The following is a 72,089-nucleotide window of genomic DNA, read 5'->3' as shown; positions in this document are numbered from 1 at the left end:
TTCAATTTTTTTTTTGTTAAACTCCATTCAATTTTTGTGGGCTGTACTCAAATGTATTTTTAATTAGACAATAGATTTTTCTTATTATAGCTAATTCTCCTGAGTTTGTCATAACTCATTCTCAGTTCCAAAATGTTTTTATATATCATTTTTGCCTGCTTTTTTGTAACAATCAGTTTCCTTTTAGATAACTCTTTAGATATTTTTTTCATACTGTGTGTCAATGTGTTCTTTGGGTATTTTTTTTTTGCAACTTTACTGATGTATACATATGTAAAAATGTTCTACCATTAATGGTCCTCTTAAAAAGAGGTTTTCCATCAAACATTTGAAACATTACAATATTTTTTTTCTGTGAAATATAAGGTGGTGCAGGGGTTTTATGACGTTTACTGTTGTAATGTATTTGCTGTTGCTCTTACACAGTCTTCCTAGTGAAGTGATTTATAAATTCATAACTATATAAATAAAAACGTGTATATGGACTTTTTTCATTTTCACAATTTGATGCATGTACTTTTATTTGTCCAGATGTTAACCTGTGAAGCCCTTCACAGCTTGGATAAAATGTCCTTTTCCATTTATTCCTGTTGAGCTCCAGGCAGAAAAACACAAATTAATTGGAATAGGCCTGCAGTTTATGCCTGCCTTTGAAAAGCATTTTAACAGAATGTAGAATATGGAAACAGCTGTGTTAACTTCCAATCTGTTTTCAAATTCAATTAGAAATGCTGGTTTTAACATTCAACCTTTAATTTCTCAATGGTTTAGGATTACCTTCCTATGTATGAATCTGACTATTCAAATTACTTATATGGGGAGGTCAATCCACCTCTTTGTCTTGGCTCTACTTGCATTTTGGGCAGCACCTAGTAACTTTTCCCCATCAAGTGGAGATCTTAATAGTTAATATATTTATGAAAACCAATTTGGTGTTATGGCTAATGGCACCAGGCTTGAAACCTAGGAATGAAGAGAATTAGTCCTGCCTTAGCACAAGCCAGTTAGGTGACTGGTTCAATAATTTTCTCTCAGTGCTAGGAAGAAAGTAGCGGTTCTGAAAATCTACATGAATTTGTCTGGGCAGTCCCACACAAGTCAAGGATAATTTAAAAATACATAGAGTAAAAAGAAAAAAGTTAACATTGTATAAATAAATAAACAAATAATTATGGTAATACTTGTTCAAAAAGATATTTGAAGGATAGTGAACTTATTAATAGCTACTATTAAGATAAAATGGGAAGGTTGTATTGGAGAGCAAAAAATATTTAAAAGTATAAGGACATTGAAATAGGTTATCAGAAAGTTCATAGTCAAATGTACGAGGTCATGAGTTATATAAAATGTTTTTCTCGGATTGGATGCAATTTAAAAGGAAAAAACACTGATATTTCTAAGAAAGAGTATAACAGTTAGATCAGCCTGAAACTTGTTTTAGCCTTCAAATGCCAATAAAAAATATTGCACTCTAATTAAGATTTGTACTTTATACAACTGGGAAAACTGGGTTTTCCAATTGCAATGTTTGGCTGTGAAAGTTGGACCATAAGAAAGGCTGAGTGCCAAAGAATTGAGGCCTTTGAACTATAGTGCTGGAAAAGACTCCTGCGAGCCTCTTGGACTGCAAGGCGATCAAACCGGTCAGTCCTACAGAAGATCAACCCTGATTGCTCTTTAGAAGGCCAGATCCTGAAGATGAAACTCAAATACTTTGGAGACCTAATGAAAAGGAAGGTCTCACTGGAAAAGAGCCTAATGCTGGGAACGATTGAGGGCAAAAGAAGAAGGTGATGACAGAGAATGAGGTGGCTGGATGGAGTCACTGAAGCAGTTGGCGTGAGCTTAAATGGACTCCAGAGGATGGTAGAGGACAGGAAGGTCTGGAGGAACATTTTCCTTGGGATCGTAATTAACAACCACTTTATACAGGCTGATGAAATTAAATTTCTATGCAAATTCTTTTAATTTATCTTTGGTGACCCACAATATGGTGGAACTTGAAATTTCAGAGGACTCATTAATTCCATATCTCTTCTCCAAAACAGATCTATTTACTCTTATATTTAGCAATTATTTGGTCTCAAGAAGAAAATGGTAAATATTTTTTGTCTGCTGAGTTTGAGTCACAGTGTACAGTATTCAACTAATTCAAAATACAAAGAGGTCACACAACAATAAAAGACTCATGGGACAAAATGTGCAATAGAAAGGAAATAAGGTTGCCAGCACTATTATTAAGGTTGCTTTCCTCTAGCTTTTTGTTAGACAGCCCCAGTTTGTGTGCTTAGCCAAAGTCCCATTCATGCCAATCAGTTTGCTTTAAGTGTGGACTGAATCTTCATTTCTAGGAAGATTGTGTTTGAAGTTGAAGTTGAAGCTGAAGCTTAATACTGCCTTCTTGACCTCTGGACCATCCTGAGAAATAGGTCATTGGCTGTTGCTTCTCAATGGTCTTGGTATTTTGCTGCTATTGTTGAGTGCAAGTTCAACTTGTCATAAGGCCTCTCTCTTTCCAGATCTTATTGTGACTGAGTGGGTCAATCTGGAGTGCATGGCCTAGACCTGGATGGAGGAGTTATTTCCTTTTGGGAGATGTGCCCATCTGAGTTTTGAACATAGCCAAGGCAGATGATGATGATGGTGGTGGTGGTAGAATGTTATTATCACCGAGGAAGCTATCTGTGATGCTGTCTTTCAGACCCCCTATTTCTGAAGATAGGTTCCAGGAAACAATTAGGACTGCCGCATCCTCCCTGCTTGAGCTGTTTGATTCTATTGCTAGATTGATAATGGAGTTTCTTATGAATGGCAATCATGAACTTAATTCATATCGTCAAGCGCGCAATGCACATAAATGGCTACACGTTGGATCTGGCCTTCACTTTAGGGAAGTTGCAACATGATTTGGTGTTTGAGGACCTTAACATCTGCCATGATCAGGTTGCACCTGATTGCTTTGAGTGGCATCTCAATTGATGCTTAAATTAGCACATGGAAAAGTAGGTGATTGTGGTTTTAGATCAAATTGCTTTTTGTTAGAGATGTCACTCCTGACTGGTCAGGGCTATATGGAAAATAGTGTGTGGTTAACAATGATGAAAACATTCTTGAAAAAGGGAGTGGTTTTACTTAGTTTGAAGGAGATAATAGAGTGCCCCCTCCACAAGAAGTCAGCAATGAATGCTGAATGCTCAGTTGAGCTTCAGATCTGGAATATTACTGAGGTCGTAAGGTCCATACATTTAGCTGAGCTCTGGTGGGACTGGTGCAACTATCCTATTCCTTTCAGATCTATCAGCAGGTTTTCCAAGCATCAATCATGATATCCTGCTGCAGTGACTTCAGGAATTGGGGGCACTGTGGTACGTGGCTCTCCTTTCTTCAGGGGTCAATTCCATTTGATGTTGCAGAGCAGAGGAGAGATCAAGCTAAAGGGTTTAGTTTAAGCCTTCAAATCAGAAGACATTGAATTTGGAATTTTTATGCAATTCCGGAATTTCCTTGATTCATCACTCTTATTTGAAGAGCAGGTTGTAACTAAGAAGAACTTAACCCCGAGTCATGTTGTGTACCAGTTATACCCATTCCAGATTGGGATCTGCAATATCACTTACTGCAATATCACCTACTGCAATATCACCAATTTGGGGTTTCTCTTGAAAATCTCTTAGAAGCTACAGTTGATCCTGAATACCACAATGAGAATGGCTACTATTATCTTGGTATACCAATGTAACACTTCTACTTTGTGAATTGCATCAGCTGCCAATTGGCTTCAAGGAATTCAAGGTGCTGATGGAAATTTATAAAGCTCTTATAAAGCTCTTAGAACCTGCATTTTTACAAGACCACCCTTCCCCAGCACATTTTGTGTCCCATTAATTAAATAATGTCACCCTAAGAGATCCAGAAGACATGTTTCAATATCATTTCCCCTGTCCAATGACCCTGTATTCCCCAAGGTCCACATCATCCAAGAAAGCCATAAAACATAGCCGTTTTAGGCCAGGATACTTTGTGAATTTTGTGGAGTATAGTATGATTGAAATTTCTGTCTTCTTTACATTCAGTTTCATCTCACTATGCTTGCTATGTTTTTCATCTTCTTTGCAAAAGAGTTACTTTGTAGTTGGATGGTCTATAATATGTGTGTATATGTATGTGCCCATGCATATGCATTAGTTTCAATTTTTACCCATGTCTTAAAGCAGTCAAGTCAATGTTATTCCTTTAAGGATAAAAAAAAGTGAGCACTATACTTTCAAAGAATTTGCTTTGTGTTACAAGACTTATGCTAGAAACATTTCAAGATTTGCATAGCTTTGGTTGGATTTGCCAATAAGAGAAAATTATCAGATAAAATCATTCTTAGTAAGTGTATTTGGACCAAGGAACATTTTTCTGTAACAACTGTTTTAAAATCTCTGAAGTACTTTTTCAAAGGGCAACTGGACTTCGTTTTTCCTTGAGGACGTATCACTTCTCATCCAAGAAGATTCCTTAGCTCTGATTGTGTTAAAACTATAAAAGCTATGAAAATAAGGTGTTCAAAGTTCAACTAAAAATATCTGAAGAGAAACTAGTAGAATAATCCTACTGAAAAGAGATATATTTATAGCAAACAAAACACTAATTCTTTGCTTTGTTGACTTATGGTTGATTCATGTGCTTCCTCTCTATTTACAGAGTTTTTCTGTATCTTTCTTACTGACACCTGTAGAAGGGAAATTGTTGACACTCAACTCTGAACTAATTCTTAGCTTTTAGGAATTGGTTTAAGAGGACATAAAAATTTATGCCACATCCTGATGCCATTGGGGCCCTCTTTCTAAGCTGGTTCCTATCTGAGCAGTGACAGCTGAACCTTTTGCAACTGCAAATCTTTTTCATGATGAAGGTATGAGCCCACAGTGTCTTATCATCTGCTACACACCCAATCTGCATAGGGTTGTTCCCTAAGCAATCTAAATGCTGACAGAACAGTTTTTTATCATTTTCTAATTTATGTTTTCTAACTCAAGTCATATTATGTCTTTGATTAAGAATATTGAGATGCAATATTAAAAACGGGAGGAAATTTCTGGAGATAAACAGGTAGAAAAGACTAAATCAGAAACATTTAAAGGAACATTGATAAACAACAAATGATGAAACATATAAAATTATATGAAATATCCCCCCCCCCAAAGGGAACTTCCTTGGGCAAAGCAATAGCACCTTTGTTCTAAAAAGGCTCCTGTTACTTATGTTCAATAATTCATGTCATTTGCTCCTTGTTTAAAGAGATGGAATAAAACTAATTTTAAAACACTATGTAGGGGGCAGTTTGCTATTCTAGATCTGAGTTGCAAAAATCCATATATTTTTTTTCTACCAGATAGCAGCAAAGTGTTCTTCATCTCTTTGCTATCATCTAAATGTTACTTGGATTTAAGCCACATTCAGAGGTTTAACCTCTGAGTTAAAAACACATATGGTGGTATAAGATTTACTATGTGGTAGCCTATAGAAAACAAGGGAGTGACTTTTTATCAATTGGAATGAGTGAAGAAAGTGGCAATAATTCTGAAGGATAATTGCTGTGACTAGAATATCATCAAAAATGCAAATCAGAAAACTAGATATAAAAACATAACAAAAATGTGGCCAGATAGACAAGAATAAAAAATAAGGAAATTGAGGAAACTCCAGAATTGGAAAGAGAGCTAGTTCCTTGAGGAAGTAGAAGAAATAAATAGAAACACCAGCATTATAACAAAGAAAAACACTGTGCAGCATTACAAACTCCCTTTATAAAAAAAATTATGAAAACATTTGCCCAGCTAACTGTTTGAATAGTACTTACTTTTTCCAAATGCAGAGAACAAGGCAGTCTCTTCTTTATTATTTCTTCAAACAAAATATTTTAAAACTATTAAGGAAAAACAAAATGGGTGTCTAAATGATTTTGTTGTATTATCCATCGAGGTCAAACGTTTAATTAAAGGACAACATAGGAATGGAGAATCTCTTATTCATTAGAAAATGTTATCCGATTGGCCTAAAATTGCAGAATAATATATCTAAAATCCATTGTAGGACAACAGTTTTCTTAGGCCTAATTGAACTGGCACAAACCAATAAATAGATATAGTGTATACCTTTTTTTGATGAAAATTATCAGTACTTTTGATCAGTGGCATCATCAAAGTAAACAAACCCATGTGCTGATTACGTCACCAGAGCATGTTCCTAAGCGGAAGTGACGTGCACAGCCCCCATCCTCCGGATATGACATGCATAGCCCCGGCTGGGATGTGCATAATTGACCCCATGTGGTGCAGGATTCACAAAGTCATAACGCTAACTGGATATGTTGTATTGGCTTAAGCCTATCATGATAAGTATGAGTACTCCTAACAGATAAAGTGCTGTGCAAAGTCCTAGCCCTATTTTTTCAGATAAGATGTGTTGAAACTAACCCCATTAAGAAAGCTGCCAAGCCTCTGGTACATGATTAACCCTAGACTAATTCTATGGTTATTCAAGGGGGAGAGGGGTTGTGAAATAAAAAAAATGTTTTTTATTTGTAATCATTCTCCTAGGGCAGTGATGGCAAACCTATGGCATGCGTGCCACCTGTGCCCTTTGTCAGGCCAAGCGAGGCACTGCCCTGTCAGCTGGCCAGCATGCATGTGCACGCTGGCCAGCTGAGGCCTTTTTTAAAGCCATTTTTCACCCTCCCCAGGGTCCAGAGGCTTTATAGGAGCCTGGGGAGGGCGAAAAGAGCCACCCAGCCCCCCCGGAGGCCCTCCGGAGGCTTCATGAGCTTCCGTGGCGCCTCCGGAGTGTAAAAAAACGGCCCTCTGGAGGCCTCCCAGACGCCTTTGAAGCGCTCAAAATGACCCTCCAAGGAAACTGGAAGTGACTTCCAGTTTGCTCGGAGGGTCGTTTTGAGCGCTCCGAAGGGGTCAGGGAAGCCTCCGGACGGTCCCTGAAGCCTTTGGAGTGCTCAAAACGACCTTCCAAACAAACTTCCGTTTGCTCGGAGGGTCGTTTTGACACTCTGAAGGTGTCAGGAAGCCTCCGGACGTTCCCTGAAGTCTTCGGAGCACTCAAAACGACTCTCCGAGCAAACGGGAAGTCACTTCCGGTTTGCTCAGAGGGTCATTTTGAGCGCTTCGAAGGCATCCGGGAGGCCTCCGGACGGTCCTTGAAGCCTTTGGAGCGCTCAAAACAACCCTCCGAGCAAACCAGAAGTCACTTCTGGTTTGCTCGGGGGGTCGTTTTGAGCACTCCGGAAGCGTCAGGGAAGCCTCCGGACGGTCCCTGAAGCCTTTGGAGCGCTCAAAACAACTCTCCGAGGAAACTGGAAGTCACTTCCAGTTTGCTCGGAGGGTCGTTTTGACTGCTCCGAAGGCTTCAGGGAAGCCTCCTGAAGGTCCCTGAAGTCTCCAGAGGGCTTCCAGGGGGGCAGGGGAGGCTGTTTTCGCCCTCCACAGGCTCCTATAAAGCCTCTGGATTCTGGGGAGGGCGAGAAAAGCATGTAAAAATGGGGGTCACACCTATAGTGTGCACATGCGCACTGGGGGTCGCGCATTGCATTATAGGTGTGGCATGCCCGCACATGACCCCCCTGCGCTCCCCCCACTTGTGGCACGCGAGCCAAAAAAGGTTTGCCATCGCTGCTCTAGTATCTCCATTAAAGTGATTTAATGATGAGGGATTTGGGAGTTGTAATTCAATAAAAAATAGAAGGCCATGGATTCTCTACCTCAGAGTTTTCCATAAGACATATTGGTGAATTACAGGACTATAGTTTCAGGCAGGGTTTTAAAAAGATTTTTCTGCTTGAATTGCATATTCAAGTGTGTGTCGCGCATTGCATTACAGATGTGGCACGCCCGCACACAACCCACCTGTTCCCCCCCCCACTTATGGCACGTGAGCCAAAAAAGGTTCGCCATCACTGTCCTAGGGGCTGCATTTAACCCCACTTTTTTTCCTAAAAGGTATTTCTCTCTAGGCAATGATGGTTTTAATTTTTGTGCAGACAGGGCCTGCATTTAACCCATCTTTTTTTTCTAAAAGGTATTTATTTCTAGGTGGCTTTAAAATAATTTCCTCGAAGGCTGGGAGAAAAAACATAGCCCTTTTAAACCCCGCAGCTGGTTTTTACCTTTGTAAAATCTAAAGACATATATTTTGCCAATTGCACACTCAAATACTCATGTAACCATTTTGAAGCTCACCTACAGGAAAAGACAAGGAATATTAACAGGAATTAAAATGTTCACAAGAGGCAAGCCACCAGGCTGCATGCAGGGGTTAAGTCTTGTTCAGGCATGCCTGGGAAATGCCCGGGCATGTCATACCCACCTGCCCACTCAACCCCTGTGATTCTGGGCATGCACAAGAGGCATGCCAGGGATATGCCTGGGCATGTCATACCTCCCATGATTCTGGTCATGCGCAAGGCTCAAGGACTTGTCATTACAAGAGCTGGGTAGTTTGCCTTAATTTCAGCAGTCTCTTGAAGATGTCAACCTCTGATTCCAAAGAGGTTTTTAAAACAACAGCAAAATCCAACATGGCATGCTCAGACACAAGACCCCAGCTGCCAGAATGCAACAAATGAGGGGCTAGTCAGGCTGAGGGAGGGACCAGTGCCAAGCCGGCAGGTGGAGTTAGCAAGGAAGTGAGCGGAGCCGTTAAGGGGGGGAGTAGCGATACTCCAGAAGAGGGTCTTTCCATTACAACGGTCGTGGGGAGGGGCGGGTGCAAGGGTAGACAGAGATCTCATCACCGGTTGGGAGACCGTGGTCGTTGGGTACGGCCGGTCATCTGTCCCAACCCCCGCAATCTAAGTGGTCAGGACCTACAGAGCCAGGGCCTGAGACTGATGTTATGCAATGCCAGGTCCGTTGCCAACAAAGCCCCCCTCATTAAAGACTTGGTGTCGGAGGGGGAGCCGGACCTGGCAGGGATTACGAAGACCTGGCTGGGCCACGAGGGAGGTCTCCCTCTCGTGGAAATGTGCCCACTAGGTTACCGTGCATTTCATCAGTCACGGGCACTAGGCAGGGGTGGTGGGGTAGTGGTCATTGTGAGGGAAGGTCTTGAGCCAAGAGAGACCACTGTGCCACAGATAACCAGTTGTGAGTCCCTGTGCGTGAAGTGGGGCCCAAGGAGGCAGTTGCGCTTGCTGATTGTATACCTGGCTCCTCGCTATGCATCAGCAGCCCTGCCCGAGCTCCTCGAGGTGATCACTGAGATGGCAGTTGAAACCCCCAGACTGTTGGTCATGGGGGACTTTAACTTGCCATCGGTAGGGGAGTCATCCGAGGTAGCTTGGGAGTTCATGGCCTCCATGACAGCCATGGACCTGACCCAAATAATTCAGGGTCCCACACATGAGGGAGGACACACACTGGATCTTATCTTTGTCTCTGGCCGGTGGAGGAGTGATCTGGGAGTAGGGGATTTAGCCATCACACCCCTGTCATGGTCAGATCACTCACTTCTCCGGCTCGACTTTCCAGCCGCTACTCCCCACCGCGGGGAGGCGGAACCGGAATGTCCAAGATGGTTCCGCCCCAGGTGCCTGATGGAACCTGACAGATTCCAGACAGAGTTCGGGCCATTTCCTGTAGCCCTGACCCGCACCCGGATGGAGGACCTAGTGGCTGCATGGAATAGTGCGGCCACTGGGGCCTTGGACCGGGTTGTGCCTTTGCGGCCTCTCTTGTGGCAGCGAACCACCCAGGCTCCTTGGTTCACTGAGGAGCTGTGGGTGATGAAGCGCCACAAGAGACGCCTAGAGAGCAGATGGAGATCGTCCCGCTCTGAATCTGACCGAACACAGGTGAGAGCCCATTTACGGACTTACCTAGTGGCATTAAGAGTGGCCAAGCGTCAGTATTGTGCCACTCTTATTGCGTCTGCAGATAACCGCCCTGCCGCCCTGTTTGGGGTAACCTGCTCCCTCCTTCAACAGAGGCCGTGGGAAGCCCCTTTGCAGGGTAGAGCAGAGGAATTTGGGGAGTATCTGCAGGACAAAATCGCTCAGATTCGAAGCAAGTTGGTCCCTACTAGTGGTCTGGAGGGGACGTCGGAGGCGGGTCTTGAGGTTCCATTCTGGGAGGAGTTTGACTCTGTTGCTTCCGATGATATGGACAGGTTGCGTAGGTGACTGCGAGCCACCACATGTTTACTGGACCCGTGTCCCTCCTGGCTTGTACTGGCATCCTGGGTGGTCACACGAGGCTGGCTCCAGGAGTTAGTCAACGCTTCTTTGAGTGAGGGGTTCCTGCCGGCCGTCCTGAAAGAGGCGGTGGTGAGGCCCCTCCTCAAGAAGCCTTCCCTGGACCCAGCTTTGTTAGCCAACTACCGTCCCGTCTCCAACCTTTGCTTTCTGGTGAAGGTTGTAGAGAGTGTGGTGGCACAACAGTTTCCACGCCACTTGGAGGAAACTGATTATCTGGACCCGCGCCAGTCCTGTTTCCGGCCCGGCCACAGCACGGAGACGGCATTGGTCGCGTTGGTGGATGATCTCTGGAGGGCCAGAGATGGGGGCTGCTCCTCCATCCTGGTCCTATTAGACCTCTCGGCGACTTTTGATACCATCGACCATGGTATCCTATTGCGTCGACTGGAGGGGTTGGGGGTGAGGGGCACCGTTTTGCGGTGGTTCTCCTCCTACCTCTCTGGCCGAGCGCAGTTTGTATTGGCAGGGGGGCAGAGGTCGACCTCGAGGCCGCTCACTTGTGGGGTGCCACAAGGGTCGGTCCTCTCGCCTCTCCTGTTCAATGCATATATGAAGCCGCTGGGCGAGATCATTCGTGGGTTTGGGGTAGATTACCATCTGTACACGGATGACACCCAGCTGTACATCTCTACCCCAAACCACCCCAACGATGCCATCGAAGTGATGTCCCGGTGTCTGGAAGCCGTACGGATCTGGATGGGAAGTAACAGACTCAAGCTCAACCCGTCCAAGACTGAGTGGCTGTGGCTACCGGCGCCCCAGTTCAACCAGCTAACTCCATCACTGGCCATTGGGGGTAAACATCTGGCCCCCATGGATCGGGTACGCAATTTGGGCTTCCTTCTGGATACCCGGCTGTCAATGGACGACCATGTGACAGCCGTGGCCAGGGGGGCATTTCACCAGGTTCGCCTGGTGCGCCAATTGCGTCCCCTACTGAACCGGAGTGCCCTTCGCACAGTCACTCATGTGCTTGTGACGTCCCGGCTAGACTACTGCAACGCTCTCTACATGGGGCTCCCCTTGAGATGTACCCGAAGGCTGCAGTTGGTTCAGAATGCGGCCGCGCGGGTAGTTTCGGAAGTCTTTAGATACTCCCATGTAACACCTCTCCTGCGCGAGCTACACTGGCTGCCTGTGACTTTTCGGGTGCGTTTCAAGGTGTTGATTATCATCTTCAAAGCGCTCCATGGCACAGGACCCAGCTATTTGCGGGATCGTATCCTGCCCCATACATCCCTTCGTCCGATTCGCTCACACAGAGAGGGACTCCTCCGGGTGCCGTCCACTAGGCTGTGTCAGCGGGTGACGCCCAGGGGAAGGGCCTTCTCTGTGATGGGCCCGACCCTCTGGAATGACCTTCCCCCTGACATTAGAACAACTACGGACCTCCGTTCCTTCCGCCGGAAACTTAAAACCCACCTGTTTCATCTAGCCGGCCTGGCCTAATTCCAGCTTTCCCACCTCAGTTTGTATTTTTAAATTTTATGGTTTGGTTTTAAGGTTTAAGTTTTTAATTCTTATAAATTTGTACAGGGGATATTTAATTCAATTTTAGTTATGTATATTATCGAGTGTATGGTTTTTAAATTTGTACCTGTACACCGCCCCGAGTCCCTTCGGGGAGAGGGGGCGGTCTAGAAGTTTAATAAATTAAATTAATTTAAATTAAATCCTGTTGCAAGGGTTATGATAAAGAATTTTTTTTATTCAGAACTGTTTTGCACAGCTGCAGCATGGTGTGTTGTAATTTTAACGATGATGTGCAGACAGTATGTGAAACAGCGAATGATGCTTCATTATCTCCCAGCAATGGCAAGTAAATGTTTTTTATTTATGATATTGTAAATGACACTGGAGTGGATAACTCACTAACAAGATGCAATTTATATTTTGCAGACTCCAAAATAATAACACCTAGACAGCAAACTCTTCAAGACACCCCGATTTTATATTCCAGTCGTAACTGCCATGGTCATAAAGCTTCTGCAGATTTTTCTGATCTAGACTATAACTGAGATTCTGAGCTATCTCAGAGACCATGCTATCTACCCAGTGAGCTAAAGAGCTGCAATTTGTGTGAAGACTGGTTTGCTTGTGGCTGTGGACATGATTTGTGGAATATAGACGAGTCAACGAATTGTAAAATAACGTATTATGCACCTCTATATTCTGCTTCTGATAGTGGTGATGAGGGGTATTTTTCTGATGGAGGGGTCATGCCCCTCTGAACTCTGTATCACCAATAAAAGGTTAGGTTTAGGTTTAGGTTTATTAAATTTATAGACCGCCCCCTCTCCCCGCAGGGACTCGGGGAGATTATGTTAATGTCAATATGTGATCCATTTGTCAGTGTTCTTTCAGTATAATGATGCATGAAAAGCTTCTAAGCCATATTTATTATACTCCAGGATATGTAGGGAGTTATACCCTTTTTCAGGAAGCTGGAAAATATGATAAAAACCTGACCATGAAGCAAGTCAAGATGTCAGGGCAAGACGCTTATACGCTTCATAAGCCTGCAAGAATTAATTTTCCTAGAAATAAAACAGTAATGTCTGGCTTAGATCACCAATGGCAGGCCAACCTCATAGATGTCTCCAAAATTTCTAAAGAGAACCATAGGAAAAAAATACATCTTAGCAGTTATCGATGTGTTATCTAAATATGCCTGGTATCTGATAAAGGGAGGGAGGGAAGTTACAGCCACCTTCCAGAATATCTTTGAAACAGGACGTGCACCCCCAAAAATACAGACAGATGCTGTTAAAGAGTTCTTGAATACCCCGCTGAAGAAACTTTTAGCACATTATGGCATTCATCATTTTGTCACCCATAGTGAAACTAAAGCAGCAGTTATAGAGAGGTTTAATAGAACCCTAAAAAACAAACTCTGGAGATATTTCACAGCTAGAAATACCCATCGGTATGTGGACATTTTGGCAGACATTCTTCAGGGGTACAATAGCACTTACCATCGTAGCATCGGGACTGCTCCTAACACTATAAATTTGTCTAACGAAAGGGATGTGTGGCTGAGACTTTATGGGGTAGGTTTAAAAAGTGAAAGAAAGGAAAAATGTCTTAAGGTGGGGGATCATGTTAGGGTATCTAGACTGAAGGGGAAGTTTGAAAAGGCTATCAGCAAACCTATACGGATGAGATATTCATCAACAAAGAACTGGGCACAAGGGGGGAAAGAGTGGTGTATAGATTAAATGATTAAACAGGTGACCATGTAAAGGGAGCTTTTTACTTTGAGGAGCTCCAAAAGGTTCCTGCTGATCAACAGCACATATACAGAATAGAGAAAATTGTCCAAAAAAGAGGGCAAGGGAGACACAGAGAGTTTCTAGTCAAATGGACTGGATGGCCAGAGAAGTTCAACAGTAAGGCTACTGAAGTACAACATCTTTGATATGGCAGAATTTTACATCACACTTCCCAGCAATGTATCAGCAGCAATTTTTCCCCAAAACAAAAATTCTAATTTTACTATTCAATTAGCGAGATTGTTGGATCTTCCAGGGTCATGGGAAGTAGGTCTAGCAGAGATACAGTATCCACATAGTTGGCACACATTAACTTCTCCTGGATATTTTGAAATTGCTAACGAGAGAAAGAAATGGCATTTTTCTTTGAGAAGCGGGTACTATAATAGCATCCAACAACTGTTAGAAAATATGAACAAGCTTATATCAAATGTCAAGGATGGACCTAAGACAACCCTACATTATGATTCAGTGGGTCAAAAAATTAATCTTAAAGGAGATGAATCTCATACCATTCTAGTTAGCAGAGAACTTGGACATCTGTTAGGTATGTTCCCTGGATTCAGCACCTTATATGTTTACACAGACATTGTAGAGCTCTAGAGAGTAGGTGACTTCTATGTGCCATTACTACGCTGCGTGCCTGTGCGGGGGCAAGACAATGATTTCATAACTATGACCTATGACCGTCCACATTATGTGCTGATCAGCAAACATCACATCAATATCGTTACTATAGAAATCAAAACGGACCAGGATAAAAATGTGCATTTTTATCACGGGAAGGTGATTGTCAAGCTTCATTTTAGGCCTTGGAAAAGTGAAGGATGGTTGTAAACAAGGAGCATGGGAGACCTCAAGACTACATGGCTTACTACAGGGCACAAGCCGGGGGAGGCCTTCCAGGCTTCCGAGGCACCCCCATTATGTACGGGACCAGTTTAGGTGGGTTGTTCTGTGGACTTTTTTTGAAAAGCAATGCCTTTTTTGAGGCAAGGATTAGAAATCATAAAGCCACATGTGAAATCTGCTGCCAAAAAGATTGCCAGAAATGTGGAACATCTTGTATCCCGTGTTGCTGAGAGCGGGCAGGATGGATCAGGGCTGGTCATAGCCAGGAAGAATTATGCATTGGGCCCGCCTATTCCACTTAAAAAGAGAAGACTTGTGAAAAAGGCCTGTCATACCAAGAGGAGACGTGTGCGGAAGAGGAAACCCTGTGACAAGGAAGACCTATTCTAATACATTCTGTCATTTATTCATTCCGCTTCAGAGGAATGTGCTAAATCTGAACTGGATCTTTTTCAAGTGGCCCCTACACAGACCAGTATTGAAAACAGTACCTATGTCGAGATCCCTCCTTTATCAGCGGTAACGCCCAACGGTCCCCTGGAATTTTTCATCATGGGGCATGGTGAGCATTACATGGATTTAAAGAACACCCTCCTGTATGTGAGTTGCAAGATTGTAAAAGCTGATTGGTTGATATTGATGATGGTGCAAGAGTGGCCCTGACCAAGTACCCCATAGCATCATTGTTTAACCAGATGGATGTTACCTTGGGAGCTTGGCTCATTACACAGAGCCATCTTTGCTATTCTTATTGGGCCGTAATTGAACTGATTTTCAACTTTGGTGGTGATGCGCTGGATACCTAATTTATTTCTGGGGGATTTTACAAAGATGACTCAGACCTCATGGAGAGTACTCTACTGACAGCAGCTGGGAACTCTGGTTTCAAAGCAAGAGCAAGACATACCGCCAGTAGTTATAAATGGGACCTGCTTGGGCCTCTGCATAATGATCTGTTTTTTTCAAGACAGACTGCTAATTAATGGCGAAGATGTGAAAGTCAAACTCACAAGAAGCAGAAATGAATATTGCATGATGAAGGATGGCAATGAGAATTACAATGTGCAACTCCTGTCGGGTTCTCTCTTTGTAAAACATGTAAAAGTAGCCCCGGGAGTGTGCCTTGGCCATGCAGAAGCTTTGCTCATCTCCAATGCCAAATACCCCATTGATTGAGTAGGGATGAAGGTTTACAGCATTCCTGCAGGTAATCTTGTGTGTAATCAGGAAAATCTATTTCTGGGCAAATTGCCTAAACAATTAGTGACTGGATTTGTGGACAATGCATCTTTTAGTGGGGATTATGAAAGAAACCCATTCAATTTTCAACACTGCAATGTCAATTTTTGCACCCTGCATTGTGATGGCGAACAGATTTACCTGACATCAGCCCAACTAGCAAAAGAAGGGGTGTCACTGCGTTAATTGGTTTGCTAGCTGCGCTGAAGATTTACTGTGCAGGTCACAGTTCTTCTAAATCATCTGTAAATGATTTAGTCCGCATGCACTTCACATTCCTTCTTAACTTTCTCTTCTGATCTTCTGTTCGCCTGCTGAAGGAGGCAGGCACATCGCTTTGCCAAGATGTAATTAATTAAGTTAGCAAGTTTGTATTTTTATTTTCTTTTATATTAAAAATGTTTTTATTTGATCTTGCTTAGGGTTTATTTTTGCTTATTCAAAAGTATACTTCCAGGGAGAAGCCACGATCCATCACTATTAATCACAAAGTTTTAAATTATATTCCTTAACACTTTTAGATTAATCGTAAATACTCACCCTCACACTCTTCCTGGTGAACATTGACTGGCACTCTACTTCCCATCTCCCGGATATGGCAAATTTTTAGATACTTATGGAAGACCTCCGGATAGCCCTGAGTTTCCTGGCTCAATAGTGATGTTTTTAGAGCAGCAAGCTGAGAAGTACACATTTCACCAATGGCAATTGCAACACCCCAGTGCTGTGACCTGTGGACAAGACTGTGCATTTTTCCTACTGAACTGTACTAAAGGAGTGACCTATGAAAATATTTTAAAGATGTACTCCAATGCCGATATTAAAAATGATCAAATGGTAAAGCTGTTTGTAAAAACTATAAAGGTGGGGAGGGGCTTGAAACCTATAACCATCACCAGTGCATGCAGGCATGCCTGCCTTACTGTAAAATAAAGAAAAAGACTTAAACATTTTTATGTGTATCAGTGTGTTTTTATTCATTTTACAAATTGAGCCAGACACCAAACCTGAGTCTACTTCTAGGATTTAATGTCCAAGGGCTACTGAGAATGCCTGTAAACATAGGCTTCTGAGCCCCAAAAGGTGCTGTCATAACAGAATCGGGGCTAGCAGCAGTTTCACCCTTAACAACCAGCGTATCTTTCAACTTTTCTATTTGCTCTTTAATAGCTGTAGACCCCAACACAGAAGTTGGAACATTCACCTCAGCCATAGCATTCCTAGAATCATCCCATCCTTTAGGTTTCCGCTTCTCAGTAGGGGCTCGGTGTTGCAAGACACCTTTCACCAGGTCTAAAATATTAGTACTAGGAATAGGGACACCTTTGTATAAAAAGGTACAGCAATCATCCCAGGTTGAGACATCCTGGTGTTGTTTCGTTTTATTCAGCAAAACTTCTGCATTTTTCCTATAATGGGCGCTCACACCGCTTAGGATCTCATTCATCGCTGTGTCCTGTGGAGATGGATATGACGGCTGTTCTGGTAATGTTGGAAGCGGCTGAGGTTCTCCTGGTGGATAAATGAGATTCAGTTTATCCTTTTCAGACTCATTTTGCCTGGTCAGTCTTAGATACCTCTGCAGTGCAGAATTGTAGAGCTTAATCTTGTCATCCTCACCCAAATCATGTCTCTGAAGTATGTTGTGCATCTCATCATCCAACCGGTTAGTGGCTGTAGCCCCCATAGTAGGGGTCATGCCATGTAGCTGCTCCATCTGATGACGCGACACCAAATACATTTTCTCGGCATGGTCCATGGTTTAGCCTGCTAACAGGCTAGTCAACAGAGGAATAGCTGCCCCTAGTAAGGGCCCTATAAAACCACCCGACTGAAGTATGCTTCTTCTTTTTGAGTGAAACCTTTTTATCACTCAACTTTTTAATGACACCTTTCTTTCTCTTTAGAGACCAGAATAGTGAAGGTTTCAGAGGAAGGTTTCCTTTCAGGGTGTTCAGTGCTATTTCTGCTATTGCCCCCACCAGATCATTATTAGCATTGCACAAGATGGCTTTTCTCTGTCTTGATCTGGCCTTTACTAAGATTTTTAAAAGCCCCCAATTTCTACATACTCTCTCTGACATCTTAAATGAACTAGTGCTAAGGTAACTGGGCTACAACTTTTTACACTTCTTTTTCATTGTGTAAACAGTAGGCCAATCAGGGGGGAAGAGTCCTGTTCTTAGCCTATAGGATTCTGGAGTGGTGGCTGACAAATCTACCAATAGATACCCATGTGGTTTGTGAGTGGCATCTTGGAATACTTCTAAAAAAATACTTTGTGTTAGTGGGGTACATCTACCTGGCCAGTGTGACAATTTGCATCTGATCACGGGGGCTTCTGAAAAATACCAAATATTTGGAGCTATTGAAAAAACAGTTTTGTAGTATGAGAATAATGCTCAGGTTTCTGTGATGAACGTACTATGTAAAAGCCTTCTCTATTTGGTCGCTGTCACTGGCAGCCATGAGATCATCTATCACAGCTAGAGTTATTTGATTTGGTGGAAACAAATCATCATCTTCAAAAGAAGACGGAAGACCTTCCATAAACTTAAGATAAGGGAATTTATTAAGCAGTTCTTTGTTCAGAGGTTGCCAACAGCTATAAAACCATACAATATTTTGAGGCCTTTGAGACAATGCCACATCGCCATGTTCTAACATTTTTTGATTAAAAAAGATTTGCCAGAATTGGACGGTCCACTTATAATACAGGAAAAAGGATGTACAAATTGTGCAGTATTTTCCATAATCCTTAATAACTATAAGGCAGTATACAGTAATCCTCACTCTTTAATAATTTTTTATTATACACTACTTTTAGAGTTTTTTGGGAGGACCCTCGTTTCTAGGATCCACTGTTTCTTAACCCTGACAATCTCCAACTGTTCTACCCTGGTCTCTTTTTTTCTCTCTGCATCAGACAGACAATAATCATCTACCAAATCTTTTAAGCTGTCAAAATTAACTTTACTGCTATTACCACAATTTAGCGTGATTCCTTTCACCTTTACCACCACTTCACTGTTGGACAAAGCATAAGCTTTGGGGCTGGCCGCAACAAACTCTGTTATTTTAGTGTTTGGTGGAATTTCGCTTGGCAGTTGTCCTAAATAATCACCCAAAGGGGGTGTCCATGCCCCCTCTCTACTTACAAAGATGTCTGAATCGGTGTCATGGTACAGGCACCTATCACCCAGCCCCTCCAGTAGCCTGTATAATTCCAGCCGTGCATAAGCCGTTGTAAAGCTGGCAATGAATACATTAGTGCATGTGGATTTGGTGGGGTGGTTCTTGGCTGTTTTCCATGTCACAACGGCTGTCTCTGTATCCACAAACTCACATGAGGAAACATCATAATAGGGTACAAAAAGATATTTGAAAAAATCCTCAGGGTTTGTCACCACGGATGTGGTCAGGTGATTGGTGCTCTGGCCAAACTTGCCCCACAGTTAATTTAAAAAGAGTTTGGCAATGAGCTGCCCCGGGAGGTTCGCATAATCCCCGACCTCCTGTCCTTCTGACACGCCCTAAAAAGTCGGCTTTTCCAGAAAGCCTGGCCTGAACAGAATAAAATAAATGATTAATTTGTTAATTTTAATCTAATTTTTAAATTTTTATTGTTAATATTAATATTAATTAATATTTGGATACTTTCTTTAATTTCCTTTTTAACTTTTGTAATATGTGGTTTTTTAATTTTGTATGCCACCCTGAGTCCTTTGGGAGAAGGGCGGCATATAAATCCAATAAACAAACAAACAAACAATTTGTTGAAGTCTTTTTCAGAGTAGCAGACAGGGCACCCATGAAAAAAACAACCATGAAATTGAAAAGCTATGGGGGTTCCATTTATGACAGCAAAACCATCCAAAAATATATTAAATGGAAAAAGGTTTCCTCTGCGGGTTCGGATTTCCCGGCTGGGAGAGCGTCACCGGCTGAGTGAATGAATTTAGGATCGAAGCACGCTGCGTTTGAAAGCAAGTTGTCTTTATTATTTCAGGAAAGCAAGACTGACAGTGATGTGGATCAGCGTTCCTGGGTGAGCTGACCCCGACATACAGTAAGTGTACATTTTTTATACCATTTTCCTCTTTGAAGTCCTTTTGGTTTTTTTGTACTATTATTTTATCCCTTTTTGTGTGTGCCTTTGCTAATGGTTCTAATCCTGTCTTGAGTTTTGTTATTCCTCTGCCCTAAAGTACTTCCCATGGGGCAGGGATGAGCCCTAGTGTCTTCTACTGTATTTCCTATTTTTACATCTTCGCCCTGAGCTAATCAGTCTTTGTTGTCACTCTGACCTTTTTCTTCTCTTAAAGGTAGCTTCTTCCTGCACTTCCTAGGTCTTTTGTATTATTTGTGCTCTGCAGCTATTTCTAAATGTCCTAATATCCTGGTAATTATTCTCAGGAGGTTTCTTTTAGAATGTATGCTGGCTTTGTTATTCTAGTGACTTCCAGTTTGGTTATGGGCTGTACTGGTCTTCCTAATACAACACTGTCTTGGTGAAGTTTCCTTCCCACAAATATTTGCCTACTTACTTTTCACTGCCCTTCAGAGCATGTTGAATATTGAGCTTCTCAGTGTGCTCTATATGCGACAACCATTGAATCACTGGAGCTGAGTACCTTTTTTGTGTCTTGTGATAATTGTCCAAAGGATCTAAAGCAATGATATTGCTTTTCAAGTACATGAATAAGTACTGCGCCATGCAGACAGATGCCAATGTGATATATTGGAAGGGGTCAAGGCATCGAATCTCCTCAACAATATCCCACCGAAACCCACTGTGGCATTCACGCTCAGACATTTTCGTCACCTGATCCCTAAATCAAATATAGACATCTCTTAATATATCTACATCCTGTCTGCAATAGTAAGCCAGAGCCTTCTTTAGTTTAAACACAGTAACTCTATTAGCAGTGTGCCATTTCAGGAATTCTTCTCTCTTCTCGGGCATCATGGTTTCTGGGCTGTAATACTTTTTTCAGGGAGTGGTCCTACATAGTCTTGATTGGCCATTGTATTGAACAAGTGGGGGAAATATCCTTTGTAGCCTTGAAACCACATAGCTTTGGGTAATTTGCTTAATTTAATTGGTAAAAATGAGAGGCTATCAATAAACCGAATCTTATAATCTGGAAGAATAATACACAGAAGTTCCCCCCCCCCCTGATTTATAAGTTGAACCCTAACCTTTTCACGGATCAGCTGCATCAGTACTAGGTGCCCATCATATCCTTTGGAGTTGTGAGCGATAAAAGTACATCCTTTAAACTTATGATTTATACATTTCTTTACAAACTGCTCCAGGCATCCAACACCATAACAATCCCACCTCATAACATCCTTATCATCCCCATCCTTCAACATATCCCTGGCACATGTATAATTAGGTATATGGGTGTCTGTCTCTTGGCAGCATTCAAGATCATAAATGATGTATCTTTCGCCAATTCGTGGTCAGTCCAACAATTTTAGAAAGCATAAATGCCCTTCCAAGCTTTCATTCTTCTCAGAGCACTGCCCACACTTGACTTCCTTGCACTTTTTGTGTGTGTGTGGGGGAAAGACGTAAACCCCACACATTTCACAATATTCTTTATTCTTACAGTCAACTTTTCCCTCCATAGCGAGTGGTGTGTGTCTTTCAACACATTCCTTAGACCGACAAGACACTTTGCACCTACAGCAGTGCATCTTCTCCACCTCAACCAGCTGATATTCTTGCTTTAGGCAGGCTCTGCAAATATATTGACAGCCATGACTAAATTTGTGGTGGTAGGGCATGTGGCAGAATTTACAGAAATAGTGTCCACCCAGGAAGCCCTTGATATTTTTGATGCCATACTAATGCTTGTTGTGTAATAATATAAATACTATTTTTTCTTGCTGCGGGCGACATGTGACAAAAAACCGCTACCTATCCTGCATATAAAACAAAATCTTTATAGTGACCTGTAAATATTTTTCAAAGATGTGTATTTGAGAAAAGTCAACCCTGTTTTCTGTGGAAATACCCAGTCTGCTGTGAAGTTTCCTTGCCCTGGTAATAATTTCTTGATTTCTAACATCCGCACCAATCAGACAGAGCAAACAGCTAGCAAAACAAAGAAATTCACCTTCCACATTGAAATCTACTAGGTGTTGTCTTTTTTTCTCCATTACTCTGGTGAGCAGCACAGTGTTTAACTTCCTAAGCCCTCCCCCCTCCTTGTTCTTCATGATGGTAACCACTAATTGCAAATTACCCCCCCCCCCACACACACACACAATATCTCAGCCTTACTTTAAAGCAGATTTTCAACACTGGTCAGAAAATCATCAGCATTTAAATCATCCACACACCTCCTAAGAGAAAAGAGAGGATGGTTTCACCCCTCTGCATCCAACCCGAGTTGAACAAAATCATTTGGGCCTATGTTCATAGCTACATTATTCAAAAAAATCTATAACACATTCTGAATAGCCTCTATAGCAGTGGTTCTCAACCTTCCCAATGCTGCGACCCTTTAATACAGTTCCTCATGTTGTAGTAACCCCCAACCATAGGGGAGCGGTGTCTCAGTTCCTAAAACCATCGGGAAATAGGTGTTTTCCAATGGTCTTAGGCGACCTCTGTGAAAGGGTCATTCGACCCCCCCAAGGGGTCGCGACCCACAGGTTGAAAACCGCTGCTCTATAGCAACTGCAAAAGACTGGATTTGGTCATGATTAACAAATCTATATCAATAATAGTATTCCACAGCTCTGAAATTTCTGATAGGTTTCTCCCATTCCTGCACCATATCCAGATAAACATCATTCATATTCTGAGAGTCTGCAGAGCTAGGGGATTGTAGTGGAGGCATAGAATGACATATATCTTCTTCTGGTTGAGAGGCAATCATAGAATCACAACTAACACTGTCTGCTGGAGATGCAGGAAGTCCATCACCATGCATTTTTGCTTTTTTGCAGGCCGGCTCTGATTAAATAAACAAGCAAACAAAACGTTATCACTAACATTCCTAATAAAGTAATACCAACGCGCGCGCGCGCACACACACACACACACACACACCTTTAGTTTCTAAAAATAATACTAATAGTTTTGTAGTTGGATAAAATGCTAGCTATTATACCTCCTAGCATCCTTCGTGTTGTGTGGCTTGTGGAAGGCTGAGGGGTCATGTCATGCTGGTGCTCAATAGTAGCTTCCATTCTTAAGAGGGTTCTTCTTAGCAGATCAAATGGCTCTGGAGGTATGGCTATGCCAGAAACCAGCAAACATGACTGGCCAAGTATGGGCCCTACTTTTGTACACGCTGGTGATGTCACAAATTAATCACATCAGAAAAGGGGAGTTCTTCACACCTTTTGCAAAACTGTCCACTCTGCCTACCTGGGAAGATGCATTTGAATAGTAGACAATGTCACAAATTAATCACATCAGAGTTGGTGAGTTCTTCACACCTTTTGCAAACACTGGCCACCCCCCTCCCCACCAGCATCAGGAAATCCCAAATTAATAATATCACATGAGCATTGATTAAACTGCATCTATATGTTTAACAACTGACAATGTTAAGCAGGAAGGTCAGCAAAAGAAAAAAAACATCATATATCTTACATGTGATTTGTAAAACATATTTTATTATAAATTTCATAGCTTTAACAGTTTCTTGTAATTTATTTCCGTTACATTCTGGCATATGAACCTCTTCAGAGACGATGGCAATTCAGCTTCAATCTTTGACATTAATGATAGTGGTTTACTGCTCTTCTCGACACACTGTATAAATGTCTTGAGCTCACCAAGGGAATCCCGGGTGAAATATAATTTATTCACTTTGTCAGAAATACTGATGATGATCCAGAGAATATGCGGCATTTTTATATTTACTTACCATTTGATATGTTGCAGAACCTGCAATAACAAGGCTTTATAACTTCAATGAAGCCATGTATCTTCTCATTCTATGCCCACGCTTGGGAGGTTTGGGGGTCAAATTTACATCAAACAAATCTCCATCTGAGGTTGCCATCTTCAAGAGACTGCTGGAATTAAGGGGCTACCGGAGCAAGGTTCCCAGCTCTTGTAAGGGCAAGCCCTTGTGCCTTGCGCATGTCCAGAATCACATGCCCAGGCATGTCCCTGGCATGCCTCTTGCGCATGCGCAGAATCACAGGGGCTGTGTGGGTGGTTGGATAAGGCATGCCTGGGCATGTCTCGGACACACCTCTTGCACATGCCCAGAATCACAGGGGGTGGGGGTGGGTATGACATGCCCGGGCATGTCCCAGGCATGCCTGAACAAGGCTTAACCCCTACATGTCACCTGGCGGCTTGCCTCTTGTGAACATTTTAATTCCTGTTAATATTCCTTGTCTTTTCCTGTAGGTGGGCTTCAATCGGTTACATGAGGATTTGAGGGTGCAATTGGCAAAATTTGTGTGTTTAGATTTTACAAAGGTAAAAATGCGGGGTTTAAAAGGGGCTGTGTTTTTTCCCCTGCCTTCGAGGAAAACGTTTTTAAAACCGCCTAGAAACAAATATCTTTTAGAAAAAAAGGCGGGTTAAATGCAGGCCCTGTCTCCACAAAAATTAAAACCATTATTGTCTAGAAATAAATACCTTTTAGGAAAAAAAGTGGGGTTAAATGCAGGCCTTAGGTGCTCCTTTTTGTCCCCAGCTTTTGAGGCATTGATTTTAAAACTCCACAAAAATTAAAACCATCATTAGACTAGAATGATTAGAAATAAAAAACATTTTTATTTCACAACCCCCCCCCCCTCGAAATGTCCATAGAATTAATCTAGGGTTAAGCTAATCATGTACCCAGAGGCTTGGCATCTTTCTTGATGGGGTTAGGTTCAACACGTCTTATCTGAAAAAATAGGGCTAGGATATTGCACAATGCCTTATCTGTTAGGGCTACTCATCATGATGGGCTTAGGCCAATACAACATATCCGGCTAGGGTTATGACCTTGTGAACCCTGTACCAGCCGGGGAGGAGGGTTATGCATGTCATATCCGGAGGGTGGGGGCTGTGCACGTCACTTCCGCTTAGGGGCATACTCTGGTGACGTAATCAGCATGTGGGGTTGTTTACTTTGATGACGTCACTGATCAAAAGTACTGATAATTTTGGTTTTAAAAAGGTATACACTCTTTCTACTCAAATATGTAAGATTTTCCTAGAAATCTTTATTGGGGAGATAGCATTTTTTTAAAAAGTTAAAAGCTATTCAAATTATGGTTAGAAATTCTGCATTCCATGCATTGTCACTGGGAGTTATTGCAAGCATCTAGATCAGGGATGTCCAGCCTTGGCAACTTGTGGGTGTCAACTCCCAGAATTCACAAAACAGTCATACCAGTTGGGGAAATGTGTTTGTTAAAGTCCACAAGACTAAAGTTGCCAAGGTTGGACCAGAGGTGGACTTTACTACCTGTTCGCTTCGCGCACGTGTGCAGAACAATTTATAGTGAACTGCACACACACGCACACTACTAAACAACATGCAGTAGCAGCGGCAACCAGGGAACTGGTTTGGGGGGGTGGCCAGCCTGGGTCGCTGCCAGTTCTGCGACCCAGGCCAAAATGCTACTACCGGTTCAGCCAAACCAGGAGCAATCCACCTCTGGGTTGGACATGTCTGATCTACCAAGGGTTCTGGGGAAAAATGGAAAAACTGCTTTCTCCTTTCCCCACTGAAGGACAGAGGAAATATTTCCTGACAATTCTCCAGATCCAACAAAGACTAAAAAGCAACAATACCTAGTGAATATTGCATTCATCCAAGAGAACGTTTATAAACAGAATTGCTGAATAAATATATTAATCAAACCAAGTTTTAAAAGAAAACAATATCGGATTTGGAGAAAGCAAATTCAGAAGGCTCTAATGTTATCTAAATCTTTCTCTTCCAGCATCATCAACAGTTTAATATCTTATTTTGCTTTCTCCAAATACGATATTGTTTTCTTTTAAAACTTGGTTTTGATTAACATACTTATTCAGCAATTCTGTTAGCCTTGTAATACCTTTCCACAAATCGTGGAAACAGAATTACTATCTAATGTGTTTAATAGAGTAAATCTTGCACATATTTAATAATACTTACTGAATTGCACTATTTAATGGATTAGTTCAATCTGACGCTTTTAAATCTTAAATCCAAACTATATTCATTGCCTTGATAGACAATCTACATTATCAGGACTGGAGAAGGCAGTTCTCTAAGTTTTGTAAAATATCTCCATAAATTAATCTACGCCAGAATTAGAACCATGACTCTCATAACCCCAGTCATAACCCCAATTATTCACAATTTTAAAGCTTACTTTTAGTGACCTACTTTGACAACTGCTTTGATCACTTCAGAGGGAAAATCAATGTATAAACGATACATTAAGTTAACAGGATTTATTTTAATTAACCAACAAGCTAATTGCTTGCTTCAGAAATGATATAAAATACACATTGCAGTTAATATTTTGAGATGCAACTCTCAATTTTAACTGGAGGTGAGAGTTAATGAGTTAATGAGGGGGGTTGTAGGTACATGTGGCTTCTTACAAAAATTTTCCTATCCCACTCATAAATAATTTACTTGCCATAGAGGCACAAATGGCAACTCTTCCCTCTTGGTTATTTCACTATAAGGATCACAAATAGCAGAGAGGAATGGTGTCCAGTCCAGTGGTGTGTGTGTGTACATACACACACACACATGCATACACGCGGACACACATATATACACATCACTGGTGGGTTCCGGTAGTGGTTTGGTGGCCTGGGTCTCTGGAACTGGCAGTGACCCAGGCCTGCCACACCTGCGAACTGTTTCTTCTGGCAGTGCCATAGGCACCACCATCTTGGTTTTTGCTTCTGCGCTTGCACAGAGCAATTTTTATACACATACAAATACACGTACACACACACACACACACACACACACATATTCTCACATTCAGTGGACTATAAGATTTTGAGTTGTACTGCTTATGCCAAGGTGTAGAAAGAATGTGCTTAGAAAAGGGGGATATCAGAACCTCTCGTTGCCCCAATGAAACAACGATACATATGTCACAAAGTCAGAATCTGAACAGATGCAAGGTGAAACAGAATGACTCAAAATCAGCAAGGAGTGAGAAAAAAAAACTATATTGATTTGCCCTTTACTTACTTACTAACTTACTTGCTATCTGCATGCTTGAGAGACGGTAGACTGGAAGAAGATGAGCATGATTTTAAAAATAGAAGAAGAAACATTATCAACCTGCATGATGCTGATAACACTACCCTGATAGCTGGACATGCAAGTAAATTGAAGCCCTAATTGAAGGAGTGCAATGAAAACTGAAAGCAACACTAAATTAGTTAAATTTAGGCCACATTAATGACAATAGGCACAGCAACCAACCTTGGAACTGACAATGAAGATATGGAAAGCTTTGGCCTAAAGACTGAATATCAGCAATAAAGCAACCAACAGTTGAGCAATATGTTACACTGGCACTTGAAAAGGCAGCAAGGAAGACCCTGGAAAAGATATCCAGGTGCCAGGATGTGTCTACATTTACATTGGTCAGAATCATGCAGGCAGTGTTTTTTTCTCTATAATGCTCTATGGATATGAAAAGAGAAAATGATTCCTAGAAATACCCTGGATAGACAAGAATATGAACAAATGGATAATTTAACAAATTAAACCATAGTTCTTACCTGAAGCATAACTGACCTACCACAAATTATCATATTTTAGAGACATAATTGTGAAGACCTAGGTTCTTGAGAAGTTCATAATTTGGGGAAAGTTGACGGAAAGAGAAAAAGCAGACAATACCAGCAAGCTGGATAGATTCAGTTACATTGACAATGGATTCACTTTTGAAAGATCTGAAGGACCAGACTAGGGACAGATGATCCTGGAGAAAATCCATCTATGTGAGTTGACACCAACTTGATAACAGATATAGATATAGATGTAGGTAACATTAAAAATTCCCTTCTCACCCATATGGTTGATATGTGTCTTCCTCAATCATGGGTCCTCTTCCAAAGGCCTGGGAATTTCAGGATTCTGCACAGGATTTCAGTTGCTCGTAGCAATACACTCTTGCACAGAGAGCTCTAATGTTGTTCCTGCAATCTGTTGGACCCCATTCACCCAGATCAGGAATTGCAGCGCTAAGTGCTCCTATCACCACTGAGACCACTTTGGCCTTTACTTTTCACATCCTCTCCAGTTTCACCTTCAGGCCCTGGTACTTCTCTAGTTCTCATATTCCTTCCTGCTATTGACATCATTTGGCACAGGTACATCTACATTGGTAAAAAAAAAAAAAACCACAAACACACACAAACACACACACGACACTAACTTGATGACACCGTGTGTGTGTGTGTGTGTGTGTGTGTGTGTGTATAGAGTTTTGCTACCCAACCTTCACACATACAACTCTGACCTTCAGGCCAAGGATCACTGGGAGAAAGCAATCATTTTCAGATAAGCGGTTTCTCCTGGTGGATTGGGTAGGAATTCCCAGCTATACACCTTCAAGTTGCCAGAAGCAACCCTTTCTCATACACAGAGCTAACTCAGGACTCTTTGCACCTGGGGCAAAGAACAGGCTGGAACTTTCATCCTTTGTGTCCCACTCAATAGGCTACTACCTGACTACTTATTTCAACATTGCCTATGTGACAGTATTTTTATTTTTTAATTTATTATTAAATTTATATTGCCGTCTATTCACCCATGGCGACTCAAGGTGGCTTACATAATATAAAATCTATATTATCTAAAAACAGTAAAACAAATTAAAAAAACAAATAAATTAATGTAATAAAATCATCTCCCGCCAAAGCAACAGCCGATCACATGAACCATTTAATGGGCTCCATCCCATTCTGGGTTCCCCAGGCCCGCTGGCAGAACCAGGTTTTCAGCGCCTTCTGGAAGCGTATTAGAGTGGGGGCCATTCTAATCTCTGGGGGAATGATGTTCTAGAGAGCGTGAGCCACCATGGAGAAGGCCCTTCTTCTGGGTCCCACCAGGTGTATCTCCTTCGGGAATGGGACCTCAACATTCCCTGCTTCCCTGCTCTGATGGGTCGGGTAGATGTGACCGGCAAGAGATGGTCCCTCAGATAACCTGGTCCCAAGCCATGAAGGGCTTTAAAGGTGACATCCACCACATGACTCAAGAGGCTGTGAAGAGGATTTAAGGCATGGCAGTGTATTCACAGGTGAAAGTGGGGGGTCAGGGAATTTTGAAGAAATAGAAGGCACCCTGCATTTGCTGGCTGAGACACAGGGCTCACAGCAGGAGGTTCGCTTTGCAGTCTGTTGTTCTCTGAAGACCTCCCAACTGCCCATTAAGCTTCTGCTGCTTCCCGTCTGACCATACTCCTTGGTTTTCTCCTTTCCCTGAAAGTGCGAGATGTTGCTTTTTTTTCCTTCACCCCCTCCCGCTGAGGGGACTTGGGCAAGGCAAGGGGCTGTCCTTTCAGCGGATGATTTGTTGCCGCCGCCACAACCGCTGGTATGACGGTTACAGTTTCAGAGTCTCTGCTGAAAGGCGGGCAGGGCAACCGAAAGCCGAGGCAGTCCTCCCGTTTATCTCCTTCGAGGTAAGCGCGGGGAGGCGCCGTGGGCAGGGTCTGAGGGGAGAGCGCCGTTTATAATCTGGTGCTCGCAGGGACAGTTCTGCGCCTCCTGCCAACATGCCTCCAGTGGCGGGTTTTTTCCTTGCGATCTGCGTTGGGGTGGCATTCGCCTTGGAAGCCTCCCTGATGCCTCCTGATCGCAACAAGACCGAGGAAGGGGCCAGCCTGTTCGCAAACGATTATAACACTACCGGGGAAGATGTGTTCTTCAAAAGCATGTCCGCCAGCTGGAATTACAATACCAACCTGACAGGATACAACTCTCAGCTGCAGGTAAGCAAGCAGAGGTCGCTCCTGACCTGACGCTGTCTCCTAGCGAGCTCCTGTTGTCCTAGGGGCAGGACAGGACCGGGCTGGATCGGGGGCGACAGCGGCGAGGGAAAAGCTCTCGGTCGCCTCTCCAATACGACTTTTCTTCTGATATTATTCTCAGACCATTTTCTCACTTGTCGCTATTGTCATTCAAAAAATGAAAGGTCATAAGAGAGATTTCTCTCTCTTCTATAGACCCTTGGATTTGGTGGCGACGCTAAATGTCTTATACATGCATTTTGTTTTCTATACCCCAAATCCTTAGCACTTTACCTATTAGTGCAATAGTGGTTGTGTAATGAGAAGTCCTTTCTGGCCTCTAAGCATGTTAGTCTTCCATTTTTAAACTAAGAAAGCAGTTTGCTTAAGATGACTTAACTTCACTCGTTTACATAATTTATATCCTCCTTCTGTGAAGGTTTCTCAGAGCAAATAGTAAAGTAATAAAAAACTGTTTTTAAATTAATAAAATAATAAAACATAGAAAAGCAGACCAGATAAAACAGCAAAATATAAGTGGTCTTAACTTTAGCAATTTTATGAGAAATTCAGAATCACCTTATCACCAAACTTACATGAGTTACCTCACCTTCAGCCATTAATATCTCTGCCCAAATAACATCTAGCTCCTTCTAAGGAAACTTTAATGCTTCTTTCTCCCTTCCTTGAGCTCTTCCAGTATCAGAATAGAGCATCTGAAGGAATGAAATTGTCAGAATTATAAAAAGCAGTACATCAGTTAATTGACAGGAACAAAAATGACCCCATATTTAATTTCCAGAACCCACTGCTGTTTTCGTGGCCACAGATTAGATAGTTTCTAAATTGTAAGTTTAAACAATAAAACATCTACAAATAGGAGAATCAAAACAGAGAAATAGAGTAATTCTCGTGTATAAATAGGCATACATATATTGGGATCTTTATAGTTTAAAAAATGTAACAAGATTGCCAGAAAAAGCATGAACACTGAAATAGGGAAAGTGGATACAAGATTTTTGTCATTTTCTCACTCCCTCATGAGATAAGCTTAATTTACACTAAAAAAAACTCCATTAAAAAATGATTCAGCCAAAGGTCAAGGAAATGAGTAAAAGGCCCCCCAGAACATCCATTCTCATTATACACCTGCCAACCAATATCCAAAAATCAGCACCAGATAAACTCATGAAATAAGTTTTAGTATAAACCATCTAAAATTATTTTAAAAAATAATTCACCAAATATAAAGGAAATGAGCAAACACCCCTAGCATATCCATTCACATTATATATCTGCTAACCAATGTCCAAACTAGATAAACACCAGATAAGCAGGAACAAGTAAGAAAGAAACAATACCCCAATTAAGCAGGACAAGCTATTGTACTCCATATAAAAAACCAAGAAGCCCCTTAGACTTCTTGGACTGGATATTACTTACCTTGCCAATGAAATGTTTGCAGATAAAAAGCAAGCTCATAGACTTAGAAACTGAAGTTATCTAATGAAATTCGATGACATCTGGATGGACCAACAGATATTATATGTCGCTGGTCTAAGACTGTAATAATAAATTATTCTTGTTGATAAACAGATATGTTTTCTATATATTCACATGGGCCAATTTAGAGAGACTTATGAAGGGATAGGCAGAAGGAAGCTATGGGCAGTAGAGAAAAAATATTCCCGCTATCTTGTGTGCTTTGTTGTGTGCTAATGGATTTTTTTTTTATTTACAGATCTCATTCTTCCAAAATAGATAAATCTGTCTCACTTCAGTTCTCACAATTCAACATCATAACTTGGTGTTGAATATTGGATGTCAACAGATGAGCTTAAATATTAAGCAGAGCAGTAGACTGTTCTACTACTGGGTGGTAATTAATTCTGGGCATCTGGACTATAGTCCAGGAGCCACTAGGAATGATTGACTAGCATTTCTCTTAAAACCAATCTTTTCATGTAAAACAGTGTTTCTCAACCTTGGTGACTTGAAGTCCCAGCTGGGGGATTCTGGGAGTTGAAGTCCACAGGACTTAAAGTCGCCAAGGTTGAGAAGCACTGATGTAAAGTGAAGGAGATATTAGCCCAATTATATTTACAAGAAGCAAGTGACTGCTTCTAATTTGAGTTTCACAAAATATTCTGCAGTTATGATTTAATAGCTCACAATTGAAGATATATTTTAGTAGCAAAATGTAAAATTTGTACATGAACAAAGGATGTAATATTGCAGGGAAGAAAGAAAAAAGTTGCTAGACGAGGATTGATTAGAGGTAGCCCTTCCTCAGTGATGTTGTGGTAGAAATACAGCTGAATTATTACTAGGGTTAACTAATGGATGGGAGGCACAGTAGCTCAGTGTTTTAAAATATGCTGCCAAAGATCTACACTCCAGTGATTTGAGTCCTATCACTGTGTGGCAGAGTGAACTCCCATCATTTGCCTCAACTCTTGCCATCCTAGCAGTTTGGAAGCATGTAAATGCAAGTAGATAAATAGATACCACTTCAGTGGGAAGGTAACAGCATTCCATATTCCACTGTATGTTTCGCACTGCAGCATCATGTCATGCTGGACACATGACCATGGAAACATCTTCGGACGGTGCTGGTTTAAAGAAAAGGAGATGAGCACTGCCCCTAAAAATAGGCTACAGCTAATGGAGTAAAACCTGCAGGGACTCCTTTACCTCTTACCTTAACTAATAGAAGTGTTGAATCTTGGACCACAGCAGAAGAGCTGGGTTGTGTAGTGGTTGGGTAATACAGGGACCACTGGTGAGTTTTGTACAATTTAGGATGGAAATGGTCGGATTTAAATGCTGGTGCTTCTGCTTCTAAAGTATTTATTTAAAAATGATAGTTTTTATTATGTTTCAATTTGACTGATTCTAAATATATAAAAGAGTAGCAAGTAGCTTTTTAAAACCCTTTTTGGCATTAACAACTTTAAAAAGTGTACCAGAACATGGCGAAAGACAATCAGCAATGTTTCTAAAACCAGATCTTTAAATTTAGAGGCAGTTTTTCTTTAAAATGGCTAGAAATTTTATTTTCTTCACTTGTGTGAACTGTGTTATCTGTAGTCTCCACAGAAGACAAAACACTTTAAATGTATGGTCCAAATTTATTTAATGATTTCTGGGAAGAAATTTAAAAAATGTGCTTACCTAATGAGATAAGCCTAACCATGATTAATTGTGCCTGCAATGTGTTTTAAATGAGATACATAAATTAGTAATCATAAATATTAATCCATAGCAAAGATCTTGGTATCAAAATCATAGAGAATTTTTAAAAAGGTTTTAAAACTGAATCTTGCTATATTTCAATCTGTAGACTATATATTTCCAAATTATAGCTAGGGCTGGCGGGTTGCCTAGCCAGAGTGCCTTTCTGATCTGGTGTTCAGAAATGTGATGTTTCAGCAATAATAAGAAGCAGTAAAGAAAACAAAAGCACATTGTCTCCTAGATGAACAAAACAATACTTACTTTGCATGTGGTTGTATGTATGATTTCACCTGCTTACATAAATGTCTTAAAATGATGTTACCTAAAATACAAACAGGTTGTCTAGGCTAAAAGAAGTGGGACACCTGAATAATTCTGCAAGCAATTTCTTGATTCTTTGACTTGCTCATCCCCTATTCTATATTATTTCTTTCGCCATATGACATAATACCAGATTATATTTATCCCTACGATTTTTTCCAATTTGAATATGCTTTGAAAAGTGACACTTGGGCTGTCAAGCAAAGAGAGACACAGTTGCTGTTTCCTGTGTCCTGTGTCCTGTTTTGCTTCCTTACTTTTGTTTTCTGTGTTATACATGTACAATCAAAAGAGCACAATCTAATAAACTTTAATGAAATAGAATGCTAAAACAAAACTGAAATATATTGGGTATAAGATGGATTAGGTATACATTCAGATGGCAGTCTCTCTCAACCTAGCTAAGTTAAATGGAACTGAAACCCAAATGGTTCCACTTAACTCCAGTATATTCTTCCTCTCCATCTCTGTTTCTTTCTATTTTTTGTTGGGACTTAATCCAACAGAAAGAGTTAAAAATGTTTGTGTTATACCTGGTATATAATAAAATACAAACATCTAGCTTTTATAGTCATAATATGAAAGTACTCTTGTTTTCCCCCCTATATAAGGCAAAATCAGCAAGCCAATATAAACAAGTATGTTTTGTACAATTTGGCTTTTTTTTTGGCATAGAAGCAGAATAGTATTTTAGTCCAAAAGTACATTCAACATTGAATTCATTGAATGCACCCTTAACTGGGGCCAATAAATGTAATTTTTCCTATTATGCTTGTTTGAAATAAGTGCACATACTTGCACTTCCTTTACTATTTTCCTCCTGTGACATAGATGCAAGAAGAAGGTAAAAATAATGCTCGTTTTCAAATAATAATGGTTTATTATTGCCTAACCTTGGCAAATTCAGCTTTGTTTATAGTTTGATCAGACAACCTCGGATTCTAATATCTATTGTTAGAATTTGCCTTACTGAGGCAGTTTACAGATTGTCCTCTATTTACATGTTTTTTTTAACAAAATCAGAAATAGTCTAGAGGATACTTTGCATATTATTTATGCATGCATAGCCATAAACAACTTCACTCTGTCCTATATTCCCAGAAAGATTTAAGAACTAATTTGAGAATAACTTTGCAATTCCTCTGAACTGATCTTTTTTCCTGCACCTCCTTAAAGTTTTGGAATTTGGTTAAAATATTTAGTGTATACTATACATTTAATCTTGAAATAGGCATATACTGTACAGAACTAGAGTTCTAATTCGAATGTCAAATGTAAAGAGTATAGAAGTAGCTTCATAGAAGAAATCAGTCAGTGGTTCATTGATTCCCCCCCCCCCCAGTTAAATGCAACATTTTTGCATTCCTAATTTCATCTAATAGAATTACAAAAGGAACATTTTCATTGAAAATGTTTCCTTCAACAAATAGGAGGTCTTGGGACTCAATTCTGATACATGCTTCATACAGGCAGCATTAGAGAAAGCTTAAAAAAATGGCAACTGAGAAGAGTTGGGTGGAAGATAATTGTTTATTTTTGAGGATTCATGATAGAGTCACCTGAGAGTCAATATCTATAGAGAGAAATTTGATTTAACATTTGCCAACAACTCTGCAAATCGGAACAAAATGTTTTGGTAATGTACTACCTCTTCATGGGTTTCTGGCAGAAACAATAAAAATGAAGGGAAAATCCAGTAATGAAACCAATGAGTTAGCTAGAGAAGGTGGAAGCAATCAGTTGAAAAATAGAATCTGATTCCTGAATCTAAGAATAATGATTGGCAATCTGAAACTGAATCTAAGAATAATGATTGGCAATCTGCATTGGTACCCTCCCTTCTCAGATAGCTATCTCAAGTCTGATTTTGAAGCTTTAAGAGCATACCCAATGGTAAGAAACATGAGATATTGATGGAAAAGAATATTTGTAGCTCACGGCTGAACTGTGGGGTCATTGGTGCTCTCTGAGCTTGGTTGTTTTCATGCAGACATTTCATTACTAAACTAAGTAAAATCATTATTGTAGAAGGGACCAGCCAATTTTAGTGTGGATTATCTTGGTGGTTCCTTGAATGGGCTGCTGCTTGCTTTAGCTTGTTTGTCTGAGTTGGTAGCTGCTTAATTGAAGTATTATTCACTTCTTATCAATGGTTTAATGTTTATTTTGGTGTTAATCTCTGTTCATCTGGGTTTGATTGCTGGTGAGAAGATGTTTGGATCTTTTGTTTTCTTTTTGGCTTTTTGTCTCTTTTGAATGGTATATAGATGTTTTTCATCTCTATGTATCTTTTGGGGGCTGATTTGCCTGAGTGCCAGGCTGAGTGTGATGACGACACCCCCCCCCCCCAATACAGGGTTGTCAAGCTCGCAGCCCGCAGGCTGAATGCATCACACGCTGGCCATACCTGTACCAGTTTTAGCGAAGGGGGGAAAGTCGTGACATGTCACGTGATGAAAACATGATGCCGTGAGTTTAACACTCCTGCTCTAATGGATACTAAGGAATTTACCTAAGGATTCACAGTAGAAAGGCAAGAATAATGGAGTAATTTTAGACTTCACCAGAAAAAGTTGCTCACTTGGAACTTTCTGTAGAGCTGCAATTGCTATACTACCTTAATTCTTGTACATTTGCTATGTATGGACCAGAGCAGGTATAAATAATCTGGTGCTGTCTAGATGGTTTAGGCTACTGTTTTCAGAATTCCCTTTCACTGTCCACACTGGCTGGAATCAATGGAAACTGAAAGCTCAAACATTTAGAAGTTACACAATTTACTAATCTAATTGACCAAATTCGACACTAGTCGACAACTTCATAGGCACATCCATGTATTTTTATTTCCAGAGAAGAAAAGAAGAAGAAAACTATTTATTACTTTAGGATTAATTTAGATGCTGCAAGAAGACCAATTATTTATATGAGATTATCTATGTAAAATGTCTTTAATCTAATTATATATTGGAAATGGCTAGAATCACCTGAAGACACATTTTTATGAATTGCTTGCTGCATTGAGATGGTATATGGAGATGCTATTTGAAGAAATTATATCCCATAAAATGTCTATGTGAGATAAGACTTAAAATGTATATTTATAGAAATGGCTACAGCAATAGATGTCCCCAACTAAGGAATTTTTCATCCTCAAAATATTTCCCTCCTCTTTTCTTTGCCTTTTTCTTTTCCTTAGATATAGTTAAGTCTTTGAGAAGTTGCTTTAATGAGAGGAGGAACTATTAAAAGACTTTTTTCTTTTTAAGGAGAAAATAGTATCCCCACCTATACCAAAAAGATCTTGTGTTCCACATACTTTAAGTGACAATATATCCAGAGATAGAAAGTTGAGATACATTATTTTGCTTAATATTTGCGGAGCAGAGCCTTTATGACTGATTCATTCTTGGTTGTAAAAGGTTCCCTCTGGTCCATCAGATTGACTGTTAGCCTTGAGGGGCTGTTTTCCACTACAAAAATGTGGCTTGGTTCACTTTAATAAGTTACCTTGGACTATTTGCTCTGCTCCAACTGCCTTCGCCATGTTTGCATATCATTACTTAATCATGTGGACATTACCTAATGGGTGAGCCAGTTACATAAGTTATGATCATTCAGAATTTCCAGCTGGAGATTCTTCTGGACTCCAAATCAGAAAACCCAGTTCTCCTTCTTTTTCTGTGGTCTGACCCAGAATGCTACATCAGGGAACACTTTGGCCTGAACTTCAGGCTCATCTCATGTTCTTTCAATTTATGGCTTTAATCCAGGACATGTCTTACTTTGCTCTGTGGTTTGGCTCAGGCATTACAGACAGTTCACATCGATGGGGATTTAAATTGTTTCAAGGGAATATATCCAATTTTATGCTAACTACACATACAAGCCATGGGTTTTAATTGATAGATTAATTTAACACCAGCATTCAGTATTCTGATTGGTAATTAAAATAAGGTAATGTGGTCTTGTCACATATTAATAGGAAAGTTAGAAATAAAAATGAATCATTTATAAATAAAACTTTAATAAGTTCCAAAATAATCAGTCCCTTAACGTCTTTTAATTAAGCCTGTTCTGAGTTTTGGTTTGCTTTTTTGCCTTGTCATCCCTATGGTTCTAAAGAGCTAAATGCTCTTTAGTATTTGCTGCCAAATTTTCACAAACCCTTAGCCTAGATGTTTAAAACACTAAAGTATGTTTAAGGCATTCTTTCTTATCAGCAGCATATATCTTACCCTTTCACAGTTCTAAAAGTGATTCAGCAACTTCTCCAAGCATGTACCATGGAAAAAACAAATAAATGTCAACATATGTACCAAATGTCTTTGTCTTCCTCTCCTATTACAGATAGCAGCTTCTTTGGAGGAGCAAGAATTCACAGAACTTTGGGGAGGGAAAGCTAAGGAGAATTATGGTGACATCTGGAAGAACTTTAGTGATCCACAACTTAAGAAAATAATCAGCTCCATTCAGACCTTGGGTCCTTCCAATTTAATAAAGGAGAAACGGCAAGAGGTAAGAATCCGTATTCTAGAAAGAATTGTTAGGTGGGAATGGGGAAAAAAATCTAGGCTAAGGGAGAGATGACCTTAGATAATCTTAGAAATAATGATGGAGGGAGAAAAGTTGAGAGGATAGAAAAAAGGAAGGATTCTGAAAGTACATACGGGTAGGTAATATTCACAATAACATACTCCAGTCTTGGCTGTATTGAATGGTTATGAGGGATGCATTCTCATATATTTGAAGAATAATTAGCTAAAGAAGTCTGACACATTCTTTTTTATTTCTGACTCCAGAGTGCATACACAAGAAGGAAGCGGCAGTTGCTTTTTTTGTTTATGCTCCATTTTGCAGGCATTCCCAGTGACACATTTCTAAAAACAAACAAACAAAAAAGATGTCAGAATGTTAACTCAGAAAAGTAATGACAAACCACTCCTACAGCTTTGCTAATATATATATATATATATATATATATATATATATGTATGTATGTATGTATGTATGTATGTATGTATGTATGTATGTATGTATGTATATGTGTATATGTATATATGTATATATGTATGTATGTGTGTGTATATGTGTGTGTGTATGTATGTGTGTGTGTGTGTTTGTGTGTGTATGTATATGTGTATATATATATATATATATGTATGTATGTATGTATGTATGTATGTATGTATGTATGTATATATATATATATATATTGTGTGTGTGTGTGTGTGTGTGTGTGTGTTCACGAAGTTGCCAGGAGTTGCACTTAAAACTGCCTACATATACACAAACCAAATAATATCAACATAGATAGAGTTCTGATTTTGCACTGAGGGCATTAAAAAGATTGTGTGAGACTATAAGCTAAATAATCCATCTAGCTAAATAATATGATACTACCCCACAGTTAAACACATTTCTGTTTAACTGAAAACAAAGCTTACAAAAGAAGAATACATACAGTGTGGAGGACTGAAGGGTCTCCCACTGATCAACTAAATTGTCCTTTAACCCCCCTCAGAGCCCATTTGTGTTCTTTGTGGCCTGTGCAATCACCTCCCTCTGTCATTTTATTGTTTTTATTGCCTCCCTTCTCCTCCTCTTTCAAACCAGTGCTCACCCAGAAATTAGCTTTCCTTCATAATAATTTTCTCCAATAACTTTCATGATATTTGCCTTCACCAGAAGCTGACATTTTTTTCCTGGTGCTGCTCCCACTGTATCTTATTTTTCAGTTATCACTCTTCTTGCCCCTTCATTGTAATGGCCATGTTGGTATGCATCATCACCTTTTCAGATTCTGTCAGTACAAACCTTTGTCCATGCGTTCCAAGCTACTTATTTCTATGAGGAAAAAGACATTTTATATTATTTTACTTCTCTGTTCCAGCTGCCCCTTCACATTCATTTCAAGCTTTAAAATCTTTCTTTAATTATTCTTTAGTTATTTCAATATTTAAATTACTAAATGTTCTCTAGAGAATCAAGTGCTGTTAAATAATCTAGAACATTCCTCTTTTGCAAACTGCTTATTGAGATCTTTAAAACCTAGTTTTTTCAGAAAATCTTCTGTGTTTGAAAGATATTTTATACATACATACATACATACATACATACATACATACATACATACATACATACAATCTTCTCAGAAAATCCTGGGCAATACATATTTGGTGTCTTCAACTCCATCTTGACTCCTGGCATATTGGTCAAGTTTCTACAGTTTTCTTGGCTTGAATAGTGGGGAATGGAAGGCAATTGACTTGCTATTGCCTTCTTCCTACGACTGAGAGAGAGACTAGCCTAAAGCAGTGACGTGCGGTGAGGTTTACGGCTGGTGAGGCTGGTGACATCATCAGGAAGGCGGGGAATGGGACCACGTGTGCAGGAGGCTGAGGCTGCCTCAGTCTCTCTCCTGCACACATGGTCCCATTCCCCGCCTAGGATTTCCTGGGTCCCCATCCTAACCGAAGATTAATCAAATCTGACCCCACTTAGTTTTCTTGGAATCAGCCATGGCCTTCTAAGCGCTACGTTCAATATCGTATCACAAAACAATAATTGTAAAAAAAATACATCTGCTTTTTCTCTCTGTCTCTTTCAGCAGCACAATTCTTAACAAGGCGCCGGCCATGACGCCTTGGCAGGTTCCTATGGAGGTTTCCAGGGTCCTTTTGCAAGCAAGCTGGCAGGGAAACGGTAGCCGCCAGTCTGAAAAGTCCGTTGCACTTTCCGCTATTGCGAGCAACTTCCCATAAACCCGCTATTGCTCAGTGCAAGGAAGGGAGCCACTCGCGCATGCGCATTCGCCCTGGAACCATGAGCTCCGGCGTCAGAGCCCGACAGAAGGCAGGGAATGGGACCACGTGTGCAGGAGGGAGGCTGAGGCTAGAGGAGCCTCCTGCACCTCCCTCCTGCACATGTGGTCCCATTCCCCGAGGCTCCTCAGCGCCTTTTCCCTTTTCCCTTTTTTTTCTTTTCATGATGAGAGCGGTGAGGCTCTGCCTCCCCTGCCTCCTCTGACCACACGTCCCTGGCCTAAAGTCACCCATCCAACTTTGTGCCTAAGGCAGGACTAGAAATCATTGTCTCCCAGCTTCTTGCCTGATGCCATAACCAATATGTCAAAGCAATATGCAGTGGTAGCTGCTTAAAATTTCTATTATATAAGAATGAATAAAACCAATGCTGGAAGCTTGTTTCTTTATTGTGTCACTTTTTAATTACATATTTAAAATAAAAATAATTATCAAAAGTTCAAGAGGGACAACTAACTTGGCAGGTTCCTATGGAGGTACAGTGTTTATGGTGAAATTGATGCCTATAGACTATGTAGTGTAAATATATATGTTGTAAAATTAGATTGTTATTCAAACCTGTACTTTTTAATGCTAATTTCAGTATAATACTATTCTAAGTGAGATGGACAGCATCTACTCTGTGGCCAAGGTTTGTCCACCAAACCAGAATGCCTCCTGCTGGGCTTTAGAGCCAGGTAAGTAGTTCTTTCTCTACGTTAGCCCAGCTCATTTTTTGCAGGTGTTTTTACATTGCTGTTGTAACTTTGAACAGTCACTAAATGAACTATTGTAAGTCGAGGACTGCCTGTAGATGGCCTCTTTAATACCTCTTTCAAACCAGCAGTCCCCTCTGTCCAGAATGTGGATTTTGTTGTCTTCAAAAGAGTGGCCTTTTTCTTTCAAATGTGAATGGACTGCTGAATCTTGTCCTCATGGGTTTGTTGTGCCATGCATTTGTGAAGTGTTTGTTTTGTTTTCCCGATGTACAGATCTGCAGATCTGTCTCACTCAGTGACGTGCGGTGAGGTTTATGGCTGGTGAGGCAGCAATTTTTTTAGACTTGTGGACTTCAACTCCCAGAATTCCACAGCCTGGAAAAGATGCCCGCCTGAGGAAAGAGCTTTTCACATCTCTGAAAGCCAGCCCGGGGTAGGATCCCTCCAGGATGGGCACAAGTTCGGCTTCGGGTGTGAAATGAGGCCACATTCACCAGCAAAGGGCAAAACTCTCTTCCATGGCCTCATTTCATACCCGAAGCTTCCCTGCTACTTCTCAGTATATTTTATAGGATCCCAAACTTCAAGTAGCACTTACTTAGAAACATGTAAAAAGAAAACAGTTAGGATTAATGAGATGACATGAGTGATGAGAATCTAGACACTAGATTGAAAAAGTAATGATGGCTTTGATCTAATAGCCACAAGAGTCTCTGGAATACTAGTCACTTCAACCACGATGTTTAAAAATATTGCTTCCTGAAGAGGAAAGACCTTCCGAGTCCAGTTCTTATCAGCTGTGCAACATGGGTTCTGTTAGAATGCTGTTGCTTTATACCTCTTTAAACAAATAGTCCATTTCTCCAAATCTTCAAACTCTAGCATGATGAAATTATTTAATGATACTAGTAAACTACATTTCTTGCTGAATGGGTCTTTTCTTTGGGTACATAGAGATGTAGAAAAGTTAATGCAAATTCTGGTGGCTTTTTTGATGTTCCTTGGATTTTGTTCAGTTGTATGATCCTTTAATGATTTCTTTTATATCTCTTCTTTTTCCATGCTCCTCAGATATTACAGACATCATGGCCACTTCTCGTAGTTACAGAAAGTTGCTTTATGCCTGGGAAGGATGGCATAATTCTGCTGGCAATCCCCTGAGATCCAAGTATGAGAAATTCGTTTCACTGAGCAATGAAGCCTATAGCATGGATGGTGAGATGTTAAAAACATAGACAGGGGATGGGATCAATGCTACCTGGATTGAAAATCTGCCTTCAATCTAACAATTGAAGCATTTTTAATTCAAACTAAGAAACCTCAGTGTGATTGAGAAAGAAGCATATTATAACCCTCCATAAATCTAACACATTTTCATGGGCCTTTACTCTTATATTTTTTAAATGAATTGTTGTGTTTTATTTTCTATCCATTGCCATTCCAAAATGAAGCTATTATGAGTTAACCATTTTTGATCAATGTATCTGTTGGGTTTTTAGTCTCAACACCTTTCCATTTATTTCAAAAGTATTGAAGAATATAGCATACATGTGATCAAGTGCTTGACCCTGATCACTTTAATGAAAGGGATCAAATGTACCATATCAGATTCATTTGGGAAACTACTCAAAGTTGGTAAGACAGCTGCCAGCATAAGAAATTATTGATATACTGAGGTCAACTTGTTAACATGTTCATTCTCTAATGAATGATGCAACAGACCAGGTCAACATCTGAAGGTCCAATTAATTATATAATAATTTTATAATAATAATTATAATTAATAATAATCAACTGGATTATTGCTAAAAGTACATGCTTAGAATTAGATAACAGTCAACAGCATTTGATTTAGTTCATTAGTAGCTATGTAGGAATTTTAGGCTGTTTCCTCTTTTTACCCCTCTCTCTCCAGTTCAGCAACTCCTTCTCCTACACCTACAATAAATACATTTAGAAATATTTGGGAAAAAACTGTATTTGGATACAGAACTGGGCATTTTTTGGCTTCAGAATTGGACTAGTTCAATTACATTATAAATAGTGCAGAAAAGTCTAGGCCTAGGAGATGGATTGTTCAGAACTATGTTCTGTAATTCTAGATAATTTAAAGAGCTTGTTTGTATTGTAAGAACTGTATTTATGCTGAGTACTCTATTGTTTTTACATTTAGGATTCCAAGATACTGGGGCTTATTGGCGTTCCTGGTATGATTCACCAACATTTAAGGAAGATCTAGAGCAACTTTATCAACAATTGGAGCCTCTGTATCTAAATCTCCATGCATATGTCAGAAGGAAACTATATGACCAATATGGCTCAAAATACATAAACCTCAAAGGCCCTATTCCTGCTCACTTATTGGGTAACAAAAAGTTTGTGTGTGTATAATAGAGTTGGGATCAGGCAGGGAAGCATTGGAAAAATCCTTAATATCCCACTGTATTCTATACTAACGGTAGGCAATTTTTGGAACAGAAGTGGGCTGACTTGAATAAGAGACCACTGTGAGGAAATAAGTCTTATTTTTATTTTTAAACTCAAATAACAAAAGCAACCTGAAATTGTTTTTCCAAATTTTGACAGCAAAATGCTTGGATTTCAGTCACATATCTTGGGGCATTGGAGAGCAATCTTACTAAATTAGTGTCTTCCTAATGGATTGGACCATAACTCCTATTATCTATTGATATGTTGGATGGTGATAATAGAAATCATGATAAGCTTTCTTTAAAGAATACCATGTTTTGATAGGAGGAAAAACACAAATAGAAAAGTTAAAATGTAAGAAATGTGAAAGAACCAGTCTGGTGTAGTGCTTAAAGCATTGGGCTAGAAATTGTGATGCCAGAAGTTTTAATCCTTCTTTAGGCATGGAAAGCTGACTGACTCACAGTCACCCTCTTTTGGCCCAACCCATCCACAGATTGGTTAGTTGATTTATTAGATTTGTATGGCTGCCCATCTTAAACAAATTGGGTGACCCACAACAGGAATAAAACCAATAATTATAAAACATGAAATAGTAACATGATAAAACAAATTCTCCTTTTAGGATTCCCCGGGTAACCTCCAATTATCCACATTTCATTCTTTCTATTCTTTTCAATTCTATCCCAACATCTCCATAAAAAATCAATTCTTGATGGCCTTCTAAAAGGCTACAGGTGAGGGACTGCCAAATTACTGGGGAAGGTGTTCCATAAGATAGGGATAGCTATGGATGAGGCATGCTTCCAAAATCCCACTGTGGCAGAATTTTAGCGAAGGGATTTGAAGCTTGCCCATCCTATCTTATTCAATAAGATGAACATATGTTCTTAGACAGAGGCAGTCCTTCAAGTAACCAGGTCCTGTGTCATGTAGGGCCTTTTAAAACAAGCATCTTGAATTGCACTTGAAAGGACTGGTGTCTGTTTTCAATGCAACTCTGTGCAATAGAGATATAATATGGGTGAATCTATGAACACTTGTATTGGTGCAGTGAGTCCTTAGTGCTGTCTGACCTTGCTTGTCTTCTTGCAGATGTTTCATTATCCAAACTAGGTAACATCAGCAGCAGCTGCAAGAAAACAAGCAAGCTCAGAGAGCATCAAGGGCCCTTCATGTCAATCCTGATCTCCTTTATTAGTACTTGTATCGGTATATCATAGAAAATGTGTTGTTGCATTCTGGATCAGTTGTAACTTCTTCGTAGTCTTTCATGTAAACCACACTGCAATAATCCAGACAGGAAATTGTTAAGCCATGAATGACTGAACAAGGTTATTGTGTAGATAAAATAAAGGCAGAAGGAAGGAAGGAAGGAAGGAAGGAAGGAAGGAAGGAAAGAAAGAAGGAAGGAATATTTATGCTACTCTATGAATATTTTAATCTCCTTTCTAGGATTCACAAACTTACTAAAGCCAATGGAGAAGATGCATTGGAATAATATGGGGGAAAGCCTAGGAGCCTGAATTATATATTTATTCAGTCTCTGTGGAAACTGACACATGTTTTACATGCCAATGTTCCCATGTAAAGAGTTTCTAAATAAAGAGGTCCTATGAGCATTGGAATTTCAATGCTTGTCATTGAAACTACAGTAACAAGAGGAAGAGTTCATCTTTTTCCTAGTTGTCCAGAGGCTGCTAAGCTTTCCTCTGGCTGTTGTTTATATAACCAAACTGTCACATGCATTCATGGAATTAACATAGAGCCTCCTTTGACTCTTATTCTATTGGCTGTTTCCCTCTAGTCTCTGTGCCAAATAATAGTTTCTCTCTAATTTTATGTATAGCCATTCCTTCTCCCTTCAAGCTGTTGGTTTTATTCAGCTAAACAGTGCTGCTTTGCCCCCTGCAGGTAACATGTGGGCCCAGCAATGGAACAACATTTACGACATGATGGTGCCTTTTGCAAATAAGCCACATCTAGATGTTACCAATGCCATGAAACAGAAAGTAAGGACATTAGTGTTATGGTTTTATTCCATTCCCTTTAGCTGCAACTGTTAGCAGGAACTGAAACGGAAAATGCCCATATACACAAATATTGCTAGTGATACCTTTTCATCCAGCAGTGAGATGGTTATTGGTTCCCTGAGCAAGAATTGGAATAATAAATATATACTAATCTGCTCAACATAGCATCAAAAAGTGACAAGCCAGGTAGGCATGACTGAAGTGTATGAATGAACCACAGCTCTCCATGGAATTCTTCCAATGCAGCTTTCTGTACTATGGATATTTTTCAATGCTGCTTCTCTAACATAATTGCCAGGTGTATTGTAGCTCCAGTTTCTTCATTTCAAGGTCTGAATTTCATGTTAAATTTTCAGAAGGACTATCCAAGATTACATGCAAGTGCTATACAGGAGTAATATTCATACACGTTCTTGTCTTTAATAACCACCTTGGGGGTACAGTCTTTAATTTCATTTCTTGACACAACTATTCAAAAGAGACAAATATAGTAGTATTTATCCTCAAGGCCCAAGATATGTGGCAACTCTCATCCCATAGTACAGAAGACCAGTAGACTGTCTCCTTCAAATTCTTAACTATGCTTCTCCTCTGTCCCACTCTGTAACTCTTTTTTCCTAAACAATAGTTCTCCATGACATTCTAAAGGTCAAGCAGCACATGCCTGCATAATTTATTATGAGAATACTTGAGTGACCCGGGATCAATCCCCAAGAACAGTTTCCAACACTTTTGTGCTATCTAATGCTTCGGATGGGTTCTTGCCTTTCCTAGAACTGGAACGCAACACACATGTTCCGGGTGTCGGAGGAGTTCTTCACATCGCTTGGCATGTTTGAAATGCCACCTGAATTCTGGGAGAAATCCATGCTGGAGAAGCCAACAGACGGGCGGGAGGTGGTGTGTCATGCATCGGCATGGGACTTCTTGAATCGCAAAGACTTCAGGTGCATACTGCATATGATGGGGACTTGCCATGCAAAGGGAACTCTAGATCATATTGGCATAGAGACATTTTAAGTAGATCTGGTTTTTTTTTAAGGAACAAAGGAAAAATTTCCTGTCTTCCCTGTATCTCAGGAAATTCAGAAATATTTTTATTACATGATCAGTGAAAAGTATAACTATAAAGTTAATACTTAAAATATATGCTTTTTTTCTAATAGTCATGGTTTGATGCTGGTAAAAAACAACAACATCCATTTAGGTGCAAGATCTCCTTTTCCAAATTTTGGAAATGATTAGGGTGCTGCGAATTTAACTAGAAGATGTATTAGAGCAAGGGTGTCAAACTCGATCTCATTGAGGGCCGCATCAGGGTTGTGTTTGACCTCAGGGGGCTGGGATGGACATGGCCAGCTCAATGTCATTCGTGTTGGGGACATCTGCGCCCAAGTACTAAGGAAGGCAGGATTTCCCTCAGACCCTCCCTCTCCTTCCTTCCTTCCTTCCATCCTTTCATCCTTCCTTTTCTACTTTTTCCTTCCCTCTTCATTCTCATTTCATCTTTCTTCCCCACTTTCCTCCTTTTTCCTTGTCTTTCCTCTTTCCCTTTCTCCTTTCCTGTCCCTTCTTGAATGCTCAAATACAAAAGGAGAAACATTTCTCCTTTTATTTTGCTTTTAGTTTGTATTGCTAGCTCTCTGCCAGTGAAAATGGAGTCCGTTTTCACTGGTAGAGACTGCAGGAGGCCATTGCAGCCGAAAACGGAGCCTGGGAGGGCTACATGAGGCCCTCCCAAGCTCTGTTTTTGCTGGCAGAGGTACCACAAGCTGGTCTTCACTGTTTCCAGGGCGGACCCACCGGCCAGATCTAAATGCCCCTGTATTAAAGTGATTATCACAAAACTCCAAGAACACATATGCTCCAAGGATCCCTGCTTTTTAGCAGCTCTTTTAATCCTATCTGCAAGAGAACTGTGGAATAGCTTCTAAAATAGGCTCCTAACCTAACATTTGCATAGTATTATTTTGCACTATGCACTTTTAATCATTGCTTTGCCCACTGTACCTTACCCCTACCAAAAATACTAAGCACAATTTTGATTTATCAAAATATAGGCCATCTCTGCCCTAAACTATAATTTCTGTTTTGTTTAAATGCCTGTATAATTTTCCTTCTCCACCCTGCTCCCCTGGAAAAGGTACTTGGCAAAGTGATATTAGGACTGTATTACTTTCTCTTATATTAAGAATGCATGAAAAGGGATTAATTTATCAAAATTCAGAATTATCCTTGTGTGAAAGAACACAATTCCTTAGTCTTAATCTGCCACAAACCTATGCTTTCAAAGGTAATAACTGTCAAGTGAAAGCCAAAATTATCATCTCTTCTGTCTCTTTCACTTTTTTTCTATTCATTCAGTGAGGTTTTAGACTTGATAACTTTTTAATGAATGGCTGAGGGATGAAGTAAGTTGTGAAAGGGGGTTGTCTAAATTTGTTCTAAATTCTCTTCAAATTACATATTTTCTTCAAGGAATGATAGAAAGCCTAATTCTAGTACAAGAAGAATTGGTCCTTTCCAGCTGTTCTGAGGCTATCAGCAAATGTTCCAGGTTCCAAAAACAATTGATGCCTTGATAGTATATTAAGATACAGTCTTCACTGAACACTCACTTTCCTGTTCCCTGTCCTGCAGGATAAAGCAATGTACAACAGTTACTATGGAGCAACTCTTTACAGTACACCATGAAATGGGGCACATTCAATACTACTTGCAGTATAAGGACCAGCCAATAAGTTTTCGCAGTGGGGCCAACCCTGGCTTTCATGAAGCCATTGGAGATGTCATGAGTTTGTCTGTTTCCACTCCCACCCATCTCAAGAAAATTGACCTGCTCACCCATGTCACTGAAGACAGAGGTAAATGAGCATACAATGGTTGGTGACAAGACAGAAGACGAAAAGCAAAAAAGTTCATGGGATATGTTTTTCATAATGGGTATGATAAATAATTGTTATGAACGATTGGGAATCAGGTTTATGACCTGCCCACCTATCAGTTTGAAAGTATGCAAATGTGAGTAGATTAATAGGTACCACTTTGATGGGAAGGTAACAGCGTTCTATGCACCTTTCATGTATAGCCATGCTGGTCACATGATCATAGAAATTGCCTTTGGACAATGCTGGCACCTTCAGCCAAGAAATGCAGATGAGCACTGTGCCCTAGATTTGGACATGAATGGCAGGGAAACATTTACCTTTTTTTATCTCATCCTAGAAGAAAAATTTACTGAATCATAAAATATGCCATCTCATCCCTGTTGCTTTAAATCAGTGAAAACAAGTGTGCACATGAAATTGCATTTGTGCACGTGCACACACACACATATGTCCACATTGAAAGGAATTGGAATAATGCAGTGTAGAGCTACAGACAAGTTCATGATGTAGCTGCTGTTGCTCTGTGTATTGGAGCAAATTATTTTTCCTAAGGAAAAATATACTTGTAGATGTTTGTGCCTTTCCCAGAGGCGCTTGGGTCAGCTCAAGCTTTTCAAGCAATTGCTCTTTGCTTGTAAGAGAGGGAATCCACTGGTTTGTTCTCCCAGAGAATTCATCTATATAGATTTCTAATCTATTCTTACTTCTTTGCCATCTTCTGCGTATGTAAGGGTTTAGAAGAAACTCTTTTTTAGAGTGTGCCAAATTTTTCAACTTTCAGTTTCCAAACATTAGGGGTACTCAAAAGTTGTGACGTGGCTTTGGGATTGAAAAAATACTATGGTTACTTTAATATAATTTTGATATGCTTGTAAAGTAACTACATAAATATCATAACTTTTTAACATTTTGTTTGTTTCACATTTTTGTCTTCCTTGATTCCTTGCAGAGAGTGATATCAATTATCTTCTGAAAATGGCCCTGGAAAAGATTGCCTTTTTACCCTTTGGCTATCTAATTGATCAATGGCGGTGGGATGTCTTCAGTGGACACACCCCTCCAAGCCGCTACAATTTTGATTGGTGGTACCTAAGGTAAAACAGCCCCAGCCAGGCAAATAGAAAATTGCCATAATGGGTTAGAAGCAAGCAAAGCAGCAGGTTTAACAAATGTAATCCTCCAACCTAGACCCCTCTAAGTATATTGAATTACAGTCTCCATCATGTAACTCTCTAGTGGTCGTTGTTTTATGTATGGTTATTATTTTTATTTAATGTTGTTTATTTTAACTTTTTGAAACCACCCATCCTCTGTATCCAACCCTTGGACAAATGTCCCTCTGAGAAATATAATTTTGATATCTAAGAATATAGAACAAAATCTGCCAACAAAAGTTCATGTAGTCAAGGCTATAGCTTTCTCAGTTGCAATGTATGAATGTGAAAGTTGGACCATAAGGAAGGCTGAGCACCAAAGAATTGAGGCCTTTAAACTATGGTGCTGGAGAAGACCCTGTGAGTTTCTTGGACTGCAAGGTGATCATACCGGTCAGTCCTAGAGGAGATCAACTCTGACTGCTCTTTAGAAGGCCAGATCCTGAAGATGAAACTCAAATACGTACTTTGGCCACTTAATGAGAAGGAAGGACTCACTGGAGAAGAGCCTAATTGTGGGAAAGATTCAGTGCAAAAGAAGAAGGGGACGACAGAGAATGAGGTGGCTGGATGAGTCACTGAAGCAGCCGGCATGAACTTAAATGGACTCTGAGGGATGGTAGAGGACAGGAAGGCCTGGAGTAACGTTGTCCATGGGGTCGCAATGGGTCAGACATGACTTTGCAACTAACAACAACAAAAGAATATGACACTATAAGAAGAAAAAGATAGATGAAAGCGTTATTTTATTTGAAGGCAATAGGGAGAACTGAATGCAAAGTAGCTGTTTCTTGTGATATTTCAATAATTACCATTATATCTACATATACCCCTTGCCTGAATCTGAAGTCTGCTTGCTTGTTGGGAAATGATTGCACTTATTTTGTCCATTCCTTTTTTGTCCATTGGTTAAGGTGTTTTTTTTCCCCGCAGAACAAAATATCAAGGAATTTGTCCTCCTATTGCAAGAAATGAAACAAACTTTGATCCTGGAGCTAAATACCACATCCCTGCCAACACACCTTATATCAGGTATTGGAAACTGGAAAAAGGAAAGGTGTAAATATGAAATTTTAGGAAGTTTTATTGGGATTTGGGAAAGATTGATTCATGCTTTGATTTTTCATGAGGGAGTTGAGAACACAGTAGAGTTTAGTAGAGATGGAGGTTTCAGCAAACAGCTTTAAAAGATCTAACTAGTTTTATCTTTTAAAGTAGAGAAACTCTAGAACTACAGCTAACCTACATCATAAACTGTATCTTTCCCCCCACCGTACAGTCATAATAAACTCTTGGCACAACTATCGATCTTTCTAGGTTCTGCTTGAGAATAACTGACTGACTGTTCTTGAAGAATACCTCTGCATGACCAAATTCCTATCATTTTTATGTTATAATTCTTATATATTGAGTATCTGAGAGCACATTGTCAAGATCTCCTAAGCAAAATTACTTTATGCTTAATCTATCCTTCAACCACATTCAGTATAAATAAGAGTAATAGTTATTCCATTAAGTTAATTAAAGAATAGAAACAAAAATGAGGTTTTCTTACTTCCAAAAATTTAAATCTCATCTTTAATAGTCAGAGTATATTATTTGTAATTGATGTGTTATTTCTATTTTCCAGAATTTGAATATTTTCAATCTAAAAGGATTATAATATATATTTATATATTGTATATTTGGTAAAAATTATGGATTTTTTGCTTTGGACAGGTACTTTGTCAGTTTTATTCTGCAATTCCAATTCCACAAGGCCCTTTGCCAAGCTGCCAACCATACTGGTGATCTTCATACATGTGACATCTATAAGTCCAAAGCAGCTGGAAAGAAACTCAGGTGAAAGCAAAGGGGGAGAGGCAACTGACAAAAATATACTTTATTTCTAAAAGATTATAGATCTTCATACTTTAGCTAAAGATGTATCACTGTTTTCCATTCCTGCCATTCATTCTAAAATGACAAGAGGGATCATTTTCAAATTCCAAAATTAAAACAAAAAGCTGCTCCATTGAAGATTGCCTTATCAACCCCCAACCTAATCTTGTTATCAAGTGTCAGCCCTATAGGATATACAGATCATGAAAACAATGCAATTTAGGTCTAAAACTACTTTTATTAGAACAGCTATTGTAACATAATCTTGCAAGTCTAAATGTGCTTCACTTCCTCCCTCCCTTGAACTTTGTGCGAATTAGGGAGAGGTCTGTTCGAAGCATTTTTCCAAGTTAATTCCTTGGCTTATGCAATGCATGTCTGGTCATGGAACTTCCAACTGTCCTTCAAGACCATTCTTTATGTCCTCTACATCAATCATTCAAAACTGAACAGAAATTATAGTAATACAAAATCTTTTCCTAAAAACATGCTAGGGTTTGGCAATCTGATTTCCAGGGGAAGAGTTTCTGTAGATTGTGAGAATTATAAAGGACAATTATATTGTCAAAATAGAAACATCTCAATTGTTTAATCAGTTTTATCATCATAATGGTTTAGTCAAAATCAGGATGTTGCAAAGATAAATTAGCATTGCAAATTCAATACCTGTAAAAAAAAACACCAAAAAACCTCTTTCTGCTATGCCACCTGTGTCATTTTAACAATTTAACTGTGCCACTTCTAATCTCAGTGGTTTTATTTACTCTTTCTTTATCTTCACTGCAGTGAGGCAATGAAGGCAGGATCTTCCCAGCATTGGCAAGATATTCTCCAACAACTCACTGGTTCAAATAAAATGAATGCTTCAGCATTGCTTGAATACTTCGAACCCGTTACTGAATGGCTAAAAGAAAAAAATAGGGAGAACAATGAAACACTTGGCTGGCCAGAATTCGATTGGCGTCCTCCTGTCCCTAAAGGCTATCCAGAAGGCCTTGGTAAAGTTTTTCATGCATAAAACCTTAAGTGATACCAATTTCAGAGAGAATAGATTGAATCAGTGGTGGGTTCCTACTGGTTCGGCCCGGTTCGGCCAAACTGGTACTGGTTTGGTGGCCTGGGTCTCTGGAACCGGCAGCGACCCAGGCCTGCCATGTCCCCAAACAGGTTCTCTGGGCATGGCAGGCTTGGGTCACTGCCGGTAATTGTACTGTGCATGCATGCACAGCGCGCATCAAGTGCACATGTGGCGTGCACACAAGCGAACCAGCAGTAGTGTCTGTCGGAAGCCACCCCTGGATTGAATGTTGCACTGGGGGGCTTAGTTTTTAGCTGCAATAGTTTTCCCCCCCAAAAAAGGGGGTGGGGTGGGAGAATAGAATAATAATTATCTCAAGACTCCATGGACAATGGGAGAATAGGGCAATAGGGAAGAATGAGAGACTGCATATGTAAAAGAAGTGTGGAGATGAGATTTAAATTCAGGAACCAATGCTTGATGTATCTATAACAGTGGAACTGAAGTAGATATGACTGTGATACCAGAGTTAGCTATTTGTTGTGCCTTGAGAATATTGCAAGTGGGACAAAAATTATTCAAAACTAATAATATTGTTCCTTCAAATATTTGCTCATTTGTTGGATTGGCAACTGATTAAGGAGCTATAGAAGATGACATTTGATTTGGGGGGGGGGAGCACAAACAAGCTGTATTGGGATCTCTTCCATTGTTACTCTATGCAACAAATAGCCTGAAAGACCCTGTGATGAATAATGGTTTCCAAAATATAAATTTCCTGTGTGCTCATTTTAATCTTCCATTGAGTGAGGTCAGCTTCAAAGAGAAATGTCAGAAAATGGAGTTGTCTTACCTCTAATGAAAGTTCCAGAGCTCATTTGTAGAATATGCTTCACATAATCATATTTTCTACAGTATAAGGTAAGAATAGTAAAGAGTGTCTCTGAGCACGTATTCCTTCACTAATACTGTAAGTGCTAAGGCCAGATAATAAGTTCTATGACCTTAGTTAGTTGGTTAGTATATTCTGTGCTACTTCCTGAAACTGGGGGAAAAAATCTTACATCAATAACATGCTGAAGGTTCTAGCATAATCCTGTGACTGAAAAAAGCAGTCTTTCTGATGCTGGAAAAAGTAATTTCATATACATATAGGCCTAAGTCCTTTTGCTTCAGTTTTTCACTATATTTTTGCCATAGTTGCCAAGAAAATTGAACAGTTAGTGTATTCTCCTTTTCCCTCCTTTCCAATTGTACATGATCTCCTTTGTCGGCTCAGATATCTGGCAGCAGCAGTCATAATTAGCTGACAGGGTGGAGATCATTCTGATTCTATCATAACCAGAGGTGGAATTCACTTACCTTCCCTACCAGTTCGCAAATGTGAGCATGAACCACCTTCTGTGCATGCACAGTGCTTGTGCATTACGTTGGGGCAGATGGGTGGAGCTTCCTGCAGCCGCCACTCCGGTTCACCCGAACCAGAGAAAACCACCGGAAACACCTCTGATCATAACTAATATAATTTTGATACAATTTGGGATCTTGGTCGGTCTCTTTTTACCAATTAGACCTATACTGATAATAATTAAACAAATTCAACTTCTTTTTCCAAGTGATGGTGATGTTATTTTTAAACACATATGTATACTTCTATATGTGTATATTTACACATTCATCTTTCTATCTTCCAGATAAAATAACTGATGAAGTTGAAGCTAAAGCATTCTTAGAAGAGTACAACAGCACAGCTGAAGTGGTGTGGAATGCTTACACAGAGGCCCTTTGGACATACAATGTCAACATTACTGAACACAACAAACAGATTATGGTAGGGGAGTCTATACTGTTAAGTAATCCTTGCAGGAAGTCCAAAAGAGAAACAGGAAAGCAGATAATATTCCAGGCTTAAAAGAGTGAAATATTTTGCTTATGTTCTATTTATTGCAACTGTCAAATATAGAGGCATATCAAGATATATAAATACAATATTGAGCTATGGTTGCACGGTGGTTAGAATGCAGTACTGCAGATTACTTCTGCTGACTGTTGATTGCTGGCTGTCAGAAGTTTGGCAGTTTGAGTCTCACTGGCTCAAGGTTGACTTAGCCTTCCACCCTTCCAAGGTCAGTAAAATGAGGACACAGATTGTTGCAGGCAATATGCTGACACTGTAAAACACTTGGAGAGGGCTGTAAAGCACTGTGAAGTGATATATAAGTCTAAGTGTTTTTGCTATTGCTACTATTACTACCCTTCATTGTACTGTAAGCTACAGTGCAACTGGTTTTTCTTATTAAGACCTACTTGTATAAGCACTCCCCCCCCCCTTTAATTTTGCATTTTTCTGACATTATTTTTGGAAGCAATTTTTGCTAACTTAACCACCACCTCCGCCGCCGCCGCCGCCACCTCCCTCCCTCCTTCCTTTATTGTATTGTAAATCACTGAAAATTGAATGGTGAAGATTTGGACAGATTTGTCCAAAGCCAAGACATTCTTGCTACATTTCACTTGTTCCCAGTACCCCTCGATTCTGAAAACTTCTTGCTGTTGGAATTGTACTTCATATATAACTATTCTAGCATAATATTATACCCAGGGGTGGGTTCCGGCAGTCACTTCTGCCAGTTTGGGTTTGTGGGTGCACGCTAGTGGTAGGTTCCGGATCCCGTTCCAACCGGTACAGTTGGAACAGGCCCGGCAGCGTCCAAATGGACGTGTGCAGCATGCATGCACACAGGCGCAGCACGCGCATGCATCTTAGTGCCTCTGCGAGCCTCTGCAATACTCCAGCTGCTCAGCGGAGCAGAGTGTAGGCACTGTACATGCCGTGCACATGTGCAGAAACATAGAAGACTTAAAAGACCGGTAAGGAACTTGGGCGGGTGGGTGAGTTCTCCGGAGCATCGTACCGGAACGGTATACGGTGCTCCGGGCTGGCTCCGGTATGCCTGTACCAGGGCGTACCGCCTGCAACCCACCACTGGTACACGCACACGCATGCGCATGCACAGTACAATAAAAATTGTTCTGCTCATGTGCAAAAGCAAAAAACAAGATGGCAGCACCCATGGCGCTGGTTCGGGGACATGGCAGACCTGGGTTGCTGCCAGTTCCAGTGACCCAGGCCATCAAACAGCTACCGATTCGGCCAAACTGGTCGGAACTGGTAGGAACCCATCACTGATTATATCATGCATTCCCTATGATTTGCCAGATTAAAATATTTTATGCAGGTCTATTACTAAACAATAATCTGGATTTTCTGAATAGCTAGCAATAGATTGCTAGTTTGTTAGTAATTGCAATTGCTAGTAACAGATCTGTGGTGTTAGTACTGTTAATAGCCCTGTACACACCAGATTATAATTTGAATTAACATATTTGTTACTTTGGAGCAGAGAACTCCTGTTCTGTTATCCATCTTCATTTTTTCCTGTTCCCTTTGTAGTTGGAGAAGAATCTCGCAATGTCAAACCATACTCTGCAAAATGGATTAAAGGCTCGGCAGTTTGATTCCACTGATTTCAAAGATTTCAAAATAAAACGTATTCTGAAGAAATTAAGTGATATTGAGCAGGCAGCCTTACCTGAAGCAGAGCTGAAGGAGGTGAGATTGAAGGGAGATACTATTTATAGTGCTTTATAAAATTCTTGAATTGCATAATAATGGAAGTTTGTAATATTTTGCTTTTACATGTAATGGATTCCTTTGTTCTCATTCTTAATTACTTGGGCCTATTCAGTATGTCAATGACATCCCTCTTCTTCCTCAAATTCCCCTGATGCATGAGATCCTTGCTAGTGGATTCACCTAAACAACTCCAGTTTCTAAGATTTTAAGTAATTTATATAATAATTATAAAGCAATAAAAAACAATTTAGTTGTTCTTACAATAAGTACAATTTAAAGCTGCCAATCTGATGAACAGGTTTTTATTCCATTATTTATTCTGTTTGCATCACAAATTCAGCATAATTACTTTCAGCAAATTTGTTGTCATGAATATTATCCTGTGTTGTTGTTGTTATTGTTGTTGTTAAAGTAAAAATTGAATGATTAAGGAGTGCTATTATCATCCATTTTTATCAATATCATGGTATATAATATGTTTATCATTAAAATCCTAGAACGAGTTGGTCAACTTCTAAACTAGAGAAGTCATAAGTCAGTTTCTATATTGTATGGTAGAATAATCTTATTTCTTTCAGTATAATCAACTGCTCTCAGAAATGGAGACAATTTATAGTGTAGCCAAAGTCTGCAAAAAAGACACAGACTGCAAAGCATTAGATCCTGGTAAGTCCCATCACTGTCACATAATTTTAATGAATAGTCTCTTATTGCTCCAGCCTAATTTCTTGAAACTCACCTGGAATTGATATAGACATGAAATTTTGGAGTTACAAATTTACATTCAAGATCACCTTGGAACCATGAGAAGTAGAATTTATATTTGATAAAGAAGTCAGAGCTGAAAATACACTTTCCCCACTGTAAGACAGCTTTCCATGACCATAACATGGAATTTTAACTGTCCAGCCCTAAAGGGTTCAAATCAGGAATGTTGTTATCACACAACAGATCCCACATATTTTAGACATGCAACAAAGGAGGCTTTCAAATCGTTTTGAGTCAGCGGAACTCTTTGATGGTACAATCCATCTTCAACAGGAAAGCACCCAGATGTTCAGTAAGAAATGGTTTGGGGAAAATATTTTAGTAATGTTGTACTAATTATTATTTTGATGCTTGTGAGAAACATCTTGCTCATGAAAACAGAATTGGATGTAGATTGCTGTATTGTTGGTGTTTTTTAAAAATATGTAGGAGAATATATTTCACTGCATTTTAGTTCTCTTTGAGAAGAACAAAGTGTGCGAAAGAATTCAGCTTTTAAAATGCAGAGAGACCTCTCTCAGTTTAGTGGCCTCCAAATCTGTTAGTATAATTCCCATTCCTTCCATACAAAATATGCACAATGAGGGGAATGCAAAAGGCTTAGCTGGGAGATAAGGGTCTAATTATAAACATTATTAATATGTGCACTGATTCCTTGTTCAGACCTTACAGATACTATGGCTACATCAAGAGATTATGATGAGCTTCTTAACATCTGGAAAGATTGGCGGGATGCATCAGGAAAGAAAATCCGAAAACTCTATGAGAGATATGTACAATTGAGCAACAAAGCTGTCCAATTAAATGGTAAAAAAAAAATGTGATCAAGGAAAAGGTGATGACTCAAAAGCTATAGAACCAACATAATTAAAAGTAAAACTCAAAAGCTAGAGTTATTGTGGAAATACTGATGGTATAGGAAGAGCCAGTTTGCTCAAGTCGATAAAGCACCAAGGTAGAATTCAGGAAACTGTGAGTTCTAGTCCCACCCTTGTCATAAAAACTAGCTGGGTGATCTTGGGCCAATCACTCTCTCTCTCAGCCCAACCCACTCACAGGGTTATTGTGAAGAAAATAAGAAGTAGTGTTACGTTTATTTGAATTATAAAAAGTATTAAACGTGGAAAATATATAAAATAATATATAAATAAAATAAAAATTATCCTAAAAAAATAATAATCTGCGCTGACACTTTCAAGCATTTCAGTTGTTGCTATAGCAGTCTATCATAGAATAATCACAGAAATGGCATATACTCTAAGATATCATTTCACAATAATGATTTTATACAAATTAGCCAGTTTTGTTAAAGACTAGATTCATCTAGATGTTCACAGATTGCCTATTACTTTGTTTCAGTTGCAAAATGTTAAGCCTGGTCAGGATGAATGATTTTGGGTGTGAGAAACTGTCCTATAGTGCCTCATAATTAGTACTATTTTCATAGTTTAAATAAAGGGATCAGAATCAGTATTTTTCTCTTTGCTATATGGGTGTTAGGTATATGAGGAAAATAGTAGAATATATTTTTGCATATATATGCTGTCTAATATTAAAAAGCTTATCTAGGCTCACAATATATGTATGTACATGTACAGGACATCCAGACAAAGGTGCTTACTGGAGATCTCTTTATGAAACTCCAACTTTTGAAACTGACCTGGAGAACATCTGGCATCAGCTTCAACCACTATACTTCAATCTGCATGCTTATGTACGCCGGGCTCTATACAAAAAATATGGAGAAAAGCGCATCAACCTCAAAGGCCCAATTCCAGCTCATTTGTTAGGTAAGTCTTTCCACCCAGGGCTGCTCTGAGCCATTGGGCAATGGGCATACTGAGCAAATCCCCAGAAACTTCCTACATTTCTGTAATGTTTGCAGACCTGGTCCATTGGAGACCTATGGGTGAAACTCGAAAAATTAGAATATCGTGCAAAAGTTCATTTATTTCAGTAATGCAACTTAAAAGGTGAAACTAATATATGAGATGAGACTCATTACATGCAAAGCAAGATAATTCAAGCCGTGATTTGTCATAATTGTGATGATTATGGCTTACAGCTCATGAAAACCCCAAATCCACCATCTCAGAAAATTAGAATATTATATGCAATCAATAAAACAAGGATTGGACATAGAACAATATCGGACCTCTGAAAAGTATAAGCATGCATATGTACTCAGCACTTGGTTTGGGCCCCTTTTGTAGCAATTACTACCTCAATGTGGCATGGCATGGAAGCTATCAGCCTGTGGCACTGCTGAGGTGTTATGGAAGACCAGGATGCTTTAATAGCAGCCTTCAGCTCTTCTGCATTGTTCGGTCTCATGTCTCTCATCTTTCTCTCGGCAATGCCCCATAGATTCTCTATGGGGTTCAGGTAAGGTGAGTTTGCTGGCCAATCAAGCACAGTAATCCCACAGTCATTGAACCAGTTTTTGGTGCTTTTGGCAAAAGTTGCTCTCATCAGAAAAGAGGACTTTGGACCACTGTGCTTCATTAAGACCAGGGTCAATGCAGCCATCTACCAGGAGATTTTGGAGCACTTCATGCTTCCTTCCGCAGACGAGCTTTATGGGGATGCTGACTTCATTTTCCAGCTGCCCACACTGCCAAAAGCACCAAAACCTGGTTCAATGATGTGGGATTACTGTGCTTGATTGGCCAGCAAACTCATCTGACCTGAACACCATAGAGCAGTGGGTCTCAACCTTCCTAATTCCGCAACCCTTTAATACAGTTCCTCATGTTGAGGTGACCCCCAACCATAAGGTTATTTTATGTTTTCTGTATTTTTTTGAAAATATGTGTTTTCCAATGGTCTTAGGCGACCCCTGTGAAAGGGTTTTTCAATCCACAAAGGGTTCCCGACCCACAGGTTGAGAACCACTGCCATAGAGAATCTATGCCAAGAGAAAGATGAGAGAAAATGAGACCGAACAATGCAGAAGAGCTGAAGGCCGCTATTGAAGCATCCTGGTCTTCCATAACACCTCAGCAGTGCCACAGGGTGCTAGCTTCCATGCCACGCCGCATTGAGGCAGTAATTGCTGCAAAAGGGGCCCAAACCAAGTACTGAGTATATATGCATGCTTATACTTTTCAGAGGTCCGATATTGTTCTATGTCCAATCCTTGTTTTATTGATTGCATGTAATATTCTAATTTTCTGAGATTGTGGATTTGGGGTTTTCATGAGCTGTAAACCATAATCATCACAATTATGACAAATTACGGCTTGAACTATCTTGCTTTCCATGTAATGAGTCTTATCTCATATATTAGTTTCACCTTTTAAGTTGCATTACTGAAATAAATGAACATTTGCACAATATTCTAATTTTTCGAGTTTCACCTGTATTTCCAATTGTTGGAAGTAGTAACAGAACTTAATAATCAGCTTTTGCTTTTCAGTTTTTCTTAAGTGCTTTATAACAAAGGCAAGCAGTGATCCATTAATAAAGTGCTCCCCATTAGATTTGACTCAGGATTTATTTATTTAGTGTATGACAAATACATGGCCTTGTAGTAGTTCAATTTAAAAAATCAGATATTGGGCCGATGTAGGCTCTTGATCAAGGGATGCAGTGGTTCAGTGGCTAAGACGCTGAGATTGTCAATCAGAAAGGTCAGCAGCTTGGCGGTTCGAATCTCTAGTACCGCACAACAGATGAGCTCCCGTTACTTGTCCCAGCTTCTGCCAACCTAGCAGGTAAATCTTTACCTTCAAAAGCAGGTAAAAATGCAAGTAGAAAAATAGGAACCACCTTTGGTGGGAAGGTAACAGCGTTCTGCGCACCTTCGGCTTTTAGTCATGCCAGCCATGTGACCACAGAGACGTCTTTGGACAGCCCTGGCTCTTCGGCTTTGAAACGGAGATGACCCCCACGCCCCTAGAGTCGGGAACAACTAGCAAATATGAGTGATGGGAACCTTTACCTTTGCCTTTTTAGGCTCTTGATGGACATTTGGACACAATGTGATGGATATTTTGTCAAGGAGCACCAGAGTCACACTGAGGGGTAGGGGCAAGATCCTTGTTGAACAATGACTCAGGATCATGACTCAGGATCATGAGTGTTATACACAAGTATAAATGCATCCACAACCTGGACAAATACAATTCCAGGTTAAGGTACTCTACAGCAAGAGTTTTAGGGGGAGATAGAGCTGTGAAGAATCAAGTAATAATTGGAACACAGCCAAAACATGTCAACCATGCTGGAGAAAACATGATCCAGCTCCATTTTATCCTTTTCCTTTGAAGCTCAACTTAAGTAGCAATACTATGATAGCCAATCCACAATATACGTAGATGGGATATTCACCTTTGAAATTGGTAGGTGGCAGTTTTCAACTTTTTTTCTCCATATTTCCTGCTATTTTTTTCAAATATAGTAATCTGAGTGTGCTTAGAGAAGTAAAATATAAATTGCTTCTATTTTTTTAAAAAAATCAAACAAATGTTTAAAAAATAATGTGTCTATAGGAACATTCAAGGGACAAATGTAATTGGACATAAAACTATTTGTATGTGACAGCTGCAACAGCACTGCATATACCTATCTGGATATCATAAGCCAAACATTTCATTAGTTTTTAACTCCTCTTCAAACATAGAGATCTTCCCCCACTGCCTCATCTTGTAATTTGCTTTACTTCCCTCCCTATTTATTTTCTGGTTACTTATTAACCAACTTCACTTTTTATTTTTAGGTAACATGTGGGCACAATCATGGGCAAACATTTTTGACCTTGTCATTCCCTTCCCTGATGCTACCAAAGTGGATGCTACTCCAGCAATGAAACAACAGGTTGAAACACTATATTTTATTCCATTGTTACTTGCAATGTTTTCTCATAGGAATTGAACATAATTCTTTCCCTCTTTAAAAACACTCCAGAATAAAACTAATTGTTGGGCATTTTTTAAGTTGCTTATGGTGTAGCTCTAAGCCAGTGATGGCAAACCTATGACATGCGTGCCACAGGTGGAACACGGAGCCATTTGTCAGGGCACACGAGGCTTAAAACGACCCTCTGAGCAAACCGGAAGTGACTTCCGGTTTGCTCGGAGGATCGTTTTGAGCGCTCCGAAGGCATCAGGGAAGCCTCTGGACGGTCCCTGAAGCCTTCGGAGTGCTCAAAACGACCCTCCAAGCAAACCAGAAGTGACTGTTTTTGCCCTCCCCAGGCTCCTAGAAAGCCTCTGGAGCCTGGGGAGGGCGAAAAAAGCATGTAAAAATGGGAAGGAGAGGGCCTATAATGCGCGCATGCGCACTGGGGTCACGCATTGCATTAAGGGTGCGGCACACATGCACACGACCCCCCTGCGCTCCCCCCACTTATGGCACGCGAGCCCAAAAAGGTTAACCATCGCTGCTCTAAGCTGTCACATTCCAATATTCTTCAACTTTATATATTTAAGCAAATACTTAAGAGCATGTTTCAAATATACGTATATGCTTTTGATTCATTCTGGATTTCTACATCATGTAGACATCTGATTTTAGGGATTGTGCTAAGCCAAATTCAGACAAACATTAATTCTATATCTGAATCCAGCCACTCACTCTTCCAGCCCTATTGAATACAGGAAGTTGGAAGGGAAGTTTCAGTTGGATCTGAGCCTTAGTACTACTAAACGTTGTTGCTTCCAAATCTGCTTCCTGTTGTATCCTAAAATATATTTTGAATTATGTTCTATGAATCTGCTTTGAGCAGTAATATACTGTATCTGCATTAGTACAAAAGAAAAAAATCCATATATTAATTAAATTTGCCCAACTGCAACTCAAAAACAAGGGAAATAAGAACTTCTTTCAGAAGTTGTCTTTAAAATTCAAAACAATGATAAATCTCCATTGGAAGGACTTCCCACAGTCAAAATTGCCCCCGAGAATGTATCTTGTTGTGTTCTTAGATGTTGTATGATATTAGACAATGTAATCAAGAATGAAGTCTATCTAACTTAATTATAGATTATCAAAATATAGCAGAACTGGGGAGCTAGGCCCTCACTTGGGCCACATTTCTTCAGTGGAAATCTGGAGCAAAATATATACTGTACCAGGCACATGGCTGAAATCAAAACTGATGGAGCCATTACTATCTATCTTTTGAAGCCAGCTAAAGTGGTAATTCCAGAAGTGGGTTGCTCCCAGTTCGGACAAACTGGTAGTAGCAGTGGCGGGAGGCTCCACCCACCTGCCTGGATACTTCTGCACATGCGCAGAAGAGTCGTGCACACGCACGAGTGAACCAGTAGTAAAAGAAATTATGGAAACCCACCACTAGGTAATTCAGTTTCAGTTCCTATGAATGGACCCATTTTTGTGAGACTGAACTGGAGTTACAAATCTTAGGAAAAAAGACAAGAGAAATCTGGCTTTTGGAGATTCTTTCTCCTTCCTGCTTTCAGTTCTGCACAGCCAGGAAGCTATCCCTGTTTTGAACTGTCTTATTTTGCTCTGCACTGCACAGTTAATATATTATAATTATCTTCCTGTTTTTATGTTGTATTTAAGATTATCTTCAATTACAGCAAGAAGAACAAAGCCAGAAATGGTGATTTGCTACAGTCTTAAAATATACATGTCTTTTTCTCAGACTCCCCTTTGCCAGCTTTTTAACTTTTGGCACATTTGCTCTCTTTTCCATAGGGGTGGACCCCAACAAAGATGTTTGAACAATCTGACAGTTTCTTCAAATCACTGGGACTTATCCCTATGCCACCTGAGTTCTGGAACAAGTCTATGCTGGAAAAGCCATCAGATGGGAGAGAAGTGGTCTGTCATGCTTCAGCCTGGGACTTCTACAATCGCAAGGACTTTAGGTGATTGCACACTGAATTAAATGGATAAAGCTTGTGAAAATCAGGGAGACAAGGGGTCATTGTAGCTAAAAATATGTTTATGGTTTGTTAGTTACCAGTATCCCTTACTGCATTTTACTAGGAATTATATATAAACTGGTGCTCCAGGGTGACATGAGTCACATTTGGGATTAATCCTACTGTTTGTACATTTCAAAATATGTCCCAGAGTGACAGACTGTTTTTCACCCTTGCAGGTCTCTCTCTAGAACTGCTTTCATGTTATTTTCATGCAGCAAACATTTTTGTCCCTGTTTCTGACTTTATATCCACACATTAATCTCATATTCCAATATCACATGTTGATATGTCAGTGGTCTGTAAAGAAATTGCTTCTTAATAAATTTTCTGAAACATTTCTTAAAACAAGAAATCTCTCTGGGTTGACTTTAGTAAGAGATTTGATGGCTTTTTGAGGTTACAGTCTTGTAATTACTGATGAAAGGTGGGATGTAGATATTTGTTCCAAATATTACATGATAACTTGGCCCAGGTAGCTGACTATATTTGGGCCCAGGAGAGAATGGGTGTGTGTTTCTTTGTTGTTTGTTGTATTTTGTGGCTCAGTTCACATGTAAACATCATTAGGAGACACTGTTCTGTAAGCATCTCTCTGAGATAAGCTTACAAAGAACAAGGAAGCCTATAACTGACTGTAATCAAGTAATTTATACACACCGCTACAATTAGACCAGGTGAGATAAATTTATATTCTACCTATGGTTCTCTAGGACCTGGATTGTGCAGGTTATTTTATAAACTACTGAGAAATTACTTGGTTATTCCATTCTTTTCAAGAGATTCTTCACTTCATGTTTATTATTTTCTTGTTTCAGGATAAAACAATGCACTGTTGTGAATATGGATGATTTGATAACAGTTCACCATGAAATGGGTCACGTCCAATACTTTTTGCAGTATAAAAATCAGCCCATTTCATTTCGTGATGGGGCCAATCCAGGTTTCCATGAAGCCATTGGTGATGTTTTGGCTTTATCAGTGTCAACCCCAAAGCATTTGCATAAAATCAAGCTGCTTGATCATTTAGAAGACAACTACGGTAAGCTAATAGGGATACTTCATTACAAGGTAGATCTGTCAGATTCAGTTTTTAAGAAATGTTCAGCACTGATGCATCAGATTCATGGTGTCTTATAACCCATTAAGACTCATTTGTGATTTGGGTAGAGACATTTATGTTTCTGAATCAAATTCATCTTGCATGTTTCAAATACAAAATATTACTTGTGTTGTTTTTCATTCCATGCTGGTTTTTAATATTAGGGCAAGATATTTTGAATTAAATATTTAATTGTAGACAGAGTAGCTTTTGGGGATTGTGTGTGTGAGAGAGAGAAAGAGAGAGAGATAGACAGAGAGAGAGAGACAGAGACAGACAGAGAGAGAGAAAGACAGAGAAAAACACAGAGAAAGAGAGAGACAGAGACAGAGAGACAGAGAGCTGCAACTATTAAAACATTGCAATATTGTAGAATTTGCCAATTAAGATTGGGGGGCTGAAAGGGGAAAAACATAAGTCATGAATCACAGTAGAGGCAGTAGAAGAGATAAAGCACAAGACTTGCCAGATACCTTGATCTGTTAAAAACATTTTCTTCTTGGTCAGAGAGTGATATCAACTACCTGATGAGCATTGCACTGGATAAGGTTGCTTTCCTGCCCTTTGGCTACCTGATCGACCAATGGAGATGGAAAGTATTTGATGGGCGTATTCCAAAAAATGAGTACAACCAACAATGGTGGAATCTCAGGTGATTAATTTGCATCTGTCTAGTAAGAAGATTGGTATTTTGGTAACAGAACTAAATCTTGCGAATTTACAAAGAAGTGAACCAAGTCTGGCCCAAAACTACGGAAAGTGAAGTGAGAGTAAACATAACCATAACTGAATTATTTCAGATATAGTTAAAGGTCAAAATATAATAATTTTGCCTTACCTTTAGGGCTTTCCTAAGATAATACTTGGAAAAGTATTCCCCTTTCAAACCTATCCTGTGCATTATTTTTGCTGAAGGAATTCTAGGGGATTAAAAAAATTCATTCATTCATTCATTCATTCATTCATTCATTCATTCATTCATTCATTCATTCATGCACTGCCTATCTCACTGATAAAAGCAACTCTGCACTGAAAATATTCGTTTGTCTAGTTTTTGCGGCAACATGTGCATAATGATTCTGAAAGGTCCTGAAGGAAAAAGAAATTCAGAAGGCATTTTAGTTTTTTTACATAGAAAGGAAAAATAATTATTTTTCAATCCTGTAAATATAGCTCTTGAAACTATTTCATTTTTCAAATTCCTTAATGAACATTATCTTCTCTCAATGTATCTTACCTGTAGATTGAAATACCAAGGTTTAGGTCCTCCTACACCAAGATCAGAAAAAGATTTTGATGCAGGAGCAAAATTCCATATTCCTGCTAATGTCCCATATGTCAGGTAAGGAGATATTTTTTTGCTGGTTTGTGTACCTCTGTAACTTATGAAATGTTACATCACCACTTTTTCCTAGAATGGTCTTGACCTCCCCTTTTATCTCTCCCATTTCTCTTCCAGGTACTTTGTCAGTTTTATAATCCAATTTCAGTTTCACCAAGCTCTGTGCAAAGCTGCTGGCCATACTGGACCTTTACACAAATGTGACATTTACCAGTCTAAAGAAGCCGGGAAAATCTTAGGGTGAGTATGCTGCCCTGAGATGTGTACATTTTACATTTTCTCGGGGGGGGGGGGGGGTTGGCAAATATGTCAGATTCATCAAATGAGACTTTTTAAAATTATGCACTAAAATTTATTTCTCTAAACATATGTATTTTTAAGCATATAGTTTCCGTACTTCTCTAACACAATGTATTTTGCATGTTATTTTCATAAATATTAAGGTTTGTAATAGCTTTCCCCTAGTACACGATAAATTGTTCTTTAACTTTAACTTTAACTTTTATTTAATTTATAAACTGCGCCCTCTCCCAGAAGGGACTCGGGGCGGTGTACAGTCATATTAAAAACACAATAAATATCCTCTTGGCAACTGAATTGGAGAATTTCAAACAATTTTTGGTTTTGTAATGATTTGAAAATGCCTGCAAATTAGTTTTCAAATGCAATTTTAAAAAACATTTTTGCTAAACCCTCAGCATCGTCCTTATAAAGAGACTGGTAAAGTTGGCTCAGCAAGGCAGGTGACTGAATTTTAGAAAAGGACCAAAAATTATTAGGTGTTTAATTGTCTTGAACTACTATTGAATGATACTTAGAGAATTTTCTGCCTCATTCTAAAATAAATTAGCAAGTCTTGGTTAATTACAGGCTGCTCCAAAAATTGGGGAACTGTTACTAATCAAACTGAGACAAAACTAGCATTTAAAATTTGAAAGTTATCGATAAAGGTCTTGGCAATTTACTGGTGGGTTTTCCAATTTACTTGGATTTCATTCTGATGTTTTAAATCATCAAGCTTTAAACCAATATTTGTCAGATAAAAATGTTTTATTTTCTGGTACAGTGTGCTATATGTCGAACTGACATGATACACATTGAATTATTGCCATCACACAACTAAACACATACATATTGTTGCAGAGAGTTCAAAATATGAACCAGCTCATGCAAGGGACTGAAAGAGCATTTAATTTGGCTTCTTTCCCAAAACTTCAGCTGATCCCCAACTGAAATAACTCCCAACTCAAATAACACCAACAAATCACATATTCTGTATTTGTGCAGTTTCAGTAGTCAGCGAAGAAGAAACTTGTCTAATAACAAAAAAGTATCCTCAAGTGGGATGTCAGTTACAAAAACAAAAGCAGATTGTAATAAAAATGCTGAGATATAGCAAGGCAGCATTTGGGTTAGTTAAACAAAAACTATACAAGGCAAAAAAAGGCTCCCATTAAGAATTATGGAACCTTCATAAACCAAGACAAAGAAAAATACCAAAAATTCTACTACTAGGTGAAAATCTATTATGTAGATTTATAAAATAAAGGATGATAACAGGAGGGAAAGCTGTCAAACTCAAATTTTATGCAAGCCTTTTACAACTTTGTTAATGTGAAACTTAAAAGACTTGCAAGTGATTTCACCTTTAAAAGGGCAAAATGGGGTTGTTTGTAATGACAATGCTGGTCAGGCCAATCTCTTCAATTAATTTTTTAGTTCAGTTTTTGTGAATAGCAATGGTTGCAGTCCCATTTACAGTAGAAAATGTTGAATTAGCATTATGTAATTTAAAACCATCACTATCCACAAACCAGATGGTTTTTGTGCTTTTTTCTTGAAAAAGCTTGCTACTGTCCTAGCTGAACCTTTGTGTACAATTTTTGAAGTATTGTTTTGAAATAGTTATCTGCCTTTCTATGGTGATCAGCTATAGTTATACCAATTTTTAAAAAGGGTGACCCTAGTTCAGTTGAAAATTGTAGACCAATCTCTTTTTGTTGTTTTACATGCAAATTTATGGAATCAATTATAAACAAATCCATTGTTTGTTGTTCACAAACAACTTGCTACCCAACGAACAGTTTGGCTTTAGGAAAAACTCGTCCTGTAATCTACAACTTTTCCACTGTAAAAACATCTGGACTACTTGCCTTTATCAAGGCAAAGCTGTAGATGAAATTTACATAGATTTCTGAAAGGCTTTTGATACAGAGTAGTACATGAAAAACTGCTGTTGAAATTAAACTCTTACAGCATTTCTGGTCCTTTGCACAAGTAGATTGCTTCTTTCCTGTTTAATAGACTGCAGAAAGTCAAAATAGAGAACAACTCACTGTCTAATCCTGCATCAGTTAACAGTGTGTTCTGCAAGGCAGAGTCTTAGGTCCCATGCTTTCCTTGCTCTATATGACCGATGGCGAACCTTCGCATGCCATAAGAGGGGGGAGAGCAGCGGGGTCGTGCGTGGGCGTGCCACACCCATAATGCGCAATACCCCCAGAGTGCATGCGCACACGACAGGCGCTGCCAGCCCCATTTTTTGAATTGTAAATTTATTTTTGCGCAGTTTTTTTGTTCTGGAAACATTGTATTGTTAATTAGAGCTTATAAAACATATGCTAGACCAATCTTAAAGTGTTGTTCAACTGTTTGGAATCCCCACCATATCTGATATCAGTACAATAGAGCATGCTCAGAAGTATTTCACAAGAAAAGCCTTGCCCTCTTCTGTACACAATAGAATTCCCTATGCTGCTAGGCTTGAAATTCTCAGTTTGGATAACTTAGAACTGTGTCGCTTGCAGTCCGACCTAGGTATTACATTCAAAATTATATGTAGTAATGTTTTACCTATAAATGACTTTTTTTTTTGTTTTAATCACAATAATGTGCATGCTAACAACCGACTGCTTTAAACTTAACATAAATCGTCTTAAACTCGACTGTAAAAAATATGATTTCTGTAATAGTTGTTAAAGTGTGGAATGCTCTACCTGATTCAGTTGTTTCAACTACAAATGTTCAGTTACAGTCACAAATTGACTTCTGTAGACCTTACATCATACTTAAATGGTTAGTAGAGGGGGGGCGTGCATAAGTGCACTAATGCGCCTATCATCCCTCTCTCTGTATTTCTATTATTTTATTCTTGTTCTCATTTTTGTTTGACAAATTCTAATAAATAAATAAATAAATAAAATAAAATGATACACAAAGGGCTTTTTAGATTGCCAATGGTGAATCTGGCTGGCTTCTGTGAAATACAGAATTCTGTATAGATGGGCCTTTAGCTTCATTTAGCAAAACAATGTTATATTTCTTGAGGGAGCGAGGAGTGCACATGTACATCTTCTGTAAACAATTTCTTTTTGCAGGGATGCCATGAAGCTGGGCTTCAGCAGGCCATGGCCTGAAGTCATGCAGAATATTACAGGGCAACCGAATATGTCCGCAGAAGCTTTGCTGACCTATTTTGAACCACTGACAAAGTGGCTCATTGGAAAGAACAAGGAAAATAATGAAACTCTGGGCTGGCCTGAATATACCTGGCAGTCTTATGCAGGTATTTAAAAGTTTCAACATAGGTATTTTCCAGAAATGAGGATTGCAGGGGGAAGTTTGCACATAGACCCTTTAAGCTTTCTGCTGATTGTGGATAGTGAAATAGCAAGGCTACAGAGGGAACTAAGTTAATGCCCTCTTTTTCCTTCTTTCCTCTATACCAGGGGTGGGTTCCTGCCAGTTCTAACCTCTTCTATAAAAGAGGTTCCACAAATCTACAGTGCCGTTTAGAACCGGTTCCAGCTCCCTCCCCCCACCCGTCCACACCTCATCAAGATGAAGAGCGAGAGGAGGAATTCTGGGAGTTGAAGTCCACAAGTCTTAAAGCTGTCAAGTTTGAACACCCCTGGGGTTTTTTTCTAAAGGTTTAGGGGTGCAAGGGTCTTGTAACTTGACAGCTTTAAGACTTGCGTGCTTCAAATGCCAGCGTTCCTGAGCCAACATTTTGGTTGCTAAGCAAGAGTGTTGTTAAGTGAGTTTCACATTTTACAAGTTGGCCACGCCCACCCAGTCCCATGGCTGGCAAGCCACTCCCATCCAGTCACATGGCTGGCAAGCCACTCTCACAAAGCAGGCCACATCTACAGAAGAGGTTCTAAAAAAAATTGAAACCCACTACTGCCCTATACCATACTTCTGCTCATTTCTACCCTGCTTAGCTTTTTTTTTAACATACAGCTTAGTTTGATGCTATTCCTTCTAGGATGAGTTTACTAAAATCCATTCATCTATATTTTTTTCTTGGTTCTTAGGTGAATCAGAAGTCAATTTCCTTGGGATGTCACTGAGCAGCAGTCAAACAGAAGCAGGACAGTGGATCTTGCTTGCAATTGGGCTTATTCTTCTTATTACCACAATAGCCTTGGGTGTCATATACATAAGAAGAAGGAAATCCTTCAGATCTAATTCAGAAATGGAATTGAAATGAGTTGAATGTGTTTAACCTGTTTTGTACTATGCCTCCAAATGAGTGTGAAAAAGAGTTGAAGAAAATGTTGTATGTATATATGGCTGAATGAGAGAGACCAGATATATCTGCATTTAGAATAGAAACTAATATTGCTTTTGTGAGTGTGTATGTATATGTAAGGATTGAGTGTCCATAGAGAGAATGTGAGTATGTTGTGTTGCATACATGTTCTATGGCTAATTTGCAGATATATGGCTGGGGAGAGTATGTGTCTATTTGCAAGGAATAATTAGAATGTGGATAGCTATGCATTTGTGTTCACTTACGCAACTGAAAACACTCCCATGAGGGGCAACTTTATACAAACAGGGCAAATGTGCCAACAAAAGTACTTGACTCTTCTAATAAATTCAACAAACCTTTTGATTATACAAGAGCCAAAGCAAAAACATTTATTTATTATAAATAATACCTGGATTTTTGAACAAGGGGAAAAGAAGAAAAAATGAAGCAATGTGATCAAGTTGGGGTAATGGGTATAGGTGTACTGTTTAAATCACTGTTGACCCAACGCCTTTCTTCATATATTCATTTGAAGAGCTGGTAAATTCCATCAGGCTTACTGTAACTCAGACAGATAATATATTATCTAGTTATGAGTTGTGTCAGATTTCTTCAGACGTTGAATAGATGTTTTGTGTGATCATGCCAGGAAGTTTTTAAAAGTCTGTTTTGGTGCATGAATGACAATTAAAATGAAACAGTCTCCATATATTCACTGTCTCTTTCATTTCTTTGTGAAAGAACAAGGAAGAATGGATTACAAGACATTTGAGGAAAGGAAATCTCTCTTCCAAATACATGCTACTCTATTAAAACACCCATTTTACAGCTTTTGACTACACCAATGCATCTGATAGATATTACTAGGAAAATGAGTAATCTAGCATGATAATCTCTATAATGATCATTAGAACATTAATAAAAACATTAATTTCGGTAATAAACTTCATTCAGTAAGTTCCAAACGTTGGTATAAACAGGCTCTGAATCTATCATTAAAATAAAGCTGAATGTCCAGGAGGAGAGCATTTTGTAACCTGTCAGCCAAAATAAAAGAGTCTCTGCCATTTCTTTCCAAAATCTACAGCCCCTCAGTAGTGAAGAACAGGGCGAATTAGAATTTACATACCAGCACCTTGAAGTGAGGCAAAAACAAATATTAGCAATTAGGGTATTTCTTTGAAAATCAATGTAATATACTGTGTATGGTATTCCTTATAATATACAAGTGCAGAATTCTTTATTTTATGCATATCATGTCACCTCGCATAATAGACAGAGTTGTAATCAAGATGAAAAGTTGCCTTACCATACACTATTGAGAAGGCTATCAGTTTTTTTAAAAAAAACCTTTTGCCAAAGGCATATTCAAGCTGCATACTTGTTTATCCAGTTCCTGGGTCCAGAAACTACCCAAAGAACTCTTTTTATTGGGGATTCAGCCCCGATGAGTTTGTCCCTTATCTGATCCATTGTTAGATGCACACATCTGCACAGGTTGACTGATTCAGTAGGAAAACTCAGAGCTGCATACCACCAGCGTAATAATAACTGGGAAGAAAGACATTTGAGTGCATCCCTGCCAGAGGAGGAACTTTACTTGAACAACAGAGCAAATATGCTAGGAAGGCAAAAGCAGGAAGGAAACACCAGAGGTTAACAGTCACAGAGGCAAAGAGCAAGCAGATTGAAAGGTGAAGAAGGAAGGGGGAGGAAATTCTAACTCTTCATCTCTACTGCACTGCCTCTTGTGGT

General features: G+C 39.6%; 1 protein-coding gene and 1 long non-coding RNA gene across 4 annotated transcripts; one reads left to right on the top strand and one right to left on the bottom strand.

Moving 5' to 3' along the window:
- Positions 1-29,202: 29,202 nt before the first annotated feature.
- ACE (angiotensin I converting enzyme) lies at positions 29,203-70,289 on the top strand (the record flags this gene model as incomplete). Its single annotated transcript, XM_081970833.1, has 25 exons — positions 29,203-29,553; positions 37,477-37,644; positions 40,534-40,627; positions 41,720-41,863; positions 42,822-43,013; positions 44,993-45,090; positions 45,886-46,058; positions 47,752-47,975; positions 48,949-49,093; positions 50,087-50,185; positions 50,873-50,995; positions 51,821-52,032; positions 53,747-53,883; positions 55,507-55,665; positions 56,268-56,355; positions 57,121-57,264; positions 58,056-58,247; positions 61,178-61,275; positions 63,124-63,296; positions 64,172-64,395; positions 64,963-65,107; positions 65,699-65,797; positions 65,915-66,037; positions 69,175-69,362; positions 70,114-70,289. The coding sequence occupies exons 1-25, from the start codon at positions 29,338-29,340 to the stop codon at positions 70,287-70,289; spliced, it is 3,834 nt and encodes a 1,277-aa protein (XP_081826959.1). The 5' UTR covers positions 29,203-29,337.
- Positions 37,714-65,796, bottom strand: LOC309401698. Of its 3 annotated transcripts, XR_014176787.1 has the most exons (4): positions 65,693-65,793; positions 58,118-58,183; positions 38,750-38,973; positions 37,714-38,006 (listed from the first exon to the last, which is right to left on the bottom strand). It is a non-coding gene; the product is annotated as an uncharacterized lncRNA (long non-coding RNA). The 3 variants fall into 3 exon arrangements; XR_014176786.1 differs by lacking the exon at positions 58,118-58,183 and having other exon boundaries at positions 65,693-65,796; XR_014176788.1 differs by lacking the exon at positions 65,693-65,793 and having other exon boundaries at positions 58,118-58,195.
- Positions 70,290-72,089: the final 1,800 nt, after the last annotated feature.

This window comes from Natrix helvetica (genome assembly GCF_964273705.1).
Source record: "Natrix helvetica genome assembly, chromosome: Z".
Lineage (NCBI taxonomy): Eukaryota > Metazoa > Chordata > Lepidosauria > Squamata > Natricidae > Natrix > Natrix helvetica.
Note: the sequence above shows the minus strand (reverse complement) of the source record. Positions and strands in the feature narration are given on the sequence as shown.